Consider the following 72,089-nt stretch of genomic DNA (forward strand, 5'->3'; position numbering starts at 1 on the left):
AGTTTGCAAAAAGAGCCTTATGCTCAGGGGTCAGAAGATGTTCTGCTATAAGCATAAGAAATCGAGCGTAGTAGCAAGAAACCCTACGATTCGTAGATTGATCGCGCTTGGCTGCAGTGAGATGTCTCATAATAATGGGTAAAAGTAATTTGTTAAAATTGATCCTTTGATTGAAAACAACTGCAAGACCAATATACTGCAAAGTGGAAGTGATGTTATGAAAATTGGATTTAGTGCAGTTGGAAAACACTTTGGAAAGTGTATCGAAGAAAATATCCCATTCAGAAACCAAATTTGACTTAGACAGCTTAGTCAAATTAATCACCCCTGATAGTTAATAGCATGGAAAAAGTTTGAAATCTCATTATCAGTGGGTAAATTAACAAAATTGTCCATTGGAAAATTTAAAGCTCTATTGATAACTGTTTCATCAACTACATACTGTGTGTTTGTCACGGTGAATGAAAAAGAGTTAGAATCAGCGGCCACAGTAGAAGTTGTGCAAATCAGTCTAAGCAAATCGATATTTAATAGAACATTTGATTTACTAGCGGAGCTAACAATCAAATGATCGTTTAAAAATCGAATCCATGGCTTAAATTTCTCAATATTACAATTTTCTGGATTAAAAAACCCAACATGATTATGCGAGACAATATGGAAATTGAGAGCCATTAAAAAATTCAATAAAACACAAAAAATGAATCTGTTGATTTTTATCCCACAAACTCAGTAGAAGTAACATATTTTACAAACACACGACACAATACCAGTTTGAAGTTCAAAAATGAATTGGGGTTTTTGAAGAAAAGAACAAAATGAAGAACACACCCAATTTCACAAGAAAGATCTGTTTTTTTTATTATTAAAAAAATGGGCAGCACTTCTCTATGTATACACTTGTATGTATATACCCAGAAGTGAAGATTGAGTATGCTGAGTAAGAACTCGAGCAAAGCAGCAAAAATGGCGATTTGGTTTTGATAAAAAGAAGCAGAAGAAGGTTTGGAAGAAAAAGGAGATATAAGAAGATATGAAAGAACAAACAAAAAACAAAACGGCTAAGTAGTACAACTGGTATGACAATCCTGGATTGTCATACCAGGCAAAAGGGGAAATTAAAAACGAAAAAGAAAATAATCTGGAATGACAATCTGATAGTCATACTGATAGTCATTCCAGTACAAAATAAAAATAGAAAATAGTTAATATATATTATATAAGTTTTATAACTGGCAAGACAATTGATTGTCATGCCGATTGTCTTTCCAGTATAAAACTATACTGAGAATTAAAATAAATAAAGATAAACTGGAATGACTTTCAGCAAGACAATTTCAATAGTCTTGCCGATTGTCATTGCAGTTATATATGTATATATATAAAAAACATAAAAACGCTTAAAAATAGAAATGCAAACACAACTTTAAACAATATTTACAAGTACAGAAAAGACAAATAAAGACTTATATAAAAGTAGCAAAAATGCAGAAAATATTTACAAATTAAAATATTCAGAAATAACTATATTTTAGTCCAAAAATAGATTTCTTTTGAATTTTAGCAAATAAAATTCATAGAAAAATATTTTTAGAGAAAATAAAATATTCTGAGAAATTAAAATTGACAAGTTGAATAAATAAATAAGATAAGATAACAAAATTACATAGAATAAGCAAGGAATATGGTATAAATGATAAAATAAATTTGTGAATGAATTTTTTAATCATGAGAAAAATCATTTGTAAATTCATTCAAGAACATATCTCAGATATTAACCAGATTAATCACTAAAACTATTCAACATACCCAATTTACCAACTAATCTGGTAAATGTGGATTCATCAAGAGGTTTAGTGAAAATGTCTGCTATTTGTTCTTCTGTTGGAACAAAAAATAGTTCAACAGTACCATTCATGACGTGCTCTCTAATAAAATGATACCTGATGTCGATGTGCTTGGTCCTCGTGTGTTGTACAGGGTTGTTGGTGATGGCTATTGCACTTGTATTGTTACATAGAATAGGAATTTTGTTCAATACAGAGCCATAGTCTCGTAGCTGGTTCCTAATACATAAGATTTGAGCACAGCAGCTTCCAGCAGCAATATATTCAGCCTCGGCCGTTGAGTTGGAAATTGTTTGTTGTTTCTTGCTGTACCATGAGACTAGCCTGCTACCTAGGAATTGACAACTCCCTAAGGTGCTTTTCCTATCAATAACACTTCCTGCATAATCTGAATCTGTATATCCAACAAGGTTAAACCAGATTCTTTAGGGTACCAAATACCTAGATTTGGTGTTCCCTTAAGATATCTCAAGATTCGTTTAACAGCAACGAGATGAATATCTCTAGGATCCGCTTGGAACCTTGCACATAAACATGTAGCATACATAATATCTGGTCTACTTGCAGTAAGATAGAGTAATGAGCCAATCATACCTCTGTAGCTTGTGACATCTACCTTAATGGAGTTTTCACATGGTCCAAGTTTGACAGCTGTAGATGACGGAGTCCTTGCTGATGCAGAATCCTCTAGATTGTACTTTTTAAGGAGTTCCTTGAGATACTTGGATTGACAAATAAATATTCCATCTAACCTTTGATTTACTTGTAATCCGAGAAAGAACTTCAGCTCTCCCATCATGCTCATTTCAAATTTATTGTGCATTAACTTAGCAAATCTCTTACAGACTTGGACTAATATAGTATTATTCTTATGCTTTTTAGAAAAGAGAGTTTTGTCTATGACACCTCTAATAAAGTTATTTTCAATAAGAAATTCAGAAAAAGTGTCATACCATTTTCTCGGAGACTGTTTGAGACCATAGATAGCCTTGAAAAGAAAGTAGACAAAATCCAAATGATCTGGATCTTCAAAACCAGGAGGTTGCTCTACATATACCTCTTCATCCAACTTTCCATTCAGAAAGGCACTCTTGACATCCATTTGATAAACTTTAAAGTTCGAGAATGCTGCGAATGCCAGAAATATCCTGATGGCCTCAAGTCTAGCCACTGGAGCATAGGTTTCATCATAATCAATGCCTTTAGCTTGAGAATATCCTTTAGCTACCAATCTTGATTTGTTTCTTATAACCACACCATCTTCATCTAGTTTATTCCTGAATACCCACCGAGTAACAACAGCTTTCTTGTTTGTAGGTCTAGGTACCAGTTTTCAGACTTGTTGATGTTCAAACTGATTGAGTTCATCTTGCATAGCAATCACCCAATCTGGATCAGTCAGTGCTTCCTCAATCTTCTTAGGTTCCATCTCAGAAAGAAATCCTGAGAACAGACATTCATTTTGAGTAGCACGTCTAGTTCTGACTCCAACATCTGGATCACCAATAATCAACTCAAAAGGATGAGCTTTATTCCATACAGTCTGTCTTGGAAGATTTGATCTTGATGATTCGCCTTGAAATATATTGGGATGTTGTGTCCGACTAGTTGATCCTTCAGCATCTCCCCCTGAGTTGTTTCCAGGTTGACTTGATGATTCTCCGTCAGTAGCAGTGGTATCTCCATTGTTGCCAGTGTTTCCATCACCATTACCTTGGGTATCATCATAATTAACAGGTTCTTCACCAGTAGCAACCTCAGGTTCTTGATCATTATCTAATTCTGAATCTGACATATCATCAAACTTCAGTTTCTCAGAAGGATCTTCAGTTTGGATACTTGGGAGTTTAGTGTCATCAAATGTAACATTGAAAATTTCAGTTACTCTGTGTTGATCAATGATATACACCCTGTATGATCTTCTTCCATAACCAACAAAATACCATCATATGCCTTTGCCTCGAACTTGCCACGACGATCATCTCCATCCTTGAGCACGAAGCATCTGGCACCAAATACATGAAAGTATTTGATAGAAGGTTTCTGTTCATTCATAATCTCATAAGGAGTCTTCATGAAGTCCTTGTTAATTAGAGTTCGATTCTGAGAATAACATGCAGTATTGACAGCTTCAGCCCAAAAGTACATTGGAAGACCTGATTCACTTAACATAGTTCTTGCAGCTTCACTCAATGTACGATTCTTCCTTTCTACCACTCCATTTTGCTGAGGGGTTCTAGGAGCTGAATATTGTTTGGTAATCCCTTTGTCTGTATAGAATCCATTGAGAAGTGAATTCTTGAATTCTGTTCCATTATCTGACCTTATCGCTCTAACAGGGACATTAGAATCTACTTCGATCAACTTGATATGATCAATCACAGCTTGTGGAGTCTAATCCTTAGAGTGAAGGAATAAAACCCACGTATACTTGGAATAGTCATCAACTATCACAAGACAGTAACACTTCTTTGACATCGAAAGAACATTAACTGGTCCAAATAAATCCATGTGCAATAACCGAAGAACGCCAATTATGGAGGATGTGTCAGTACCTTTCTGACTTGCTTTCTTTGACTTTCCTTTCTGGCATGCCTCACACAATCCTTCTGGGGAGAATTCCAGTTGAGGAAGACCTCTGACCAATTCTCTCTTGACAAGAAAATTCATTGTTTTGAAATTGAGATGGGAAAGCCTCTTGTGCCATAGCCAACTCTCGTTTGACGATGCCTTTGCATAGAAACAATTGACTTCAGGATTGCTTCCAGAGTTCATGTCAGCTTCGAACAAGTTTCCTTTCTGGATTCCCATCAAGGAGGGTTGTTCACTTTTCTTATGCAGGATTTGACATTTTAGCTTATCGAATAAAACATAGTAGCCCTTATCACAGAACTGACTGATACTAAGCAGATTGTGTTCAAGTCCTTGCACAATATACACATTATCAATGATAACATTTCCAGCTTCCAAACAGCCATATCCCTCAGTTAAACCTTTGCTGTTATCTCTAAAGGTAACCACTGGACCAGCTTTTTCAACCACATTTGATAGCAGGGCTCTATCTCCGGTCATATGTCTTGACGATCCGCTGTCAAGAATCCACACTACCGGTTCCACCTGTTTAATGCCCTGAAATACAAATGGATTAGACCTTCTTCAGAACCCAAACTTGGTTGGGTCCGGCAATACTTGTAGAATTGGCCTTTATCAGGAAAAACAACATTCTTAACTTTTATGTTCTCAACTTTCTCAACGACTGGACATTTGACCTTGTAAACAGCCTTAACAAATTTCTGTTTAGGCTTAGGCACAAATGTCTCCTTTCCAGCCTTTGGAGGACTAGCAGTCTTAGACCTATCATGCTTCCTATTATTCATATGCTGGCGAAGAGTAGTCTTATAACTAGAAACATGCTTACCATTAAAATAAGCATACATCAAATTAAAAGCACAAGACATACAATTAGGAACACCACATACTTTTTGAGAGGGATTAACAATAGGAAAATTATGCATGGCAGACATGACATTTTTGTTATCCAACTCATGTATGTCTGAGTTAATCTCAGTTGCTTTCACAACTTTGACTGGAACTTTCGACACACTTGGCTTGGAAACAACCTTCTCATTAGCAAGATCTTCAGCACGTATTTCTTCTTGAATAATAAAGGAGGTCTCATCAAATGGTTCAGCAATTGATTCTTTATAGAAGGGTTTATCAACACCCTTAAGCACATGTGGTACTTCCCTACCTTTAGCACATACATGAGGAGGGGAGTTTATGCCTAATTCTCCAATAGCAACATTGTAATCAAAGCCTATTCCAGATTTTTGATTAATAGCTTGCTTATTGTAGAACTCTTTAGCCTTCGAACAAGAATTAAAGTATGCTTTAAACTTAGTCTCAAGACCGGTGATCTTGTCTTTGAGAATAGTTTCGAGTTATCTATAACAGTTAACTCTATTCTCTAGAAAAGATACTTGTTCTTTTAAATTGTCTTAATTAATGTGCATAATTTTTAATTCATTGACCTCTTTCTCAAGGTCTTTGATCTGTTGAATTAATATTTCATTATCACGACGAGCACAATCTAGGAAACCTCCTACATGATAAACTAATTCAGCATCAGTAAATTTTACCTCTTTTCTTGACGATGAAGTATTTCCATCAATAGCCATGAGAGCAAGATTCCCAACTTCTTTATCTTCACTATCAGTATCATCTCAGCTTCTTCCCTTTTCCAGGTAAGCCCTTTCAGATTTACTCTTCTGATTTGAATCATAAGAGTTCTTCCTTACTTGCTTTGGCTTCCTGTATTATATGGCAAAGTGTCCCAACTCATTGTAGTTAAAGCATCGAATGGTGCTCCGATCAACCATCCCTGTTTTGTATCCACCACTGCTGGTGTTAGAGGATGAAGATCCACCTTTCTGGAATATGTTGTAGTTGGACTTGTACTTGAACTTGGGATTCCTCTTGAATCTGACATTGGAGAATCTCTTGACAATCAGGGCCATTGACTCATCTTTCAATTGATTTGTAGTAGGAGGATCAAATTCTGCTACTATCACATTTTCCTCAGCCTTGGAAGACTGTACCATTCTCTCTGACTGTTGAGATTGTTGTTGTTGTTGTTGTTGTTGTTATTTTTGTTGTTCAGCTACTAGAGCAGTAGACGTGCTGACCACTCTACCTTTCCCGTAGACTTCCTTCTACTGAATCTGCTCCAACTCATAGGTTTTTAACACACCATAGAGCATTTCCAAAGAAATCTCACTCAGATCTCTCGCTTCTCTTATGGCAATGATTCTATGTTCAAGATGAGTTGGCAGTGTTAAAAGGAACTTTTTGTTAACCTCCCTGATTGAATAATATTTTCCATTTATGTTTAGGTTGTTGATCAATGCATTGTACCTCTCAAACACTTCAGTAATTCCTTCTCCTGGATTGGATTTAAAATGTTCATACTCAGAGGTTAGGATCTCTAACTTGTTCTCCCTAACTTCCTCTGTGCCTTCATTAATCACCTCAATAGTTTCCCAGATGTGTTTGGAATTTTTACAGTTCATCACATGTCTATTCATCAAGGGATCAAGGGAATCAACTAAAATTAATTGAAGGCTGGCATCCAAGGAGGCTTCTTCCTTTTCAGCAGGAGAAAAATCATCAGGATCTTTTACATAGGTTCTAGCTTTGGTAATTACAACATCATCTTCTATAACCTCTGGTTCAATAACCATCGGAATTTTTGGACCTTTCTTTAACACGTCCAGATATTTGGGATTTGCAACTTGTAAGAACAAGAGCATCTTCTTCTTCCACATAATATAATTTTCTTTACCGAATAGTGGAATTTTAACGGTTCCAACTTTTTATGAAGTCATTATGAATTTTTGAATAAATAAAAATTCAACGAGTTGAAAAATCACAAAAGTCTAGGATCTTGATTTGTTCGTTAATCAGAAGGCTCTGATACCAATTGTTAGGTCCCAATATGTTTGTAGAAGGGGGGGTTGAATACAAACTTTACTGATTAATCAAATTTAATGCAGAATAAAAAAGTAAAACAAAATTCAAGTTAAATAAAACTATTATTAAACTTGAAAGGTGTTACAACAACGGTATCGTTTACAAGGGATTAATCTCAAATAAATTATCAAAAATCTAGAATAAATTCGACATGAACTTTTTCTATTTTTACAATAAAAAGATCAAATGCTAGAAGCAATTTGAGATTAAGTTCTAGGGATTTTGATCCACTAGATAGTTACACAAGAACAAGAGAATGAGTTCTAGTGGTTTGTATTTAACTTTAATTACTAGAAACTAATGAACTTGAAATGCAGTTGAGAGATGAAATGCTTCTGCGGCTGCTTTTGTTTCTATGTTCTTTTTTGTATCCAATTCTCTGATCAATAATCGAATGTCTGTTGCTCCATGTCTTTTATAATTCATTCAACAGAACTCAATTGAACTGGCAAGACAATCTGAGAATTGGCATGACAATCGGCATGACAATCTGTTGAACCAGCAAGACAATCGGCATGACAATCTGTTGAACCAGCAAGACAATCGGCATAACAATCTGTTGAACTGGCATGACTTTCGCTATGACAATTGATTGTCATACCAGTTCAAATGATTGTCTTGCTGAATTAATATTGAATGTAAATTCAAAATCAATTCTGAAAATTCATAATATTAATTCAGAATTAATTAATCAATTAATTCAATTAATCAATAAATTAATCTTTGCAGATATAATTTATTTTCTTAATTAAATTATATGACTTAATTAATTAATAGAGAATTAATACTACTCTTGAACAACAACCATTCTTCTGAAAATCTTCTGAAAATTATGAATCAATTCCACCACTTCAATGTTAACACTCGATGTACTGTCTGATTCATGAGTGACTAACTTTCGTGACGTTTCTTCATGTCATGACTTTGATAACTTGATTTTCTTCAAATTAAATCCCTGTAATTATTTGAGATCCTGACAAGATCTATGTCACTTGATTAAATCCACAATCTTGATTTATATCACTGAGGCTTGATCAATTTCTTGAACTTCTTCCAGTGAAGTAATTCCTCAAGTCTGTAGATGTACATTGTTTCTGAATCCTTTGACAGATGTTACTTTGAGAGATCTCTTTGACGGTAGATCCACTATTTACTTGTTACATTCTTCTTTTAGTTGAGTTAAATCCTCGAATAAACAAATAGGCTATGACATATGCCTTTCAATGTTCTCTATTAAAATGGTACCTTATATCAATGTGCTTAGTTCTAGAATGATTAAATGCATTAGCAATAATGGATATTGCACCAATATTGTCATGCATGGTAGAAATATTTTATAGCACTATGCCATAATCCATTAGTTGTGTTAGGTCCAAAAGGTACATACGGAGGGGGTGAATGTATGTTCTTAGTTTTAACTCTAAAATGTATTGGATATTGAAATTTTAAAATGAAATAAACAAACACAAGAGATTTCACAGAATAATTCATGTATTAAAAAATTAAACCGCAAAGGGTTGCTTACACCTTTGAATAAATATTCAAAGTTACAAAAAGATAAAGCCAATACAAGTTATAAGCTATCAAATCTATGGCATGTATCTATCACTCTAAAAACATATAGCTCTTATCAAATGATTAACAATAAAATCAAAGAAGCTATAAATGATGAGTGTATCTAATGTGTAAGTCTTTAAATAGTAGTAAACAATTGGGCATGACCTCTTCCTGTCAAATCAAACTTTTTAGGTGTTGAGAATATTTTACAAGAGCTTCGCAATATTCAATAAAAGACAGATGCAATTCCAATCTGCCTCTTTTGATTATATAGGCTGGTAGATTGGTGAGAGAGATGATATGTGGCACAATAATAACCAAGTAAAACCAATTGACATCTTTCATTCTTTGTCCACTTGCATTCACTTGCGTCCCTGGTGCTTTAATTCTTCATGACTTGTGCATAAGGTGCATTATTAGACTTGGAAGCTTAGATTAAGTCACCATTTTCTCATATATGGGAGTTTGTACTTCCCATTTGCGCCTACTACTCCTTGGAAGGATTTTTGCCTTAGAAAATCATTCAAGCTACAACTACTAGGGACTTTAATCTGTTCACTTGTGCATAGGGTACTTCTAGGATCTATTTGTACTTAGATTTTAAGCTAAATTGCGTGTAACGCCCTCCAAATTAGGGGTCTAGATCTGGGGATTACTTGCTAATTTCTAAATCAATACAAACCTGTATATTAATTATACTAACATATATCTACCCCTTTAATCTATCCAGGATCTTTTCAGGTTGAGGTATGAAAACAAGAACGATATACTAACTTTATTACAAATTCAAATATAAAATCTCACAGAACTCTCTTTATTACAACCCATTGTCTAAACAAGTTTTAAAACTAAATTTATTTTATTTTAAACACACACCGCATTTATCTACACTACACCTGCTCAAGTGGCTCAAAGCTCTCTTCTTGGATCGGGATTAGCACTTATGGTATTAGAGGATTCTGCTGCTTGACACGCTTCTTTACCACACGAGTTTGGATAGGTTTCATTCTCTTCTTAACTGGAAACAAATAAGGTGAATAACAACAAAGGGGTGAGCCAAAATTTGCTCAACAAGCCCACAATATATAAACAATACTATAATAAAGCTAAATGTACCGGTAATTTGATTGTATCGGTAACTATGTATTTCTGCAAAGGAGAACGAAAGCCACTATCGGCGAGTATCAATAAACTAAACTGGACACAAGTTTGCACATATATCCTTCTGATCATCCAGGATACAGTGTAGATCTACACCTCTATGTATAGATCCATTCGGGTATCCAGGCTCTACGGCCCAACACAAGGATCCGGTTAATTCCTGGTCCTAGGATCAAGTGTATACCTGATCCTAATCGTCACCATCCAGTCCACGGATGAGCAACCGGAACAATCAATATATTTTGATGTATCCCAACATCAGAATATATCAGGATATATATATATATATAATATTGGAATATGAATGGAGTATTCAAGGAATTAAGAGAAATCAAGAATCGAAATGAAGTTTGAACAAAGGAATAATAATTGTGTATCAGTATATGTGAATAGGAATTATCAGTGTTTAACTACGATGAGAATCTGAATAAGAGAAAGCAATTCACTATTCTGAATTTAGTATAGGGGAAAAACTTGTCTGTCACGCGACTTACTACAATTATATAATAGTTTTCTAACACTGACTTTGTCCGCCTTGTTGGCTTCGTCTTTATCAAAGAAAGATACTCATTTAGTCAACTCGTATCTCAATCGCTTTTCAAACTGACTTCAGATAGCCCTTATCGTCTACCCATGCGTATATAATTGACTCGTATAATAATTTCTATCAAATAAAACTCGATTAACCACATAATTCACATAGCACATAAGTCACATAACCTTTTTTAGGTTTGAAAATAAATTTTTTAGAATCGAAATTGACTTGTTATTCGCATTACTGAACTGTATTTACCTCGCTTCCTAATTTTTGGAATTTATTGGACTCGTCTCTATAAGTAATAGGGTCTAAAAGAAAATAAATATCGAAAGCCGACTCATTTCTAAAGGAAATTAGGATTTAAAACTATTTTTATTGAAAACATATCATTTTTCGGAGTCGAAGGGCTTTCGTTTCGTGTAAATCGGATAAAAGGTTCAATTATTGTTCAATAATAGGGATAAATCAATTTATTATTCAATATATTTAATTATTTAAAATATTTGAACCTCAAATATATTTTTAAATAATTATTTGGGAAAAATCAAAATAAAAAATGATTTTTCCAAAATTTTTGGAATTAAAATGAATTTTATTAAAATTTATTGAAAATAATTTGATTAATTATCAAAATAATTAATCATTTTTAAATAATTAAGAATTAATAAATAAATAATAAATAATTAAAGAGATAATTAATCTCGAATTTTAGAAAAATATTTCAGAATTATTTATAAAATAAACTAATTAATTAAATAATTAATTAATCAATTTATAAAATAAATAAAACTGATTTTTATAATTTATAAAAAATAAAAATAAAATAAAAACCCAGAAACATTTGTCAGAAATGAAATCTCTGACAAAACGGATCAAAACCGGGTTGCAAAACGGGTTGCAACCGGGTCCTGAAGAACAAATCGGGTCGCTAAAAACAGCCTGACCCGCCGGAAAATTTTCAGAATCCGGTGGCCGGCTGTAACTCCGGCGATAATGATTCAAGCCAAAATTAGTACCGTTTGTACTGGGTTTTGCAGGGTTCCAATCCTAAACAACACCCCAAACATATACCAATCGTTAATCGACTATAATAACCCCTGAACATCATTCTCTGATCAAACCGACTCAAACTCCGTCCAAACACCGATCTGTTTCATCTATACATGAAAGTCTAAGCTAATAGTCCAAAACAAAGCTTGTTCAAACACATAATTAAAGCCCTAACATCTTAGTAACCAAAAATCATTCAAACTCAAAAACGTATAAATCAAAAATTCATATAAACCCTAGTAATCGAACTTCACTATACAGGAATTGTTTGTTCAATTAACTAGCATAAATAGAATACAAATCATCATACGAAGCTATTCCAATTATCAAATCAATTTAATAATCCTAGAATCAAAATCTCCCAAATCAAACATGAACCCTAGAATTCGAAATCAAAAATCTATGAATTAAAACATGAAATTGATATTAGAAACAAAAAAGAACAGATCAAAACCTTCGATTTGAGTATTTACACGACTCGGTTTGGTTAGAATATCGATCAAAATCACGTCTGGATTGTGCAACCCGAATTCAAAAGTCCAACCCGAATTCCAGAGAATTTTCTGATTTTTCTGATTTTTAATAATTAATTATATATAATTAAATAAAAATTAGGCTATTTATAGTAATAAAAATAATACTCCTAATTAAAATTAAGGCCCTAATTATACATCTATTAAAATTAATTGGCCCCTAATAATAATTTTTGAGTATTAATTTCTAATTTTTAAATATTTAATATATACAATATATATGCCAAAAATTCCCAAAAATTGTGAATAATTCAAAAATTCAAGGAAATAGAATACTTGAAAGTCCCGTAATTTAATAAAAATAAAAATGTGATTTTTGTGGGGGTTTTGACACCCGAATGGGCCCGGAAAAGTCATTTTTCACGAAATGATAAATTTTATAAAATAACTGGATGTTCAGAATATCGCGATGGTACAAGCCATTTTAAGAAAAATAAGGCCAATTATTTTATTTGAAATATCAGCTATCAAAACAACGTTCGGTTCGTATAACTTTTGATACGAAAGCGTTTAGCACGAAACAAAGCACTTGATAAATACTCGAAAAATACACTGACGACACAGAACATACGTAGCACATAGCAGTAGGGTTTTATGGATAAATACACATAATAGCATAATAAAACACATAATTCATCTTTATTATGATATAATAAAAGCATAATTTTCCAGTCGTTACATCGCGCCTCCTAGCCTCTAGTATACATCACGTGCGCCACTTGAATTCTCAAGATGATTTTTCCTTAGAAAATATCCTAACTGGAGACTATAATGACTCTTTATGCTCCACTGGAGACCACAAGGCACTGGAAGGGATTTTTTCCTTAGAAAAATTATTAAGTTGCGCCTATAAGTGCCATAAGACTTCCCACTGGCCCTAGAGCAATATACATGGACTTCTGAGTTAGTTCTTGCTCTAGTTTCCTCTCAATTGGTCCTACTAGGTCAAGACCAACTCTGGTACTTAGATTTTAAGTTGCACTTCAATGTTCTTGCTTCTAATAAGTAATAGAGTGGTCATGGTGACTTCTACTATAAGGTGGTGATCACTTTGAATTAGTTCATGTAGAGCATTATAATCCTTAAGATGTCTAGTCTTCAAGTCTTCTCTCCGAGTCTTCGTATAAACCATATAAACTGCATACTCAGATATAAATCCTCACTTAAAAATCTTTCTAATGATAGTTTTCTTTCATGAACCATTGGCGCCTAGTGCAATGGTCTTTTTTACAGGTGACTAGTTCCGCATTCAGGCCTTCGTACTATAATCTTTTAAAACCATTGTCAAGTATTCTACCAGATATAATCAACTTAAAATAAAATCCTTCAATCTTCACACTAATCCTGATAACTACTTCAAATGACTTCAACTTTATTCCTCTATTTCCTGAACATATTAATGAACTTCATACGGATCTCTGTTGACGTCTTCTTCACTGCAGCTACAAAGATCATCAAGTATATACCCAAAAAGATTTTATACTTATTCTAGTGGAACATAGATTATTTTCAAGACGTTTGTTCTATATTGAGTTATCCAAACCAATATTGTTGAATTATATATACAGCTTCAATCTTGCTCAACAAGTTGATTTCTTATCCAAAACACTTGAACACAACAACTTCCGGCAGCTATGTATTCAGCCTCAGTCGTGGAAGTTGACACATATTTTTGTTTCTTACTATACCATTATACAAGTCTTTGACCAAGGAATTGAAAGCTTCCACTAGTATTCTTTCTGTCTAACCTGCATCCAGCAAAATCTACATATGTGTATCCAACAGGTTCAAAACCAGTTCCCTTAGGATACCACAATCCCGAGTTTGGTGTTCCTTTCAAATATGTGAAATTCTTTTTTACAGCCATTAGATGTGTTTCTTTAGGATTGGCTTGAAATCTTGCACACCAACATGTAGCAAACATGATGTCTGGTCTACTTGCAATCAAATAAAGTAAAGATCCAATTATTCCCCTTTAGTTTAAAATGTCTACACTTTTTTCTTTCTTATCTTCATCCAATTTGGTAGATATAAACACAAGAGTAGATGTAGGTGAACAATCCACCATTCCAAATTCCTTCAGAAGATCTTTGACTCACTTGGTTTGACGGACGGAAATTTTGTCACTTCTTTGACTGACTTGAAGACCAAGAAAGTAACTTAATTCTCCCATCATGCTCATCTCATATTCACTTTACATGATTTTTGAGAATCTTTGACACGGCTTCTCATTAGTAGAACCAAAGATGATATCATCCACGTGTACTAGGATTATGGCATCACCATGTTGCTTGCAAAATAGAGTTTTGTCAATTGTGCCTCTAGTGAATCCATTATTCATTAGAAATTCTGACAAGGTATCATACCATTCTCTTGATGCTTGCTTCAATCCATGGAGAGCATTTAACAGCCTGTAAACAATATCTGTAAATTCTGGATTTTCAAAGCCAAGAGGTTGTTGCACATAAACTTCTTCTTCTTCACCATTAAGGAATGCACTTTTCACATCCATTTGATACACCTTGAAAATTGAGTGTGCAGCAAATGCAATAAAATTCTTATTACTTCTTCTTTTTGCTTGGATTTCTTTACAAGCAAAGTGACATCTCGACAAGTAGAATGACTACTCTACAAATTATTTTTGACTTCTCGACAGATATCTCTATACATCTTAATATGTGACTTATCAATATGTGACTTGGAACAATTTTCCAAAAATAACATTATTCAATTTCAAGTTTCTACACTTCTCTTTGAGACATCAGGACTAATCTTCTTCCAAAATTTATTCTTTATCTTGATGATTGTTCATAAAAAAATCTTCCAATCTAATGTCTTTAACATTTTTACAGATTCAAGACGTACAAATACAAAATAAAAAAAATTATCATACAACTAAATTTTGGAGTTGTCACATTAACTTAGTCAGTCTTTTGCACAACATGATGTACTCTTACAATTTTCAAGAATACCATTGTGTACACAAGAAGATATTGCACTCTGATATCCTAATGACCAATTTCTTACGTCAAAATCAAGTTCTTAATTAAATAATTTATCACTTATTTTCTTTGTCATAACTTAATTGTAAAAACCTCTATTAAATGATGATCCAATGAATTCAAAAAAAATTATATCCTATATATAATTAGAGTAACGGAGTTTTGATGGTTTGATAGTTACACAAGTAATAATTATCTCATAAAAATAAATATAAGTAACGGCTAAGAAATTATTTGTTAATCGAGTTAAAATAATATCATATTTTTACAAAAAATTGAAATGTCCAAGTTTGATTTTTAATGTTTTTAAAAAATCTAATAAAATACATTATATATTATATTTATTTCATTTATTCTAACATTCCATTTTAATACTTAATAATATGTATAACAAACACAATAGGTAATTAATTAAGAAATTAAGCTATTATTACACATTCTTGAACAATATGAAATAATATTAAAAATATTATATATTTAATACAAGTAACAATTATCTTAATAAAAATAAATTTAAGTAATAAATAATAAATTATTTGTTAATCGGGTTAAACTCGATCATTTTCTTAATATAATTGGAACGAGTGAGTTTGATTTAAAAATTTTGTAAAAAGATCATTTTAATTTTTATCATATAAAATAAGAAAAATATTGAAATTATATTTAGGTATAAATATTACAGGCGTTTTGTTTGATTTGTGGAAAATTTACGGATTTTCAAAAACTAGGAGGAAATATAATAATTATTATTATAAAAAACTATTATAATTAAAAATTGAAAAACAAACTAATAAATAAATTTAGAAGCACTATCACAAAAAAATGTAAAGTATTTTTTTTCAAAATCATTACTACAACCGAAAATTATGAAATGTTATCGCAAACACGGCAATATGCTAACTCTTTCAGATTATCTTTTATAAAATTTATAGTCATCAATCTATAAAACATAAAAATGTGAAAGAAATATAATAATAATAATAATAATAATAATAATAATAATAATAATAAAACTATTACAATTAAAAATTGAAATATAAATCTAATAAAATATATTATATACTATTTTTTCCATCTATTCTAATATTCCATCAATGGGTCTCAATGTGAAGGATTTGGATGAAGGCCTGTTTCTATTTCAGTTTTACAGAAAGGAGGATATGCAGTGGGTTGAAAAAGGAGTACCTTGGTCCTTCGACAATGTGATGCTAGCATTAGAAAAGATAGCAGTAGGAGAGAACCCAGCACATGTGCAACCCTGGTTCATAAATATATGGATTCAACTGTACAACCTTCCAATGGGATATATGTTGGAGACGGTGGGTAAGCAGCTCGGGAATTTTTTTGGAGAATTTTTGGAATACGATGCAAAAAACAATACCTCAATCTGGAGGGATTGTATGAGGGTTAGAATTAGCCTGGATGTACGAAAGCCATTGAAACGGAGGAAGAAAATTGTTAAAAAGGATGGAAGTGCAATAGTAGTGGAGTGTAAGTATGAACGACTGGGAGAATTCTGTTTCTCATGCGGGCTAGTTAGTCATACTGGTAGATTTTGCAGGAATCTCGTTGACAGAGGAGGAGAGGAGGTGGTGAAGGAGTGGGGAAGCTGGCTACGAGCACCACCACGTAGGGTGGCAGGGCAATCACAGAGCAAGTGGTTGAGGAGGGAAAACGATGACACGTGGGAGTCCAGGATTGGTGGAGCCAGTAAACAGCAGAATTTTTCGAGGGGAAATTATTCAAAAAATGGAAAGGAGATAAAGGAAGTGAGTGATTCAAGGAGAGGGATGGTAACAACTTTCCGAGATGGAAGCAAAAAATCAATGATAATAAATGGAGATATGGTTAAGGGATTTACAACTACATCAAATGTTTTATTTGAGCAAAATGCGGAGGAAAATGAGGGTATTAATCTGGAGGATCGTAAACGCAGGAGAGGTATCGAGAATGGGTTGGGCCATATGGACATAGACTTGGGCCGTCAGGTAGATACTACACAAACAAAACAGAATTACGTAGACACTGGTATTTCTAATGAGGATTTATCAGTATCTGGAAACAAACGCCCGGCTGAGCTTGCTTTGCAAGCCAGCCACCAATAATGAATGCTATAGCCTGGAACTGTCGAGGTGTGGGCTCACCTTGTACAGTTCGTGTGTTGAGAGAGATGTTAAAATCTCATCAGCCTAATCTTTTGTTTTTATCAGAGACATTAGCTGATAGTAGTAAAATTAAAGATATTGCTTCGAAGTTAGGGTTTGTAAAGTTTTTCTCAGTTGATAAACAAGGAAGAGGAGGAGGATTGGCAGTTTTCTGGAAGCATAGCATGAACTGTATGATTCGTCTTAAAATCATATAGACATCGTGATAACAGAAATAAATGGGAGGGATTGGCGTCTAACATGTTATTATGGTTATCCAGAAAGGGAGAGAAGACAAACTGCATGGGATTTTCTACGTCATTTGGCCTCAAAATCACCCTTACCTTGGTGTATGTTTGGGGACTTTAATGATTTATTATATAGTAGGGATAAGAAAGGGAAGCACAAGCACCCTCAGCACCTAATGGATGGTTTTAGGAATGTTGTCGAAGATAGCTCCTTGATCGAATTAGAGCTCAAAGGTGGTGACTTTACGTGGGAAAAAAGTAAAGGGACTGCAAGTTGGGTTTGTGAGAGACTAGACAGGTGCTTTGCAAGTAGCATGTGGTGGAGTCAATTCCCATTATGTAATCTAACAGTCTTCCATGTAATTAAATCGGACCATGACCCTATCAAGCTTGAGCTGGTCAGTACGGCTATTTCAAAGAAGCAATTCCGGTTTAGATTTGAGAACACGTGGTTGAAGAAGGAAAATTTTCATAATGAGGTAGCTGGTTATTGGAAAAGTTTGTCGGCTATACACCTGCTTCCAAAGTTGTTGGCAATCTCGAAGTACATGGCGAAGTGGGGTAGTTATTTTTTTAATAAATTCAGAGAGAAAGTTGTGAAGCAAAAGGAGATTATCGACGAACTTAAAAATAGAGAAGATGATGACGGAGTGCAGATGTATTATGAAGAAAAGGAAAAACTGAATGACATTCTTGTTCATGAAGAAGCCTACTGGCAACAGAGAGCAAAAAATTTCTGGCTGAAGGATGGAGATACTAATTCAAAATACTTCCATGCAGTAGCATCTAGCAAGAAGAAGTTAAACTATATCTCTGGTCTGAAATCTGAAGACGGGATGCTGGCAAAAAGCCACCAGGAGATGTGTACGTTGCTAATGGAGTATTTTTCTAAAATCTTCACGGGACAGAACAGTAGTAGCAATCTTCACACTCAAAGTGTTGGTGTAGTAATCTCGCAGGAACAGAATGATATGCTAACAGCCGAGTTGACGTTTGAAGAATTTACTAGGGCTGTGGAAAGCTATGCACCCTGACAAAGCTAGTGGCCCAGATGGGCTTAATCCAGCTTTCTATCATCACTTTTGGAATCTGGTTGGAAGAGAGGTGTTTAAATGCTGTCAACAATGGCTTACAGAGGGTAGATTTTCAGCAGAGGTCAATGATACAATCCTTGTTCTTATTCCTAAGAAAGAGAATGTTGATGATCCAAGAGACCTCAGACCAATAGCGATATGCAACGTTTTGTATAAGAATTTAGATAAAGTCTTAGCGAACAGGTTGCAAAGAATCTTACCAGGTGTTATATCTGAGGAGCAGCCAGCTTTTGTTCCCAGACGAAATATCACTGATAACGTATTAGTAGCTTTTGAGCTGCTACACTATATGAAAAGGAAGAACAGTGGTACAGAGGGAGAAGTGGCATTGAAGCTGGACATAAGCAAAGCTTATGACCGTGTTAACTGGGAATATCTTCATAATAGGATGGTGATCATGGGGTTCTCTGAAAAATGGATCAAGTGGGTAATGTTATGTGTGACTATTGTAACCTATTCTATCTCTTTTCAAGACAGTATGATAGGACCAATAATTCCATCTCGTGGCCTTCGACAGGGGGACCCCCTCTCCCCCTATTTATTCTTGTTGTGTGTAGAAGGCATATCAATGACACTAAGGGAAGCAGCGAATAATGGTATGATTAATGGCTGTAGTATCTGCAATTCAGCTCCTTCGATAACTCACTTGTTATTTGCTGACGACAGTTTCCTATTCTTTAAAGCTGATACAACTGAAATAAGAGCAGTGAAGGGAATGTTGAATGACTATGAGGAACAATCAGGACAAGCAGTCAATTATCAAAAATATGCGATATTATTTAGCTCAAACGTGAGAAGAGACAAGCAGGAGGAAATCAAACAAGAGTTGGGAGTTCACAAGGACATAGGAGAAGGGAAGTATCTGGGCTTACCATCATTAATCAGACATTTAAAGAAGAGTGTATTCAAGTATTTGAAGGAAAAGGTAGTTCAGAAAATAAAAGGGTGGGGCTCAAGAATGCTGTCACGGGCTAGCAAACTGGTAATGCTGAAGAATGTTGTACAAGCTATTCCAGCGTATGCAATGTCCTGCTTTCTGATTCCTAAATCTCTATGTCAAGAGATTGAAAGAGTGATGAATGTTTTTTGGTGGCAGTCACAATCTCAGAATAGTAAAGGCATTAGGTGGCTAGGGTGGAGGAAGATATGCATGACTAAGAATGAAGGTGGGATGGGATTTCGAGATATTACTGGGTTTAATTTAGCATTATTGGGTAAACAGTGTTGGAAACTTTTGCATGAACCAAATGCATTGGTGTCACGAATTCTGAAGGCAAGATACTACCCTAACTGCCATTTTTTACAAGCTGGTAGAACGGGTGGAGTTAATTATACCTGGTCAGGAATATCGGAGGCGAAAGAGGAGATGAAGAACGGGTTACGATGGATTATTGGAGATGGAACGTTAATTAATGCTGCATCTGATAAATGGCTGAGAACGAAGGAGGGGTTTTGTATTAATATTGATCGAATATCTAGTCGAGTATTACAGCTAAGAGTGTGTGACTTGTTTCAGGACGGTAGGAAAGAGTGGAATGAGGAAATGGTGAAGCAACACTTTAGTACTGAAGATGTCGATGCTATATTGCGTACTCGAATCCCGCAAAGGTGTGCTAGAGACAGGGTGGCCTGGATCCATTCTAAAGATGGAAAGTACACAGTGAAATCGGGGTACTATCAATGGTGTCAAAGTCGGAATGTTACTGGAGGAGTACCACAGTCCATAGGGTGGAGAAAGATTTGGCGATTGGAGGTACCACATAAGATCAGAGTCTTTTTGTGGAGGCTGTGTCGAAACACTTTACCAGTTATAATGGTGTTAAGACAGAAAGGAGTTCAAGTACCGATCATCTGTACGGGTTGTGTTGGTGATATAGAACATTTGAGACATCTATTTTTTAGTGTAAATTTTCTAAAGACTTCTAAAGAATAGAACATCTATTTTCTAAAATTTTCTAAATTTTCTAAGGACTCAATGTCGAAGAATGGGATATGGAACATAGTCATGAATGGTTGCTGCAAAAAATGGCAACTGGTTCAGACTCTGAATTGATAAAGATTTCGACAGTCTTGTGGAGGGTTTGGTTTGCAAGAAATAAACGCATTTTCGAGAATAAATCAATGACACCAGCTGCAACTATGTCGTGGAGTGGAAAGCAGATTTTGGAATGGCAAACAATCAACAAGAAATCCTTAGTTGCTGGTAATGGAGGTAATGATAAACAAGTAGATGATCGAAAATGGAAACCACCAGATGCAGGGTACTCAAAAATCAATATAGATGCTTCAGTTTATGAGGGGCAGCACTCTTTTGCAGTAGGCATGGTCCTCAGAGACGGCCAGGGAAAGTATATTGCAGGCAAGGTAATGAGATGTGAAGGTCAAGTGTCAGTATTGGAAGCAGAGGTATCAGGCATTGTTGAAGCTTTATTATGGGCAGTGGAGAATACAGAAGGGTTGGTGATCGTAGAGAGCGACTCGTTGCTAGGTGTACGAGCATTAAATCAAGGCCTGGAGAATCTGCTGGAGATAGGGGATCTCATAAATCAAGGTGTTAACATGCTCCGTAGCAATGATCGATTATTAGTTAGTTTTGTTCGGAAACAAGCAAACAAGGTGGTACATAGCATGGCTAGGGTTCCTTGTCAGATTAATACTTCTATTGTATTAACGTCTTCTCCGAGTTATTTGTTGGAGACTATCTTAGCTGAAAGTTTGATGATTTAATGAAGTTCACTTATTTTCAAAAAAATACGTCCGATTCCCGCCACTAGAGTTCCTTATATTAAAAAAATACTGTGATAAATTTTTGGGCTTTTACGTCCAAGCCCATCTAAACAAGGCACGAGGCCATGAGCATTTTTCCTTGGATTTTATAAAAATATTTCTAAAGAGGGTTTTTTTTTGCAATTGTTTTTTTGGTTTGGAAAAACTATCAATTTTAATATTAAAATTTATATTTATATTAAATTTAATCAAGAAGTAAGTTGAAGCTATAAACTAAATTTAGTTCAAACACGCAAATAAATTCAAGTTAGCATCTAAACAAAGTAATACAAATCAGTGTCGTAAAAATCGGTCTAGGCGGCCGCCTAGGTGCTAGGCGGTAGTAAAACCCCCTGACTCGGACTTAGGTGGTGATTTAGGCGTTTTTTTAAAATCGGGATTAGGCGGGCTATGGTATCAAAAATCGGTCCTAGGCGGTCTAGGCGGGAAATAATTAAAAAAATATTTTTTTATGTTTTTATAATTTCAATTCATTAATTTCATAATTTCACACAATATCATGTCAATATCTAATATAAAATATTGGTAAGAAATAATAAGTAATCTAATATATTTATTTTCTCACGTAAAATATAAAAATGACATATTGTAATTAGTTTAAAAGTGTGAATTAAAATATATTTCATATTGTAAACTCAATAATTAGTACATAACGAATGTCAAATGTGTAGATATTGTTTAATACCATTTTAATTTTTTTTTCTAAAAAATACAAGACATATTGATCATTATATAATTATAAAAATTAAAAATAATATTTATATTCTTTCGATTACTGTTCCGATTAATCGGTTCGATTAATATCCGACTTACCGATTAATCTCTCGAGACGCCCAGCAATTTCCGTAACACTGCTACAAATACAAGTTCATTTGAAATCATTTAAGAATCGAACACAAAACAAATCAAGTTATCATTTAAATATATTATTCAAGTTTACCGTTTACATGACCTACACATGTTAAATAATGGGGGATGGCCCTAAATATCCATCACAGAAAATAGATGATCCAAAATATCTAAATTCGGAACTAATGACCCAAAATACCCACCAAACATGCATGTGGTACATATATATCCAGAGATACGCATTTTTAGAATATCTCGCATATCTCACATGTGCATCTTCCTTTTATTTCAGTAACCAAAAATGAAAAGAAAAAAAAAAGATACGCATTTATGTAATGCGTAACTTTTGTTAAAAAAAATTAAAAAAATAAGTCCAGACACGCATACCTAAAAATGCGTATCCGTAGATACACATTTGACAAGTGCGTGTCTTTCATAAAATTGGATACTCCTTTTCAAAATACATATCCCGTTGATATTCAGGGCCATACAATTCAGATTTGGGTATTTTGCCCTGGTATTTTGGATATTTTTTCTTAAATCATGAAACATTTAACACAAATCATTAGTGATCTTGAACATATTTTAATTCAAACTTACAGGTTACATTATCTCATCGTATTGGATCACATATCAATTCATACAAATCATTTGGGATCTTAAACATAAAAGTATGTTTCCCCAGTTTTTTTTTTTTTTGCAATGTACCCAAGAAGTAATAACTAATAAGTACTAGAGGGGGACTCGAAAACCTCCTATTTTCCAATAGAAATGTTGGCTACTTCCGCACAGAAATATAGTACAACCCATTTAGTGGGTTGATGGAACATAATAGAACATTCATATTGTGCCCTCTGAACAAAATGATGATATTAATTTTTATCAAAATAAATAAATTTATAAAAGTACATTCCATCAACTTTTTACCATAAAGTGTTCTGCTTCAATCAAAGCCAAACGGGATGCCCAACTGCCCAGAGAGCTAGAAACAAAATTTAGGGGATCTCTAAGTAGTGATACACCTTAACACAAAAATCTTGCAGTATTGCACACTAGGTAAAAGATGAAAGCTTACAAACAAAACAGAGGACCCTTCAGAACTAAGTAGTCCTATACTTATACTATGATACAAATATAACTTAAAGCTCCGAGGACCAAGGGCGACGTAACCACACATTAGTATAGCTTGTCTTCACTCTGCCTTGTATTTTCTTGTAAATAATGTGAATTGAGCCACTGCAGCATAGGAGATTGATCTGCGTTTAGTATAAGCATGAAACATTGGTACAAAAAGGTATATCACATGATAATAGTGGTGCAAAAAGATGTATTGATCATGTAATCAGATAGCAAGGAAGTTTTAGAAGAAACTTAGATATTGCATTTTAGTGTATCACTACTAGAACGAACCAAATTTAGTTTTAATAGCCTACCAGCAATATTGACAATAAAAAAATCCTAAAAATAAATAATTTTTCCAAATTTTAAGCCAAAAATCCACATCGTGTCAACTAAATTGCTATATTATGGTTCTCTATCAAATTAAGCTTGTGTTAGCATAGAAGGGAAGGAAGTGGAAGGGAAGGAGTTTCCGAACCAAAGATGTAAAGAAAAATAAGATGCAAAAGATGTAACTGATGGCAACTATTAGATGATCCGGTTAGGATATGAGGGGAGCGAGAGGAAGACAATAATCTTATTAGGTTGAATCCAATTAGTGAAAAGAAGCAATCGGGGTAGATGAATAACATGAATAAATGTCAACAAAATTAAATGAAATGTTATTTTATTCATCCAATTCCATAATTTGAGGTCAACACAGTCTTTTATGTTTCTAGCATCTACATTTTAATATTTTATAACTCCAAATGTTAATATCCATAACTTAATCCGAATCATCAACCATGTTATGTATTCATTGCAAGTTAACATTTTACTCGATTTGACTAAAAACCTAAAACAAATTATATCTCAATTAGATCCATGAACCATGTTATTCACGCAGTTCTGAAGTCTGGACAAATTGTTTTTCTTTTTCTGATAAACAAGTCCGAACCAATTTTAGCAGAGTTATTTTCAGATTAAAAACCATATAATTATAAAACAAACACAAGCAACTAACAACATTAAATAACTCACGTACAAAAATAGACATTTTAACTCAAATACATATATAAGAACCATGCAAGTACAACACACCTCACTGCAATGGATTGCCATGTGTCTATATAACAGTCGCTTCTAAACCATTATATACATGATATGAGGGAGTCCTAAAATTCTTTAATAATATATTTGCGACAAAAAAGAATAGGATGGAGAAAGAAGCATTCCTTTTCAAATCCATGGGTCTGAGCGACTGAGCTTTCATTCGATCATTTACGAATATAATGGGAGAAAGAATGGAAATTATGAATGTTTACCTATAATATAATAGAACTTTCTTCCATTCCCTCAAAAATTCTCACTCCAACCAAACACAACTTAATAGTTTTGTGTCCTGCATGTGACATTTAATCCCCAATATAACACTTATATTTTGTTTGCTTCATTTAGCAAAATGAAAATTACTCTTTTCATGTGCAGTAGGTGACTTACGATATACTTTCTTAGCTCTGCTGCAACTGAAAGATCCCGGGGTAGTGACTTTACTCTAGTTGATTCACCCAAGCATACATTTCAATATGCTTTTATAAAAACATTAATCTCGACTCTTATCCTATAACTGTATCGAATCCAATTCACTCTCTCTAGACATAAAAAGGAAATCGACAATCCCCCATGATCAAGCTTAGCAAAAAGTATGGAAACAAAATATTGGTGTAACTCTAGATTTTGAAGATGATTGTAACTAGTAAAAAGTGAGGGAACACTCAATATTTCACCTTGATTTTTCAGTAGAAAATACTGGAGTTTCCAAGCAATAAAATGCCCGAGAGCAAATAATGGATATTACTTGAGATATTGTAAAGATACATATAGTTAAGGTAAAATAAAGGAATACTCAATGTATTACCTTGATGTTTTAGTAAAGGGCATCAGGAGGTTCCAACCAATAAAACGCTTGAGTTGTATTCGAAAATGTAATCCCGCAATTATTCTTGAATTCAGGTAAATCATGGCCACCCTCCAAAAGAGCTGAATCGATTTTCTTAAATTCAATTAAATCACCATCCTCCAAGGAGTAAATAACGCACCCACAGTCAGAAAAGCGATATATCTTGTTTGATAATACTCCACTATTTCTTGTTTCCACTCTATTAACTGTTGCAACTGAAACAAATTTGTCACAAACAAGTAATGTTTCATTGCCTAAGGTGCTGACAGGAATCCAAACATTGTTTGACCAATCATACTTTTTTATGCACTGTTTGCCGGGAAATGCACTATCTTCTCTTTTGTGTGAGCCAAAATATATCAGCATCAGCTCCCCATTCAACTCAAACACTTCGTATAGCAAGGAAGAATCATAATTTACAGCAAAAAGATCATCTATAGACAAATTCTCAAACTTGAGAACCCCGTCAAAATGATTATAGGATGCAAGTTGCCCTAAAGGAGAGACAATGTACAGGAGTCCACGCAAGTAGATGGGTTCGCAAGAACAAGGGGAAAACTCATAAACTCTATCAAATTCTCTAGCAGTCCATCTAGTATCACCCTTACGATATGTTATGATAACAATTTTATCAACATTTAGAGTGCTCACAAGAAAGAAAATACAGTTTGCAGAATCAGGCTCAGTGGACAACATTCTTTTAAACGTAAAACGGCATGGGTAATCTAACTCCGGGAGTGTGATAACTCTTTTAGTGAAAAGCGAGTAAAATAAAAAGTACCTACGAGTCCAAAGATACAATCTTGGTTTACTAATACAGATAAATAACCAATTTTTCTTTAGAGTAACTCCAAGATTGCGACAACTAGAAGGAGACGGAACACCTAATTCAGTCAAAGATAAAATCTGAACTGAAGCTAGGTGGGGAGCACACAACGGGTCATACAGACGGAATTCAAACGTACCACTCTTACTCGGAAGTAGCTGATCAAAATAAAGAAACCATGGTAATGATTTAGTAGTAGTACTAATGGGATAAACAGCCATCCATTTCTTACAAACAACACGAAAACGAGCCCGGTCAGCAAGACAAAGTCTGCCCATGATTTCACCTAATATATTGGAATCAAGTTCAGACCATACATTAATATCATCTTTACCACCTATTACTTGCGTATGTATAGTAGTATTATTTTTACAGTCAAGATTTTGATTTGGTACAGCTTCAGGGAGGGAACAACAACGCAATAATTTATGTAATTTAGGAAGAAAGAAACAAAAGAAAGGGATTAAGAATAACAAACCAAACATCTCAGGCCTTTTGTTCTTCAATTTGATTGTTTCAACACCAATGCCCCCAATTCTTGGTAACCCTAGTTGTGATTCTGTTCTTATACTCTGTACGTACCTATTTATTACCTATTTTTATATAAAATTAATATAAATGATAATTTTTGAAAATTTCAGATATCAAATACGGTGGCGGCATGTTTTAAATTTTAGTTAAAAAATAGTCAACCATTAAATCTGTTAGCAAATATCATATATCCCGTCTTCTCATAACTATTAGCTAAAACATTCATGCCTTATTTAAAACTTAACATTCTTGCACATTAATATATACATACAATTATATTACACTTAATATATATCTAATATTAAAATTCTTATTTAATATTTTAAACTTATTATATTTATTTTAATATACATTACATATTTGTATGAATACAAATAGATATAATATATTATATATTTTATAATAAATATATAAGTAATGTTTATTAATTATGTTTGGTTATATTTAAATATGTTATTATAATTCAATGATAATATATATTAAATTTCTATTATATTTAATATATTTTCATTGAATATTATATATATATTCACTTGTATTTGACTAAATATATACTAAATTTATTTTAACATATAAAATTTTCATATATATAACTATATATATATATAGTAATAAAATAATTTTATTGAATATAGCTAACCATTAAAGTTAGTACGACCGGAATAAAATCTCTTACACATTTAATAAATTTTTAGATAATGATCATTTAGCTAAATATTTTAACTATTTGATTTGGAGATGCTACGACTGATTAAAACCGATCATTAGTCATTTTTGTTAAATTTTTTTAAAATCAGTTATTTTTATCAATTTTCTTATTTCTTCTCCATTTTACTTTTTGCACACACAAATAAATCATAGTTTCGTATATTTTTGTTAAAAAATAATTCTAAATTAAAATCAAAATATTAACCTTTTATTCAAAAAAATTAGAATTTTTTTAAAAAATTAAAATTAATATATATCTCAAAATACGTGTAAAAAATAAAATATGCAAGAATAGTGGGACAGAGTAAGTATTTAAAAAAGTGAAGGGTTATTTTATCTGGTGGGAACGAGGGTCGTGTCGTGGGCACCAATTTTTTGGATAGGGCCTTAATTCGAATAAAAAAGGGTCGAGTTTTTTATTATCGAGTTCAGTTCGATCTTTTATTTGTTAAATCCATTTCAGATAAATTTAAGTTCAAAAATCTTGATCATAATGGTACTTAACCAAGCCACATTCAATTTATAAACGAGTTTTCGAGTCATTCGATCTACTCCATTTTAAAAATCTTTCACAATATCTTCAAATAAAAAAAAGTAACAAAATATTGATATCTTAATTTTAAAAACAATCTCTAACATAAAACACATAAGTACATTTATAAATAAAGAACGATACATAGACTTAGGCTAGAACGTGGTTCGGTTCGAAGTGATTTTTAACCGAAATCAAAATTGCAAGCCCTCAGTATTTAAAATTTAAAATCACAACTGAAACTATCAATTTAGTTTCAATTTTAAAAACCTCGGTTAGATTTCAAACGAATCGGTTTCACTTTTAAAATCGCTTCACACAAAATAATGTAAATGAAGAGGGGTGAAAGGATGAAAACCTAGTTGTGAATTGTTTATAGTCCACTGCAACTTTCTTAATTACTTTTGTTTTAAATATATCAATATATATTAATTTTTAAAATTTATAAATATTTAATACATATTGAATTATTTTTATAATCGGATCAGTTTCGGTTTTTTGCCACTCAATTTTAATGCATAACCGAAACTGCATAATCCGTGTTGGTTTTTAATTTGTCGGTTCCAGTTTCAATTCAGATTTAAACCGGCTCGGTTTTTATCGATTTTTAACGATTTCAGTTTTGATTTCAAAAAAAATCGATTTTTTCTCGACCCCTACATAGACCAGAGGTTCACAAAAGGGGAAAGCGGACACCAATCACAAATTAAATTAGTAAATAAAATATCATATATTATTTTATATATACTACATCTGCATGATATAATTAGAGCAACTCCAATGGAGGGTGTTAAGACTCAAGAGTGGTGTCAATAATACGTGGCATGAAGTGATTTGACACCCTTGTTAGCACTCCATTCAATCCATTGTAGTTAAGAGATGGCATTCAGGTGTCGAATAAGTTGGTATGAGATGTCAACTTAGAGTGTCAAAAGTTGTCATCCCATGAAATGCCAATTTAATTTGTGGTCGTAAGTGGTCTCAATAGTACATAAAATATCATTTTTCTAATATATTTTTATTAAGCATTTTTTTATTGAATTAGTGAAGTTGACATTTTAGGGTACAAAGCATTAAAGTATTTTTTGAAAGAATAGTGTTAAAAGTGATATTAAAAAAAAATTAAAATATAATATATATTTGATTATGGATAAAAGTTGGCATCCTTTTAAGAGTATTCACATCTGGTTTTGTATATCAATCCTTATATTCTTAATATAAATGGCAATTCCCCAAAATTATCTCTAAAGTTTTTTTTTATCAAAACAAATTCACCTATATCTCATACCCCATCCTTATCCCCATACTCTTTATATACTTCTTTCTCTCTCCTTTTTAGTTTCAAATTTGAAAATCAAATATAACATCACTTTAAAACTTCCTGCTTCTTCACCTTCAACGGTCTTTAACGGAACTCATCTCTTTCAAATCTTATTTGCAAGAAGGAAATTCTTACTACTTCTAAAAAATTTCAAATGGTTCGATCATTATTTCGTAAAATATTGGTATATTTTTTATCGGAAGATGATAGCGATGTCGAAATTGAGGATGCTTATAGGCATGTATCAAATCATCATGAAACTAGGCAACGTCGTAAGTTTATTCGGCGTGATCATAACATGAGAAACGAACGCCTATTTCGTTATTATTTTGCAAATTCTCTGGTGTATCCATCAAATCTATTTTGAAGAAGATTTCGTATGAGTCGTCCGTTATTTCTTCATATTTTAAGGGAGGTAGAATCATTTGAGCCGTATTTTGTGCAGAGAAGAGATAATGCTGGACGACTTGTTTTATCTTCTATGCCGAAAGTAACCGTGGCACTTAGAATGCTTGTCTATGGGGTTACAAGAGATTTTATGGATGGGTACATTCGTATAGGTGAAACCACTGCAATGGAGAGTCTCAAAAAGTTCACCGAGACTTTAATTAGTGTCTACTCCAATGAAATATTTGAGGTCTCCTAATGCTAATGATATTATCCGATTACTTGATGTTGCTGCACAACGAGGATTTCTGGGTACGCTTGGAAGCATTGACTGCATGCACTGGAAGTGGAAAAACTGTCCCACCGCTTAGAAAGGTATGTACTCTGGCCATATACGGGAACCAACTATTATTTTAGAAGTTGTTGCTTCATATGATCTCTGGATTTGGCACGCGTTTTTTGGTATGCTCGGTTCACATAACGACATTAACGTGCTTGAGAGATCTTTCGTTTTCACTGAACTTGCTCAAGGTCGTGCTCCTCCGGTTAATTACACTGAAAATAACTATACGATGGGGTATTACCTTGCATATGGTATTTATCCGAAATGGCATCACAAAAATGTCATAAATGTTATAGCATCACTTGTCCAAACATACAGAATTAACATAAGCAATTGCCCTAGTTTACAACCAGGCACTGATAGACGTAATTACAAAAGTCAATATGCAAAAGATTCATAATAATACATTTTTACACACATATTATTCTACGTTTGGAGGATGGTTGCGTGTCATGATTTCTTGTTGTAGTTTTTGAAAATATAACTGTTGTGTTTTAGGGATACAACTCACGTCCATCATCATAATAATACGATCAGCTTCCTTCTTTTCTAGGTCTAATTTTTCACATTCTAACCTTAGTCTTTCATCCTGCTTGACGTAATTTTGTTCCCTCCTTCTCCTTAGCATACGCCATTTTCTCAGCCTTCAATCAATAAAATTCTTTCTCCCGGGCACGTGACTCCTCCAAAAAGTATACTTTAACTTTATGAGTTGAATACTATCCTCCATTTATTTATCTAAAACTTTCTTTTTCCCTTTTCAGCTTTCCTTCCAATTGGACGATCCGACTCAATTATATCATCTTTTATCACATTATCCTCCGTAAATGCAGAATTTCGCGTGCTGGTCACATTCTTGGATGGAGCTGAGGACATCATTTTTTTCGGATTCTCTTTATTGGTTTGCAAAATCGATTTAGGTTTGTTCTTTAGCAGGTTCTAACAATGCTCAAATTGGAAGCTGCATTTTTCTAGCGATAGGTACATTACTTTAGCCTCGTCAAACTTGCACATAAACAAACAAAATATTGATATCAGATCGATATAGATAATCAAAGTTAGTGTAGACAAAACTTGCACACATGAGTTAGCTTGTTATATTCAGTCATGTCGCTTGGATTTAATTGACAAACTTGAGCTAATTTTTCACAAAATTTATTTGTTGCCTTTTGAATAACTCACCATCGATGTATTAAAGATTATATTGTTCGATCATTTGTGGCTTCTTTATACTGCCGGAGAAAATGGTGGAGAGTCGTCAGGGGTTATACGGGAGATTTCGTATTGCCAAACATAAGTGGAATCGAGTTGATGATCTTCGGTTAAAAGACTTGTAAAATACCCATGTTCCGTTTCCCGTGTATCCATCCTTTCTTCACAAATTTTGTATCTAATTTAGAAATTTAATACACTATTAACTTGATACATCAATCAATGATGCAAAATCATATAAATAGTAGACAATATTAAAACTGATTCCAATACATACCAAAAAACTAAACTCATATCATATCAGTAGAAATAATTAAAAATAATTAGGGGAAGATAGTTGAGAACAAAAACCTTAAGAGAAGAGGAAGTTGTAGATGGTGATGAATCTAATACGTGACAAATTCAATCAGTGATGATTCACGACTCTGAAGAAGGACGTTTGGAGAGTATGAAAAGTGAAATTAGGTATGAAAATATATATAAATATAAAAGGAAAGAAGAATATGGCGGGTATCCGAGAGATGAATGTGGCGGGAATGGAGGGTGTGCAGATGCGGTCTGTACTTTGAGTCCCCAAATATGAGGACTTATTTTTGGTCCTTTTAATTAATCCCTATTTTGAGGATCCGGGTGGCGGATCGGATGGAGGGAGTATTTATGTAGAGCTGCAAACGAACAGAGCCGAGTTCTGTCCGAGCCGAGCCGAGTTTAATTTATTTTTAAAATGATCCGAGGCGAGCCGAGTTTGATAACCGAGCGGAAAGTAATGTTCAAGCTCGGCTCGTTTATAAACGAGTCGAGTCTGAGCCGAACACGAGTTTGATCACGAACAACCGAGCTGAGCCGAACTCGAGCCGAGTCGAGTTTGTCCACTAATATTTTAAATATATTTTTCAATCGAATAATCTTAAATTATAATTTATTATTTTACAAGTTGTATCGAGATCAACTACTAGTTTTACCTTCAGATTATATATGAACACCCACACCTTACACTTATTTCTTAATCTAGCTATATCATTTTATTTTTCAAGACGATTTTTAAAAATTTATCCAATTTTATTTTTAATTATTTGACATTTGTAACTTTACATATCACACATTATTTTTTAAAATGACGATGTCAAATTTTATTATGTTTTGTTGTTTTACTTAAATTTTGTTTATGTAAATTACAAGTTATCTAATGATGTTTATGCAATATGAATAATTGGAGATGAATGTATCATGATAACAATTTGATAATTACTTACGAAAAAACTAAGTGTTAAATTTAGAAAAATAAACAAAGTCTCTAAAATAATTAAATTATTAATAAATGATGAAAAAGGTACCAATAAAAATATTTAAGTGATTAATAATAATTTATTATTTATAATATATATAAATTTTATCTGAGCCGAGTCGAGCCTGAACTAAACGAGCCGAGTCTGAGCCGAACAGACAAAAAGTTTGGATCGGCTCGTTTATTTATCTGAGCTCATTTTCATATTCAAGACCGGCTCATTTAAAAAAATAAACCAAGCCGAGTTCATTTAAACGAGTCGATCCCAAATTTTGTTCACGAACAGCTCTTTTCATTTGCAGCCCTAATTTAGAGTGAATATTAATATAAATCCCTAAATTTTAGGGATGGGTAAATAAACACACTCGTATGTGAATGCTCTAAGTACCAGTTATATTGCACGATCTAGTAGGCAACCACATAGCTCAAGTTTAATCCCGAAATTGCATACCAGCACAACAGAGGTTTTGGAGGGTGAAGGAGAAAAATAACAACTTTTTGTATACAAATGACGATAATAACGATTATCAGTGAAGATGGCTGAAAATAATACCTTAGTTCGGGCCGAAGAAGCAATGTCACTCGATCATTATCAAACTGACTGCAATCTTTTTCTGTCCGCGAGGATCCCACCAGAGCGCCTTCTACTTGTAATAGGCCATGAACTAGATCAGAATCATTCTCAACGAGTCCATAAAAAGTGATCCCATTTTTTTCATCGGGTCCGGGTAAAGACCAAAGATCTTGAGCGACCGATCCGGCGGAACAACTCAAAAGATAAAGAAGTATCATTAATTTCTTCATGCTAGTTCCAAGTTCGAAGTACCATTTGTACAAATAGGAATCCTCTGCGGAAATGATTTGGAATATCCAAAAATAAAAAAATGGTATTTGCTAGCAACAACCTAATGGAGGCAGTCAATCAAGGTAATACGCATAAGCCGATTACGTAATGAGAAATCATCACCTAATACACATAAATAATTAGGGTATTGCGTGTTAACTTTATTTTTGAAAAACTGGATACGCAATCACTAATTGGGTAACCAATACACGCGATACGCATTTGTGGCTAGGGTTGTCAAACGGATAATTCGGATACAGATATACCTCCGCAATCATCGGATTCGAATACGGATAATATTCGTTTTATTTCGGATACAGATAATATCTGCTTTTTTCGGATACGAATGCGGATATTTCGGACGAATATCGAATTTTTTGAAATTTTTTTGTTGCCCTTACCGTTTGACGATGATTATAGAACATTTTTTACGATTAAATACAAATAACATATTTATATATGTATAAAGTATGTGTAGAATTATATAAAATTTGTAAAAACATATTATTTAATACATTTACACACACTATAAATTAAAACAATAAATTTTAAATTATATACAATTATATATTTATATAATTTAAATATCATATATGTATTTAGTTTCAGATTCGAATATACCGAATCCGGATACGGATAATATCCGTTTTTTCGCGGATACGGATAATATCCGTTTTTTTTTCGAGTACGGATGCGGATTTTTCGGACGAATATCGGATTTTTCGAATTTTTTTGATAGCCCTATTTGTGGCTCGGGTAACTTGGAGATACCCATAAGAGGAATGCGTATCTTTCCTTGTGTCCCTGAGATATTCTGAACTTCACGAGCATATATATGAAACTACAGATACAAACAACTATACAAGTACAATTCAGACATATATATGGAAGTATATCTTTTCCTTTACTAAAACCATTAAATTCGCCATCAAATCATACTACTATCCACTTGAAATCGTATGTATATATTAAAGGGAATGGTGATGTTTTTTTAGGTGACTATGGGAAGAAAATAGTAGGAGAGGAAGAGAATTGTTTGGTATGTAATACGCATTCCATAATAGGGTCATTGATTGGGTAGAATCCGTCATCTATTCTCAAAATCGGTATTTTGGTTACTGATGATATAAAAGTGGGTATTCGCCCAAATAACATAAGCTTCCTCACACAATTGCCCGCATTGTCAACATATGTGGATTGCGTTGCATTTGCATCATCTCTTTTCAATAATATATTAATATGATGAAGCTATCACTGCAATGCTACGAAATTTAAAGAAATGGGAAATCATACTTCCTACTGTGTAAATAGGTTATAGGTCTACAAAGTTCTTAAATATGTGAATTCACACACCATGGACATGTCAAACTACATTCTAGATTAAATATACATACATCAGCTGATTTTACAGTTGCAATATCTGGTGTAAGAAATCGTAGAGCTACATACATTTCAAAAGTAAATACTAGGGATCAAAATTTGGGATGTCAGTATATATAGCAACCCTTCCGCCACTCATTCCCTTGACATCTGCTGCATAAAAGATAGTGAACCTAGTGTCTACGAGGTATGCTTTGATGCAAGTTCCTGATATTTTAGAAACCACTGGGCATCGGAGGAAACGTCTTCAGGCTGGACTTGCTGCTGCTCTGTTTGAAGTTGAGATCGCTCTTGACCCATCACAAATTGTGCATAGTCAAAAGCTTTGTGGGGGGTACAAATTTTGGGTGCTGGAGCTGGAAGTAAAGAGAGTAGAATCCTCGTAACATCATGCATTGTGGGTCGTTCGGAAGGGTGCTGTTTAGTGCACAACAGGGCAAGTTGGAAGGTCTTTTTAACATGAGAAATATCGTTGCATGTAAGAGTAACTTCAGGATCCACAGCATCCATTACTGTATCGTTATCTGCCTTCGACAATATCTAAAACATAAAACAGATTTTTAAAAATGTACATTGAATTTAATGTGCCAGTTCAAAACTCTCATGTGCAGTGTACATGTAGTTTAGTGAATGAATTTCAAAAGAACTTGCTTGGTTTGCGAGCAGCAAAATAGTTAATAGAAAGGAGAAGAATATCTAATGACAGGGGAAGAATACCATATGATGCAAATTAGCCTCATTGTCCACAGCTTTCCTTCCTGTCAGTAGCTCCAGAAGAACAATGCCGAAGCTGTAAACATCCGATTTCTCAGTTAATCTAGAAGTCCGGGCATACTCGGGGTCTATGTAACCAATAGTTCCTAAAACATAAGTTGATGCATGAGTTTTAGCAGTAGGGATGGATCTCGCAGTCCCGAAATCAGAAAGATGGGCCTCAAAATTCTCATCCAACAGAATGTTTGAGGATTTCACATCCCTGTGCACAACCCTAGGATTACAATCATGATGAAGATAAGTAAGCCCTTGAGCAGCTCCGACAGCGATTTTCAGCCGTGTTTCCCAGTCAAGTTTGACCTTCTTTAAAGGTCCTGCCAAATTATCAATCACGTACAAATAAAATCAGCAAGAATTCTTCCTTGGAAGTAAATGTTCGAAGGGCAACTTGAAACAAGACAATCTAAACTTTTCATTTCCAAATTCCAAAAAAATGATGTGTAGGCTAACCATGAAGGAGATCCCAAAGGGAACCGTTTTCCATATAGTCATAGAATAAAAGGTTTCCGTGGGGGGAGAGCGAGTAACCATGAAGGCTGACAAGGTTCCGATGCTTGATACTTCCAATTGTTCCGAGCTCTGTTTCAAACTCTTGCAAGTTGTGTGTATACTGTGTGTAAACGCGTTTAACTGCCATTGGTCGGGAATTCTTCAACACACACTTGTACACATTACTTGAAGCTCCATATCCGATCATGTATTTCTCGCTCAAGTTCTCGGTGGTTCTCATTATATCTTCGTACGTGTGTATTGCCATATCCTTGTGGAGTGGGACAAGTTTTGGGGGACCTGACAGGGAAAGAAGCAAACGCCTTATGAAGGGAGAGAAGTGAACATATCATGAGATATGAAGGCGAGCAAATGTCCATACCTCGAACAGTTTTGTTAGATTGCTTCATAAGCTGTTTTGGTTGTCCAGATTTGTATAAAGCAACAACAACCATGGATAACAGCGTGATCGTGCCCAATGATATGCAAACAACAGCAATTCTTGAGAACACAACTGCAAAAAATTATCACAAATGATAGTTCATAATGTTTACACATGTTTTGGAAGGCGGGGAATGGGAGGAATGAGATTTTGGAAGGTGGGGAATGGGAGGAATGAGAGATATAAGGACCTTTGGATTTTCTTGCATATGGATCACAGATTGAACCTAACCAATTGCCACATAAAAATGGATTGCCAATATAGCTGGGACAACAAATTACGAAAACAATCAATAGAGCACAAAAAGGTAGCTGAGACGTACAAGAGAGTATAAGAAGTACCTGTCTGGTGAAAATCGAGAAAAGTTTCTCTCAACAGGTAGAACCCCAGAGAAATTGTTGTACGAGATATTCCTACAGAAAACGAGACGGGTTAGTATCATGTTAGGCAGACTAATACATTACAAAAACAGATTAAACCTTACATAGTGGCAAGACTGAAACACTTGGTTAACTGATCAGGAATCTTTCCATCCATATTGTTGTTGTTCAAAATACTGCACAAGATAGTTAAAGATATGCTTGTGCCGATGAATAAAATAAAGATTACGGCATGACAAAGAGCAATTCTTTAATACTTACAGAGACTCTACATTTTGCAACTGGCCCAATTCTCCGGGTATCCCACCTGATATGTTGTTATATGACATGTCGCTACATTTGAATGAAGATAGAGATCAATATTTATGAGACATTTTTATTAGTTTAAGTTATGAAATTGTCTTTCTGATAACTCACTCACATTACTACTATACTTCTAAGATTCCCGAATTCCGCAGGTAATGGTCCATCAAGATGATTCCAACTCAAATTGCTACAATAAAATTGAGTAGTCATATATACCACTAAACCGAGACAATATGAACATATAGATACAGCCTACAGCACTATATAAGTCTTACAGTGTAAGAAGGTGCTCAAGGTCTCCAATAGAAGCAGGGGGGTGTCCAGAGAAATTGTTGTTCGAAAGATCCCTAGCACGAATAATATGCCATCAGACTATGCAGAGAGAAATGACCAGAGCAACAGAAATAATTCACAATTTGAAACTTACAATGTATCAAGATTGATAATTCTCCCCAGCTCAACAGGTATGCCCCCTTTAAATTCATTTGAAGAAAGATTCCTGAGGTATTAATTGAGGTTGATCACCTACTTTCAAGTAAAAATATGTCTAAACTATACTTTGATTGGAAATTAACATTGAGGACAATGAGAACATACAGATAGGTAAGGCTCTCAAGATTGCGGAAACTCAGTGGAATAGATCCATTCAATCGGTTTCCATGCACATTGCTAGAAAGGTAGTGGAGAAAAATCCATAAGAATATCCGTAGCACATTTGAAACAAGTACATAAATATTAAAAAGAAAACTCAGGCCATTTATTGCAACAATCAAACTTACAACTGATTCAAGGAAGTACAGCTACTAATGTTTTGAGGTATCGGCCCTTCCAGATTGTTCTTAGCAAGATTTCTTCATTTGAGGACCAATTTCACGAATCAACCATAAATTACTAAAATTACGAGAGTTTCAAACGGAGAAGTACTATACTAAAATAAAGAACTCACAGTTCAAAAAGCTGTTCTAGTTTCCCAAGTTCAGCAGGGATTCCACCAACAAGCTGATTGTCATTCAATTGCCTGCAATAAGTTGAGTTTAAATTAGTAAACAGCTAAACAAAGATTTTAATGCACAACTAAGTCTTCATTCTCTTCAGGCATGCATCTTACAAGTAGCTTAGCCTGGACATATTTCCGAGCTCTGGCGGAATTGGTCCCGTAAGTTTGTTTCCGTGGAGGTACCTAAATGGCAGACGAATTAATCATAACACAAAATAGGAGCAACAATATTTCACAACATGAAATATCAAACTTCCTTACAGTTTTCCAGTGTAAGATAAATTGCCAAGAATGGGGGGAATTGACCCAACAAGTTCATTATCACTTAAATCCCTGGAAAGGCCAACAGAGTAAAGACATTAAATTTTGGTGGATGCAAAATCCTACTTGTTTCATGTGAGACGCAGATAGAAACATAGAAAACTTACAGAACAGCCAGGGCTTGCATTAAACCTATCACTTCTGGGATATTTCCTGTTAATTTGTTGCCTTGAAGTGACCTGAAAAGAGTTTGTATCCATCAGTAATCCCGGTTTCAAAAAATAAATGAGTAATCCCCTTCCAAAATCTAGAAAGATTTTTATACTGACATGAAAAGCAAACTTACAAGGTAGCCACTTGGAGAAATCCGATATTGTATGGAATCTCTCCAGTAATTTCATTGTACGAGATATCCCTTGCACAGGACACAATAACCAAATATATTAAACTGCAACATATAATGATATGCATTTCTGATCACTATGTTACATGTAGACACTTACAATATTTCAAAACTTGTGCAGTTACCAATGCTGTTTGGAATAGGTCCCGTCAGATAGTTGTGCCTTACATCGCTGATAGTAAAAAAAATAAAGAGAATAATAAATATTACAAGCAAAAAACAGAATAGACAAATGTAATGTTAAAATAGAGTGTGTAGGACACATACAAATACCATAAGCCAGTCAATTGGCACATATCAGGGGAAAGTGATCCGGTCAGGGAATTTCCACGCAAACCTCTACAAATGTGATCTACATTAGCTTGTTGAACAGGCAGATGTACAAATGATTAATCAGAGCAAGTAAAAGACTATTGAGCATTGGTACTCACAAATACTGGAGTACTTCATTCCAATAGATTAAACTTGGTATTACACCTGTGAGCTGGTTTTGAGCAAGATCACTGGAAAAAACAAATCATCAGCTACACAAATTGCAGCATTACTTCAATGTAACAAATCTAATACATGATATACCACTTGAGAGCTTGTGAGTTGTGCAGAGGAGTAGTATTTCAATTTCGCAGATGAATTATAGTCATCATATAGTCAGCAGATTGTGAAGTCAAAAATACAGGGGAACTCACAGAGTTTTGAGATTAGGCATCTGCGTCAATGTTGCCGGTATAGGACCAGTAAATTGGTTGTTCTTCAAGTTTCTACGTTCAGGTGATAATCAGTTGGGCAAATTAGATTTTAAACAATGTGCTTTAAAAAAAAGCGGCTTCAGTTAAGATAGAGCACTCACAACAACTCGAGTTGTCTGAGTTTGGATATTGAGAAAGGTATGTCACCGTACAGCAAATTATCAGACAAGTCCCTGCATCAAAATTTCACACGCCCATTCATACACAAGATCATTATTGAAAAATGGAGACATAAATCAATTGCATCTTTTTATAATAGGTCAATGATATTGAACTAGCAAGGGTACATAAAAGAGGACATAGAAAAGTTCATGAAAAGAACACTTATAAGTTACTTTTGAGTTACTTATAGCCTGTTTGTATGCGCGCTTATAAGTTACTTATAGCTTATAAGCCCGTAAGTACTTATGTCGGACTGTTTGTCGAACCAGCTTATAAGTGAAATTTATAACTTATAAGCTGATAAGTTGAATGTTAGTAACGACGTACTTTTTCTCAACTTATTTTGATTTTTCACTTTTTTTTATTAATTTTAGTTTTTAAATATATGTTTTTAAATGTTCAATTAATTTACAAGTCATTAATTAAGATAATCATATTTAAAAAAAAAATATTTTAATTTATTTAAGTTAAAAAAATTTTGACTTATAAGTAAAATTAACCAAACACTTACATAATTTATAAGTATTCATATACTTATCACTTTTAAGTCACTTATTAATTTTAAGTCATAAGTTACTTATTTTAAGATTTCCCAAACGGGCACTTAATCTAGAACCATACATTTATGCATTCAGCTATAGCCTTGCATTGCAGTCAAGAACTTCTACCACCATTTAGACTAATAGTTATACAGCCACAATACAAGGCTAAAAAGTTGTTAGCTCATTAAAATTAAGTTGGTTGTATTTATAATCAAGCATTGGAGTACAATGTCAATTTTTTTCTTCTAAACTAAACCAATGGTCATTTCAGCATAGTATTGAACTTATTCTAATAGGCCACAATGCTAGATCATATATTTTAAAGTAGTGCTAGACTATTACTAGTATTTTAAAATTTTATCACAAAGAAAACAAGGGTAAAACTTACAAATATACAAGAGAGACACAGTTGCCTAATTCATCTGGAATTTGACCAGTCAACTTATTCCCCTGCAAATCTCTGGAAAAAAAAAAGATATCAATTTTCAAACACCATCAAAGAACAACTCTGAGACAAAAATTTAGGCATTAGATACAAAAAGACCCTGATAAATGAAGAAACATTTTAAACCATACATGGACTTCAAATCCCTCAAATCTCCTATAGCTGTGGAAATTTCACCACCCAAGTTCAAATTTGACAAATTCCTAAAAAAATAAAAAAATAAATGCATTAAACAAACATTTACAACTATTTAAATAAATTCTAGTGATTTTTTTTAAAAAAAATAGAGAGATATACAGAGAAACAACAGAAGTGCTGAGATTATCAGCACAGAAAACTCCTTTCCAGGAACAGTAATCAGCATCGTTAACATCATCATCCCAGTCCATCAATATATTTGCTACGTTTTTAAACGATGATTTTATTGCCAACAGGACTTTTCCTGCAATCCAAGAAAATAAAACAAAAAACTGTAACATAAAATTAAAAAAAATAGAATTAAAGTGGGTCACGAGAATTTCATTTGTAAACAATAAATGCTTAAATGTAAAATCCAACTTTTAATATTGTTTGGTAGACGGTAAAACACGATTTAATTATGTGAAGAACAGTAACAAACCGGTTAGAACATTCGTACAAACAACTCTACAATTGTACATGCACAGGTATTAGTTAACTAAAAACATGTAACTGTAGCACTGTTTTTTTTTCAGAAACAGAATAATAATAATGTTAGAAAGCACGAAACTTCATGCAAGATTCATTAAAAGAAATACACATATGTTTGCAAGTAAGTATTAGTAACATATTGGTGACAGAAAATCTTGCAAGAAAATGAGGGATGAACCTTGATCAGTATGACTAGTAGAAGCTGGAGCTAATTGTAAAACAAGAAGAAGCATAACTACATGTGAAACCATGTAAATCCCCTGTTTTTTCATCTCTATCTTGTTTTCAAGGAGAGAGAGAAAGAGAGAAGAAGAAGAAAGAAGAAGCTGAAGAAGCTGCAGCTAGTACTTGGTTGCCATAGTAGTTATTTAATTAATTTTTAGGACAAGAAAATACAAAAAAAACAAAGAGGAGTGTGTAGTGTTGAAGAAGTAGAAGTAGGAATGTGGGTTAGTACATTTATTGAGAAAGGTGTGTATCAATAAAGAGGACATGCATGAATAGACGGAGGGAGAATCTGTATGTATTCATGCAGTTAGTGTATGGAGAGAGAGAGAGAGAGAGATTGGAATGCTAGGGAGGGAGAGAGAAGGGGGAAGGAAATATAGAAAGTGGAAGAGCAGGCTTTTAGCGTGAACTGTAAGGCAGAGATTTTATATCAGAGAAAATAGTGCATTTTGTTTAAATGAAGCCAGAGGCCAGAGGGGTTTCTCTTTTCATTTTTCTTAAAATATAGAATAATAAATAGTGAAAGAGTAGTAGTAACAGTGGTAATTGATTTAATTGGGAAAACAGTAAATAAAATGGGGGTGATTCTGAGTCCTAGAGCCTAGAGGGTTGGGGTCTATGGAAGAAAAGATTTTGACAGTTGGGGAAAAGTGACAGGGCCGTCACTCTCGCCTCTTGTACTCACCTATCATGTACTCCCTCCGTCCCTCCCAAATGTTTACATTTGGGTGGGGGGTGGAGTTTAAGAAAAATGATAAAGTAGTGGAGAAAAATTGAAAAAATGAGTAAAATAGTGAGACCGATTAATATTATATGTATAAAGTGGGTATAGTGGAGGAAAGTAGTGGATGTAGTTAATTTAAAAATTATAAAAACTTTACTATTTTTGGAAAATTTTGAAATGTAAACAATTGGAAGGGATATCCCAAAAAAGCAAAGTGTAAACAAATGGGAGGGAGAGGGTATTATTCATTTCTATCTCCCCTTCTCTCTATTTTCTTTTCTTAGATTTACCTTTACCCTTTCTTTCAATATTGTATCATGTGTATGTATGTATGCATCCCGCTGAAAATATATTGACCTGAGATACTTAAAATGCACTTCATAATCATTTTACAATAATCATACAAATTATTTCAAATTATGTGTCTATCCCTTATGATGATTCAAGTTATTCTTCTTTTCCTTTTTCAAGGTTTCCTTTCCCCTTTTTTTAATATGGCTTTTTGTCTTATACTCGGTCGTATTTGTGGAGATATATAGTTCGATTTGTGTTAAGAAAATATGTATATGTTTGGTTTGGGCACCAAATTAAAAGAAAAAGTGAACTATTATAAAAAAAGTAAGAAAATTGGATAAATTGATGAAATCAATTAATAATTATTATTTAATGTATAAAATTAATGTAATGAATGTATGTGTGTAGTTAATTTTTATTTTATAAGACTTTTATTATTTTTGATAAGTTTTGAAATGTATATAATTCAATGAGACGTCTCAAAATATAAAGTATATATATATAAATGAATGGGATAGAGAAAATAATTAATTAAACATATGTTTTAATAAACTTTCGGGATGAGTTACTGTCAAAAATAAAAGATAAAATTTTAAGTATACTCTCGTATACTTAAAAATTCTATTTGCTAAGTATACTCACCTATTTAGGAGTCATAACTTTCTTATGAAAACTCATTATGAAAACTCTTTTTCTTTTAATTAGGTTTGCTAAGTATATTCACGTATTTAGGAGTCATAACTTTCTAAGTTAATTGTATTTTGCAACCCCTGCCTTTCATTTAATAACAAATTATATATTTATTTTTAAAAATACAGTTTGCGACCCTTAATTTTTGATATAAAATATAATATGAATCCCTTTAACCATTTTGTTAAAAATATTTATATTTTGAAGAGTAAAATTGAAATTCAGCAAAATATTTAAATAATGATTTTTTTTAAATTAAACTAAAAGTTAGAATTTCAAATTATAAAAATAATACTAATATCAATTATTTTATATTTTACTCGGTATACCTTTTAAAATTTTAAAATATAAATATATTTAAAAAATTTATGATTATATATAAAACATATATTTTACTTGATAAATAAATTTTAAATATTTAGTATTATCATTAATTTAAAGTATTACTAATGAAAAATTACTACTCTTTGATTTTTTACTTACTTTTTCCTCGTGTTTGGCACGCATTAAGACTACTATCAAATATATTTCTATAATTTATTTTTAGAATTTTCTTTTTCTATATAAAAATTGAAATATTTTATTCTTATTTAAAAAAAATATTTAAATTTATTTAGGTACGGAAATTTTAAAATGCTTGCCGATCTTCCGTCACCGATGTAAAGAATCCAGTGAGACGGAGGGGTATAATTTTTTTTCATGTAAAATATGCATTAAATTATTGATTTGAAATTTTAGTTATTAATATTAACATCTCAATTTTAATTTTATAACCGGAAGAGATGCATGTTGAAATTAATATTCAAAGTTAAGGGTTGCAAATTGTGTTTTACAAAATAGGTATATTATTTTAATTTTAAATGAAAGGTAGGGGGTTGCAAATTGCAATTAATTTCATTTTATACATATAATATTAATCGGTTATACTAGTTTATTCACTTTGTTTACTTTCATCCATTACTTTATCATTCTTTTTAAACTCTATACCCAACACAGATGTAAATATTTTTACATTTAACAGGGTTTTGCAGCTACAAAGAGTAGTACACAGGGGTAGACTAGGTAGCTGCTATCTTTTGCAGGGGATACACCCTCTTGACTCCATTGCAGACATACACTTGATAAAAGCCTACTACTACTCCCTACTCCCTTTATTAATCTTATCTGCCGGTCACCCCGCCGTCGCCTTCTTTTCATCCCCCCCTACTCTCACCGTATATTATTACTATTATTAATAAAATCTTTCATAGTATTCTTTTTATAAATTTTACTGTACTTTTATTGTACTGTAAATTGTAGTCACGATATTTTTATTCTGGTCTTCAGTCCTCACTCCTCAGTAGGGCCTAGTAATTCGCACGTAGGTATGGGACCAGTCCAGAAGTTGAATACAAATAAAAAAAATGGGGAAGTTTAGTTGAGAAATTGAATACGAGAGGATTAATTGTGCGATCATCACCCCCGTGACCAATTATTACACTCCCTCCTCTGCCTCCCCCCTTCTTTCTTCTTCCTTTTTTATCAGTTTACTATATTTAATACACATTTTAGTACCGATTTTGTTGGTGACAATTAACATTATAGACGACGGATATTATAGTTTTACACGTTAAATTCATTTTTGTTCATAAATCTGTTCAGTTATATTGGTACTATCTGATTTATCACATAAATGTAAGATAAATAAGCACTAATCCTTAAAAATAATTATAAACCCGTAAGCAAAAATTTGAAAAGGTTAACTCTGAAATTTACCAGAAAAATGGGAAAATTCTCAAGAATTTTTAATTAATAATAATTTAATAATTCAATACGTAATGATGATGGTTATATACATACGGATATAAAACCCTAAAAAAAATCAAATCCTAATTAAAATAAAAAAATTATTTTAAAATAACATGATCATGAAATAATTAGCATGATCATGTAACCTTGTTATCCTCCACCGTTATGCATATTGGTGGATTGGCTTGGTCATGCCATCAACTAGCATGATCATACAGCATGCCATCAATCAGCGTGATCATGCAATCCTTATGTTTGTGTTCTTTCTCTAGCCAACTGTCCTACATCAGTCTCCTCCACCTCTGAAGAACTCGTCACCCGGATATAAAACAGAATCTCGATGGTACTCGTACATATCTGCCTAGAGATGCATAAAAAGTCTGGGCACGAAAATCTGGTCCGGCCCAGTTCCGGTCCGGGCTTAGGGCCTCGACGGGCCCTATATTGTTAGGGAAAACTCGGCCCGACCAGGTTAAAAGTCCGAGTTTCGGCCCGGCCCGGTCTTTTGCCCGGCCTGATTAGAAACCCGAAAGAACCCGGTTAAAATATGATTAGTCTAATATATTTTCTAATATATTTATGAATTTACATTTACTATAAATATAAATAATACTTTAAACACATATATATTTATAAATTCGTGATTAACAATATTATTTATATACTTAATTGCAGGATTAATGAAAGAAGATATAATAAGTACACTATATATATTTGGATAATATTTGATAAGACATATTATTCTATAAATATGTTTATTTTTTGTCGAACCTAAATATTTTCAATGAAGTAATGTTTTCATAAAATATTTCATACAAGCTAATAAATTTTTACGATGATCTAGTTGCTAACATATGTAGTCTTCAGAATCTTTAATAAAACTCGATCCGATTTAATTTAGAAAAAAGCTCGGCTCGATCCGATCCGACCCGAAAAAAGCCCGATAATGCCCGCCTCGAGGGCCCAAACGGGCTCTGACATTTTCGGAAAGCCCGGCCCGGCCCGGTCCAAGTCAAAGCCAGAAAAACCCGGTCAAAGCCCGGGTTTTTTAAGGCCCGGTCAAAACCCGGCCTGGTGGGCCTTATGTGCATCTTTATCTGCCACATTGAACGTATTTGAGATGTTCATAGAATCTAAAAGAGCCACAACATAAGCATTGTCACTGATCATTTGTATCACCTTAAATGGGCCATACCTCCTGATAACTCTGGTGAGCGGGGCGGAGGACGCCTGTCTTGGGTGGATTGCATACACGTGTCCAGGCGAGAACCACCTTCAGGGTGTCCTAACGGTACTCTGACACACGCCGTGTTTGTTTGATATGTTAGTTGTTGATAACTGTCATCGTCACGTGCCCACGTACCCTTCCTTGGCGGGTTGCGGAGTGTGCATGTACTTGTTGGGACCCCTCTCAGGTGATCCTGGTTCTGGGCCGGATCCAGATAGGCAGGTGATCCAGGTCATGGGCTGGACCCTGGTAGGCAGGTGATCCAGGTCATGGGTTGGATCCTGGCCGGGAGACGACTTATGTCCGGGTTGGACCTGAGCCTGGGTCTCTCCATTTGATTGCACCGTGAGAGGGGGTCTTGGTCCATTAATTGAGCCTGTTATCCCTTGGATCCAGGGAGGGCCCTAGCCAGGTTGCTTATATCCTATTATTTGCCCCCCACTTCCTTATGCAGATTCTCTGGATGAGGGAGTAGAGTAGCTTCACATAGTTGTCGTTTTGATAAAAAAATTCTGGTGTAGTAGAGGAAGATCTGGATTAAGGTAGATGAAATTGTTCCTTGTAAAAAATTCTTGTTGTTTGTTGGCCCCCAATCCGGGCCTGGTGTAGTATATACCAATCTGGATTAAGGTAGAAGAACTTTGTTGTTTTTGAAAAAATTTCTGCTCCCTGGTTGCCCCCCCAAATCCGGATCTGGTGTAGTAGATGCCAATCCGGATTGAGGTAGAAGAGTTTTTCTGACTTAGAAGAATTTTTGCTCCCTGGTTGCCTCCCAATCCAGATCTGGTGTAGTAAATGCCAATCCGGATTGAGGTAGAAGAGTTTTTCTGACTTGGAAGATTTTCTGCTCCCTGGTTGCCTCCCAATCTGGATCTGGTGTAATTGATGTCAATCTGGATTAGGGTAGAAAAGTATGGTTGCCTTGTAAAAACTTTTGATCCTTGCTGCCCCCAATCCGGATCTGGTGAGGATGTGACCAATCCGGATTAAGGTAGAACAATATGGTTGCCATAGAAAAATTCTTTATCTTTTTTTTTCTAATCCGGATCTGTTGAAGTAGAGAAAGATCCGGATTGAATTTGAGGAATTTCTGCTCGGAAACCTATACCTGGTTTACAATGATCTGGGTGGGGGGCCTTGATCAGGGTAGTGGGCTATGGATTCTGAAAAAGAGAGGAATTTGTAACGTTTCTTCCTTTTCCCCCACAATTTTGAATTGTGGGGCAGTTATTTTCCTTGAAACACGCCCTCTAATTATTATGGGCCTTCAATGCGGTTTTATGTGTATATATAAATGCTCATATATATATATATATATATATATATGTTGTACCTGCTATGCTGACCAGTCACACCCTGCCACGTGGCAGAGGCTGTTTTACTTCCTCAGGCCTATAAAAGGCCGCTTCCTTCCTTCTTTTATTTTTTATCTCAACAAATAATAAACGAAGCCCAATAGTCTTTCTTCTCCACCCTTTTTTTAAGATTCTTCGAAGTGCTGCATTCTTGGTCGGAGTTCTCCGCCGCTGTGCCGCCGTCTCTTCACGTTTGCTTGTGATTTGTAAGTTCTCCTTCCCCGCTTCTTACTTACTCTTTTTTTTTGTTTTTATCGATTTTTGCATGCTTCATTTTTCTTCTTCATTTGCTAATTGGTAGCCCAAATCGTGTTTGTATACTTGTATTCGTTTTTGGTATGGTTGCTTTGCGGGTATTTATTGTTTTTGTTTTAGATGTGTGGGGTTTTGGGCGTATTTGGTTTGTTTTTTGTTCGATTTTCTGGGCTTATTTGTGGGCTGTTCTTGGTGTTCTTGCTTAAAATATATGTATGTATCTATGAAAAGTTGTGTATTTTGCTATTGTGATTCTTGGTTTATCTTTTTGTGGTTAAAGGTTTTGTCATGATCCGGGTAGGGGCTGTAAGACTCGGATCTTGAGCAGTTTACTTGGGTAGAATTGCATGTGATAGAATTTTTTAAGTTTGGTATTGGTTGTTTGGATCCGGATCTATGTCAAGGTTCAAGATCTGGATTCATGACTGTCTCCTTCTACCCGGGTTGTGCTTAAATCTGGTATTTTGGTATTTGTTATGGATAAAAAACTAAGGTTATTATTGGCTGTATTTATTGCTAAGGTCCGGGAGCTCAAGGCCTTTAATGGCTGCTCTCGTGTTTCGTAGCTTAACTCTGTCTTTACGAGATGCCTACGTATCTCTGTGAATTAGAGAATCAAGCCAAAAAACGTAGTTCTGATTTGTGGGGTGAGGCCCCTTATATAGATGCTGGTGGTCCTTGAATTGGACTTGATATAGGAGACCTAGTGGGTAAGTCTCATAATTAGAATGGACTTTGGAGTCCTAAATAGTAGAAAACTGATTCCTTATCCTTTTAGGTCCCTTTGAGGCTAATCTGCAAGGATTTATATCCTTATCGGGACTCTTCTCAATAGCTGATTTTTCCCTTATTAATTAATTACGAAATTAATTAATATTCAGGGTTTTTGGGCCTTCTTTTTCCATCAGGCCTGATCTGGTCCATCAGACCTGATCAATGTGTTGACCTTTTTGGTCTGAATGTCATACATCTTCTTATTGGGCCTTGCAGCCCAAACCATTTACAATTACTGTAATATTTAATTATGTAATCAGGATTTATTTATCCCTATCATTTGCCCCCCAACTTTTGGGAAACCGTATAAGATTTCGTGAAAGTTAAGTTCATTTATTCCCTTACAGGGTATCGTTTTGCGTAAAATGTGGAGCGACCTACACGTTTACAATGATTTGCCTTATACGCGGCTCCAGGGTTTGTTAAAAATCTTCTCTCCCTATTTTCATACCTTCTCCCTATTTTTAGGAATTTCCTGGTATTTTTTCAGGAATTTTCCCTTTTTCCGGGGTTTTCCCAAATTTTCTGCAATTTTCCACAAATATTTTCAAATTTCCAGCCCTTTTTCGACCAGGATCCTAGTCGAAATTTTGACCTGGATCCTAGTCGAAATTTGGGTCAGCTTTGCAATCCTGGTCGAAGGACTTCGACTAGGATCCACGACCTGGAATTCGACCAGGATCCTAGTCGATCTTTCGACCTGGATCTAGGTCGAAATTTTGTTCTTGATTTGATTTCTGGTCAAAAGGTTTCGACTAGGATTCACGACCTGGATTTCGACCAGGATCCTAGTCGAACCTTCGACCTGGATCTAGTTCGAAAATTCTATGCATATTTGCTTCCTGGTCGAAAAGTTTCGACTAGGATTCACTACCTGGAATTCGACCAGGATTCTAGTCGACTCTTCGATCTAGATTTAAGTCTAGGTTTCTGAACCCCATACTTGAAAAATGTTGTGCTTGATTCGACCTCAATCCTGGTCTTGGTTTCGACCTCAATCCAGTTCAGTTATAACCATAATTTTTGGGTGTCTGTTCGAAGGATTTCGAGCAAAATTCACGACTTGAAATTCGACCTGGATCCTGGTCTTTTATACCCGTTATTTTCGGGTGTCTGTTCGAAGGATTTCGAGCAGAATTCACGACTTAAAATTCGACCTGAATTCTGGTCTTTTATACCCGTTATTTTTGGGTGTCTGTTCGAAGGATTTCGAGCAGAATTCACGACTTGAAATTCGACCTGAATTCTGGTCTTTTCGGGCTTCCATCTAATCCATTTTTGATTGGGCCTCTGTTTGGGCCTAGCCTTCTTTTTTGGGCCTTACATTTTTTAGGGCTTTAATTAGGGCATTGTATTTTTCCAAATCCAAATTGGATTTGGGCCTTCTAACTCTTACTGGGCCTTTCCCAAATCCTAATTGGATTTGGGCCTTTTAACTCTTATTGGGCCTCTTATTAATCTGGGCTTAATATACCAAAATACCCTGTTTGGAATTCTCTAGAATTCCTTGGAATATTCTGGAACGTTCCTTTTTCCGGGCTTTTTTCTTTGGGCCTCTATCCTTACTGGGCTTTTGTCCCTTCAACTTCAATTTTCCCCCTATATAAAGGAGTGAAGAGAGTCTATTGCTCCTCACTTTCTCATTTCCAAATTCTTTTTCTTTCTTCTTCTGTTAAGAATCTTAGAGCAATAACAGTAAGTCGGAGTATCAAAGCCTTTTTAGGAGTATTTCTTCAGGTAAAATTTCTCCCTTTACTCCTTGTGCCTGTTTTTACATAGCGTGCGCTTTTAAAATTATTTCTTTATGTGCCCTTTTTTTAGATGGCTGATAAGAAAATGACTCGTTTGGCCAAGATGAACGTGGCCAGAAAGTCCAACGAATTCCCTATTCGATCAAGGTACACTTCCTTGATCGATATGATCAACACCCGAGGCGACGAGTACCCGTCCGATGCGCATCTGGACACGCACGACCATATTAGTGCCTTGCGGGATCCAAAGGAGCAGGAAAAGTTGAGTAGCTGTTTCAGAATCAAGGATCCTTTCAAATTGGTTCTTGCAGGTCCGACCGACAGGGCCTGTCAGTGGAGGAAGGACGCATTATGCGTCTATAGGGATACTCAACGGGCAGGTATCAGACTTCCCTTCCACCCGTTTATCCCTATACTGCTAGCTGATGTGGGTATCAGCCCTTGCCAACTCCCCCCTAATTCTTGGAGGCTCATTCTGTGCTATCTGTCGCAATGCGCCAAGCACAATGTCCCCACTTCTGTTGCTGTTTTCAGAAAGATTTTTCAGTTCAAGAACAACCCTGATAAGAATCCGGGTTGGGTTTCTTTAAACCAGCGCCCAACTATTCCCCACATAGTGAACGGGAAGTCCATCCCCGACAACAATTTGGGGTGGAAAAAAGATTTTTTGTTCGTCGTTTGGGAGGGTGGCGATTGGGGCACCCTATTCCGCTCATCTTTTGGGCTAGCTGTGGATGAGAGCCCAAATGATATTACTTTGTCTGAGGAGGAGACCGGAGTTTCCAATCTCCTCACACAAGATAATGGGACTTCCCATTCGTGGGACCTTATCAGGGAGACCGTTCTTGTAGAACGCGGCCTTTCTCCCGTCCCTAAGAAGAGTACGTTTCCTTCCTTATCTAGCTCTTTTTATTTCCTTCATTTTCTATTTTGATGATTCCTCGACTTAGTTATCTCATTTGTTGCAGTGGCTGAGAAAATTGAGGAGGCTACAAAGCCTAAAGACCTGGAGACAACCAGGATGAAGCGTGCTGGAAAGGTCTTTAAAGACACGCGCCTTGGGGATCGCTTCCCGGAGTTCCTACTCCAAGCAATGGAACCAGGCGAAGAAGGCCCCAGCCAAGTTTTGCGCACCAAGCAGAAGCCAGGGTCTTACTTTCAACCTGCTTGGGGAATCCGGGGCAAGGATTCAATTGTTGGTAGCACAACGCTTGCCAATGAATGGTCTAAGCATTCCATCTCCCCGGACGACTATCAAGACTTTGTCCTTCAACAGGACTTAGAGGGGAACGAGCTTTTTGGAGCTCAGACTTTGGCGACGGTACGTCTTTTTCCTTTGCCACTCATAGTTGCCTTTTTGATTTTCTCGTCTCATACTTTTGCTGTGTTTCTTGTAGGCGAACGCCAATTTTCAAGGGGCGATTCACCAAGCCAAGGCTTGGAAGGTTGGCCTGGAGGACGCGAACAAGAAGTTGGAGGAGGCCAACCAAGGGGGGCGTTTGGCCAAGGACATCTTGAAAAACTTATCCCTAGTTCCTTGTTGCAGTGCTATCATAGCTACCTTATCATCAAGGTCTGGGACTTTTAAAGCTTCCTTTGTGAAACGATTCAGATAAACTCTCAAGGATTCCTTTGTTCCCTGCACAATGCTCATAAGAGATGCTGAGCTTTTCTCATGAACTCTCCCACTGATGAATTGCTTAATAAAAGCCTGACTTAATTCTCTGAATGACCCAATAGAGTTTGGGGGCAAGCGACTATACCACCTTTGAGCCATACTCGACAGGGTTTGAGGAAAGGCCCGACACTTAATATCATCATTCACGGTCTGCAACAACAGTGCATTAGAGAAGGTTCTGACATGATTAGCGGGATCTCCCGTGCCGTCATAAGCTTTTATAGTTGGCATCTTGAACTTCCTTGAGATATTGGCATTCATTATATCTTCAGTGAAGGGTGGAGTAGGATCATCAGGATCTCCAAAGGGAAGAAGATTGCTTGGATCAGCCCTTGGGACAACAGCCCTTCTCTGCACTGGACCATCCAGGTCTATGATGGGAGGAAGATTTCTCCCCCTAAGAGGTGCTGGGGGTCTGGTGGTCTGGTGCGCCTCCAGGTCGCGCCTCAGCCTTTGAATCTCAGCCTCGTGAGCCCTGAGTCTTTCCTGAACTTCTTGAGGATTCGTCCCTTGGGTGCTTTGAGGGCGTTGGCTACCATCAACCATTGGCTCTTTGCCTGCTAGTCTCCTTCTTGGGGCTACTTCATCATCCGAAGATTCGGAGTCTCTCTCAGTGTAAGGACCAGAAAATTCCTGATCCTTAGGGATAGGAGCCAAACCTCGTATGTATGGGGACGATCGCCCTCGTGCTTCACTTCGCCCAGCATGTCTGTTTCCTCCAACCTCGGGGTAAAGGGGCATCCCATAAGGGGGGTTAGTAGTAACAACAGTTGAATATTCATACCCGATGGGTCGAGAATTCACAGGTACATGTACTAGTTGAACTTGAGGATTCGTACCTTGAGTAACTGAAGGGATCGTCCATTGCTGTTGAGGTTCAGTTGCCCCTATCTGGGCTTCTCCTTGCGTGGTTGCATAAGTTGAATGAGGAGGTATCTCCACAGTTGAAGAAATCACCTGGGTTGTCCCCGTTGGTATTCCTCCTCGAAGGGCTCTAACTGTTCTTCGTGTATTCACCATGGTTATTGTTGTGCTTTCCCACAGACGGCGCCAAATGTTATGGATAAAAAACTAAGGTTATTATTTGCTGTATTTATTGCTAAGGTTCGGGAGCTCAAGGCCTTTAATGGCCGCTCTCGTGTTTCGTAGCTTAACTCTGTCTTTACGAGATGCCTACGTATCTCTGTGAATTAGAGAATCAAGCCAAAAAACGTAGTTCTGATTTGTGGGGTGAGGCCCCTTATATAGATGATGGTGGTCCTTGAATTGGACTTGATATAGGAGACCTGGTGGGCAAGTCTCATAATTAGAATGAACTTTGGAGTCCTAAATAGCAGGAAACTGATTCCTTATCCTTTTAGGTCCCTCTGAGGCTAATCTGCAAGGATTTATATCCTTATCGGGACTCTTCTCAATAGCTGATTTTTCTCTTATTAATTAATTACGAAATTAATTAATATTCAGGGTTTTTGGGCCCTCTTTTTTCCATCAGGCCTGATCTGGTCCATCAGGCCTGATCAATGTGTTGACCTTTTTGGTCTGAATGTCATACATCTTCTTATTGGGCCTTGCAACCCGAACCATTTATAATTACTGTAATATTTAATTATGTAATCAGGATTTATTTATCCCTATCAGTATTGCTTAGGGGAGTCTCTTTGTTTTCATAGTATATGTGATCCGGGTCGTTGATGTTTTTCCGGGTTGGACTTGCATTAGCGTTCCGGATCATTAGGTTATGGTAAAACTAACATAATGTCCCTGATCCGGACCGCTTAGCAAAAACTTAAAACTTGTAGGAATCCATACTAACTCACCTTGATTTTAATAGGTATATGGTCCTGATCAAGAAGCTTTATAGAAGAGCTTTCAACTGTTACCATGGTCTTTCAAGTGAGGAAAGTGATTCGGATTCATCTGAGAGGACGCAGATCCGGGTAGAGATGGGTAAGAAAGCCTCTCCTTCCACTGAGATAATCTCGAAGTTCAGGTATAAAAAGCTCCCAAAGGATTCGGTCCCCTTCACACCCGAGGGCTACTGGACCGACGTGAAGTACCATTTTGTTGTGAAGCCCGCAGATATTGAAAACAAAGTCTATTATGGGAGAGTAAGATATGATAGGCAGCATAATGGTCACCTGGGGTGTATAACTAGGAAGCTCTTGATAGGGCGTTTGCCGAGTTCCCTATTAGTCGGGACCATTATCAACTGAAGGATTTATACACCGAGGCGGACCCGGCTGAGATGAATGAGGCTGTCCGGGCTACGTTCCAGTTGACTCCCGATATTAAGTGGAGATGGTCGAAACCACATGAAAGGATTTACCACCGCCCGGAAGATGGATTCGTCCCGGTCTGGATGGAACACCTTAGGTCCGGGTGGAGCCCTCGTTGCCATATATTCGTCAAACACCTCTGCAAGCATGTGTATAAGATATCCCCAATGCAGATCACGCCAAATGGGATCAAGTCCATGACCTGGTTCATTGCCTGCTGCAACAAGCCCGACCTCTTTAACATTCTGGAATGAGGAGATCATTCTGTTAAAGGGATATGATCTGGCTTATCTCCCCTACTTTACAATGGAAGGTGTTCAGACCAAGTTTGGTCCGGCTGTACTGGAAGGTCGGGCCTTGTCCCAAATGAGGTCCTTCTGTGATTTCCTCAGATTTCAGCCGACCCGAGAAACTTTTATGAACCACAAGCTGCTCTTTAAACGCGGCTGTAAGCTTTTAAATATATAGACCCGAGTCCTTTTCCTTTAGAATTTTTCTTGCTTTGTGTTAGGGCGAAAATACGCACTAATATTCACGCAAGTATACGCGTTCGCAAGTAGTATAAGATATAAATCAGATTCGTTCCCACAGAGACTCGGACTAATTATTGTTTAATTAAACTCACTCACCAATGTATGATTACTTCTCAATGTTAGACACTAACACTTAGAATTATTGACTAAATATTAACTATAATTAACTACTTAATTAACACTTCGAATTAATAATATTAAAACACTCATGAGATCATAACTTCATTACTACTTCCTTCAATAGTTATTGTTATTATCCTTAGCATGCAACGGTGATGATATTAATCGAATAACACGAAACTGATAAAAGCCAACTTTCATTGTACTAATACCATTCTACCAAGCATCCACAATTAAGATAGAAGTTGAATAGTCATCAATTATGTTGAGTTCCTATATGTCTACAGAAATTGACAACATAACGATTTAAGCACAAGTTATTCCTTTTGATTACACAAGGCAAATAAAACTGTTAGAGTTACCCACTAATCATGCACATCATACATGAACCTATGCTAGCATGGCAAGTTCTAAATCTCAAGATTCACCGTCGCTTCAAAAGAGATTAACACCCTATCTTATATGTTCGCGACGCACATAAGACGAATACGCACAACCAATACTAGATATCATACAATCATCACACACTAAAGTATTAAACAATTAACTAAAGGAATTCCATAGTAAATCCGTTACGACCCCATGATCACGATTAGCCCATAATAGCACTTATCGTCATCATGGGTTCATATGAAAACATGATAAACAAACACAAAAGAATAATAACTAAACTAATTATATTAAATCAGAGTACGTCACAAGAGTAATTAGGTTCAAAGTATAAAACTAGCATCCAACGTTACAACGAAATAAAGAATCACAAGAAAATATGTTTCCTCTTCGTTGCTGTGTGCTAAAACGGTCTTCTTCCTTATCTCCTTCGCTCCTTGCTTAATACCCCCATCCAACCTTGTGAAAATGTATCCAAATCTACTTATATAATAGTCCCATAAAACTCAGATTACATAGAAGTTGGAAGCCAAACAGAAGTAGAAGTCTTAAAATAATTATTTAATTTCCCGACCCTGCGCGGCCGCTCAGCATAGCTGAGCGGGTGCTCAGCCTTCTGTGCGGCCGCTCAGCATAGCTGAGCGGGCGCTCAGGACCCTACTGGATTTTTCCTGAGTTTGCTCCGTTTCTTCGCCATAATCTGCCCCTTTCTTTCCTCTCGCAATGGTGAACACATGCCAAGGCTTATTCTTGATGATTACTCCTTCGAAATGCAACTAATACCCTGAAATGCATAAACACTAGAAAAACACATCAAATATACAAAATACTTGATTTCAAGGCACCAATTTAAGCTATTTTTAGACGTTCTAAGTGGTATAAAATTCTACTTATCACTTTGCTATTTTCTTGATCTGGATTATATGTTCCTTCTAGTTTACCTTATTGGTTGTTTGGTCCAGAACGTTTGCTCCGGCTTTCGGTCCGGATCCTAGCCTTATTTACATTTGACTAGTAATTTGTTTATAGAACATGCTGGCCCTTGATCCGGATCTCCTGCTTCATTTGTTGATCCCGATCCCGGTCCTATTTGTCTTTGAATTGTGTCCCTTTAGTATAATTTATTTTATCCCGATCCGGATCCTTTATTGTACATTTTGATCAGGATCATCCTTGCCTCTTATTCTGGAATTTGACATGCTTTTTTCATGTCTCTACTGGTATGCCCCATTTCAACAACGACTTTATTTCCATCATGTCTTCCTCTGCTTATGTTGCTGTTTTCAACACTCTGGGTCTTGCCTTCAAGACTACTAAGAAGGCCCGGGGGCCCGGATCCGGGTCCGCCGATATCAAGGGAGGGGCCGAATCTTCGGTTTCTCGGAATGTCTCGAATCCGGGTCATGAGGCCGGAGACTCTGAACCTGAAGTTCAGGAGATCCCGGACGATGTGGAGCGCCCAAGGAAGAAAATGAAGACCACTCCGGCCAAACCTCCTAAGGGAAAACTGTCATCTCCAGTAGGGTCATCTATGACTCGGAAGGAAAAGGCCTGGATGGGGATCATGTGAAGATTGGGACCAAGTCCCTGGTTGACGTAGCCGGATTCATGTCGAGCATCTCCTCTGAAGATGACTGGGATGAGGTAGAAGGCTCCAGTATGGCCATTGCTTTTAAGAGGGTAACCGACCAATGGTGGCAGGTAAACTCCAGTTATTTCTTGGTTTTCCATCCGGATTGTATTTCCTTAAGTTTCTTTTTGCGTTTCTGTACTTGGTCCCTTTTCTGACTTATTCCAGGTTGGGAGTGCCATATCCATTTACTCGGATATCGCCTTCACAATGGTCCGGGAGGCCAACAACCGGACCAGGGCTGAGAATATGTGAGCTGATGGTTTGAAGGATGAGTTGGATGAGGCCCGGGAGGGCTTCAAGACTGTCGAATCTGGGTTAAATGAGCAGCTGAAGGATGAGAAGGCCCGGACTGATGGTCTTTCCAAGAAAGTGGAGAAGCTCAAGGATGACCTGACCGCGAAGGAATACCTGGACAAGGAGGCCATCATCGTCGAGTTCAAAGCTAGCGATGTTTATGATTTTGAGATCGCCCAAGCCGGGGTTCCTGAGGTTCGCAGAGCCTGGATCGTGGCGGAGAGGCATATCAAAACTAATCCCCTGGCCAACTGGGGTAGCTTTATCCAAGAGTTTCTTGCTGCCAAATCCGCTGTTGAGCATGGTCAAGGCGAGCCGAAACCTTATGATGGTCCCAACCCCAGTTTTCTTTAGATCTATTCCAGCTTTGTTAAGCTTCTCGGGCCTTGCCCATGTAATTCACATTTTCTAGGATTTCTGATTCCCATACTTTGTTTCGAACTATTTGTAATATTTGGACCTATTTGGATTGGTGGAAATCCGGATCTTGCTTTTAACTAGATTTTTTTCTTGATAATTTGCTTGTTTAGAAGACATTTTTTCTGTTTAAGCTCTTGATCTGGGTTAGAAGGCCTTCCCGGGTGATTTCGCTTTGTGGCTTGATCCGGATCCTGGCTTGGATTCTAACTTGAGTTGTGGATGGCACTTAGGAGATACTTAGTGCAAATGATTTTAATCCGGGTTGTGGCTATGGCCCCCAACCCGGATTGGGTTTATAGCCGGTGTTGTTCCGGGTATTAAGCCTTATCTGGGTTAATTTTTTGATTTTTATATTGTCTTTCAATTCGGGCATGATACCATATCCGGATTGATGATTGCTTTTGCCTCTTTGTGTATTGGGAGAATAATCCAAGTACATAATGGTTGTTTTCAACCCGGATTTGGATGCTTATCCGGGTTGATATTTGCTTTTAATATTTGCTTTCAATCCGGGTATGACTCCGTATCTGGATTGATGGTTGTCTTTGTTTTTAATATTTGCTCTATGTACTTAGAAATTTTCTAAGTATATAGTGGTTGATGTTAATCCAAATTTGAATATTTATCCGGGTTTTATGCTTACAATTTTGGCTTTCAATCCGGGTATGAGACCATATCCGAATTAATTTTTATTTGCTTTGCTAGTAAGGTAAAAGAAATAATAACTTTCTGAGAAAGGAACATTCTTTTCATTGACTTGGAATTTTTTCATACAAAATATTGGATCATAGATTGGTTGCTTGCCAAAGGATACAAGTTTTTTGGTTGCTTTTGGTTGCTTTTTCTACTGATGGAATTTTCTGAGCCTCAGTCCATGCCAGGTGTTCGGGATCTCGGATTCATCCATGTTCATCAGCTTATATGTACCTGGCCTTAACACTTCCTTGATTTTATAAGGACCTTCCCACCTTGGCATTAGCTTCCCAGTGTTGGTTGGATTTGAAGCTTCCGTGTCTCGGAGTACCAGGTCTCCAACTTGAAAGTTTCTAAACCAGGACTTCTTGCTGAAGCGCTCTTTAGTTTTTTTCCTAGTATTTCTCCATACTTGCAACAGCCTGGTCTCGGGCTTCATCAATTAGCTCAATATTTGTTTTGAGCCCCTCCTCATTGGCTATTTCATCAAAGTTGATTGCTCGATGGGAGGGGGATCCTATTTCAATTGGTGGCATTGCTTCTGTTCCGTAAGCCAGCTTGAATAGTGTTTCTCCTGTACTTGTCCGAGGGTTGGTCCTGTAAGCCCATAGGATATTAAGCAATTCTTCTGGCCACTTGGTTTTTCTTTCCCCGAGCCTCTTCTCGATGCCCCGAAGAAGGATCCGGTTGGTTACTTCTACTTGGCCATTTCCTTGAGGGTAGGCTATAGATGATTTCTTGTGTCGGATGCCCCATTCTTGAATGTAGGATTCGAACTTTGATCCAATGAACTGTGGCCCATTATCCGAGACCAGTACTCTTGGGATTCCGAACCTCATCAAGATGTTGTCCATGAACTTGATATAATCTTGCTGGTTAATGGTTTTCATCGCCTTCACCTCTGCCCATGTTGTCATGTAATTAATTGATACTAACAAGTACCCGAGGTCTCCTCTGGCCCTGGGAAAGGGTCCTATGATGTAAATGCCCCAGACAGTAAAGGGGATTGGTGATAGGACTGAGGAGGGTAGGACTGGGCTCATCTGGGTCATATTGCTGAAGAGTTGGCATTCCTTGCATTTTTTCACAAACTCTATTGCATCCTGGTGGATAGTTGGCCAGTGGTACCCTTGTCTTATGATCTTGTGAGTTAGGGCCTTTGCGGACATATGATCCCCGCATATCCCTTCGTGAACTTCCATCAGACAATACTATGCCTCCCTTGGGCCAATGCACTTCAGGATTGGGGATGAGAAAGTTCGGCGATAGAGTATTCCCTCTTCAATGAAGAATTTTGCTGCTTTGGATTTTAACCTTTGAGCCTTCCCTTTGTCTTCCGGGAGCTCTCCCTTCTCCAAGTAGTTGTTAATTGGAGTCATCCAATTCGGGCTGTTGTCTATTTCCATTACATCTTCAGATTTTATGCTTGGTCTCTGTAACTCTTCGAAGTAGATAGAGCAATCCAGGTCTGATGAGTTTTGAACCAGTTTAGATAGTGTATCGGCCTCTGAATTCTCCTCTCTGCAGATTTGAAGGACTTGTGTTTTTGGTATTAAGGCGAGGTAGCTTTGGACCAGAGCATGGTACTTGGCTAGGATTGGATCCTTCACTATGTACTCGTCGTTTGTTTGATTGACCACGATCTGGGAGTCACTGTAGATTTTGAGATCCTGGATCCTGAGGGTTTTTGCTAGCTTCAATCCTGCTATCAGCGCTTCATACTCTGCCTGGTTGTTGGTTGTTGCGAAGCCAAAGGAGATGGCAGTTTGAATTGTGAAGCCTTATGGGCTCTTTAGAATGAGCTCTGCTCCTGACCTTTCATTTGTTGAGGATCCATCAACTTTGAGAGCCCAGGCTCCCGGGTTATTGTCATTTCTCCTCTCTGTGTCAATGCTCATGGGCCTAGGCTCGTCTTCCGGGAAGTTGCATTCTATTATGAAATCGACCAACGCCTGGGCTTTGATTGCTGTTCTTGGGATGAAACTCAAGTTGAATTGGCTTAGCTCAACTGCCCAATTTACCAACCTTCCTGAGACATCTGGCTTATGTATTATCTTTCTCAAGGGTTGGTTAGCTACAACCCGGATCTCCCTTCCCTGGAAGTAGTGTCTGAGCTTCCTGGATGCTGTGACCAAGACAAAAACAATTTTTTCTAGCATTGGGTATCGGGTCTCCGCGTCTTTTAGTACTTGGCTCACATAGTAAACTGGTTGTTGTTTGCCATTCTCTTCCCTTATCAGGGCTGCTCCAACTGCCAGAGCCCCCGCTGATAGGTAGAGGAATAGGGACTCCCCGGGTTGGGCTTTGGTTAATACATGACGCTGAGAGAGATACCTTTTAATTTCTTCAAATGCGCTTTGGCATTCTGGGCTCCAATTAACTTCTCTCTTGTTGGTTGCCCCTTTTAATAGATCAAAGAAGGGTAGACATCTCTCAGCTAGCTTTGAGGTGAATCTTCTAAGTGCTGCTAGTGACCTTGCTAGCTTCTGCACATCCTTTTGTGTTCTAGGAGGCTTCATCTCCTGGATCGCCTTTATCTTTTCTGGGTTGGCTTCAATTCCCCGGTTGCTGATCATGAATCCTAGAAATTTTCCTGCCCCTACTCCGAATGTGCACTTTTCTGGATTGAGCTTGAGTGAGTATTTCCTAAAGTTATCAAAGCATTCTCTTAGGTCTCCTATGTGACCGGGGATGCTTGTGGACTTTGCAATCATGTCGTCTACGTAGGATTTCAGGTTCCATTCAAGCTGGTATTTGAAGATTTTATTCATTGCTCTCTGGTAGGTTCTTCCCGCATTAGTCAATCCAAAAGGCAGCATTACATAGGCATAGACCGTCCTGTGGGTGATGAAGAATGTTTTCAGGATATCTTTCGGATTCATTTTAATCTGGTTGTACCCCGAGTAGGCATCCATGAAATTCAGAATGACGTGCCCGGATGTGGGGTCAATCAATTGATCAATATTTGGCAAGGGATACGGATCTTTGGGGCATGCGCTATTCAGGTCTATGTAGTCGACACACATTCTCCATTTCCCGTTTGCCTTTTTCACTATAACAATATTTTCCAACCATTCCGGGTACTTAACCTCACATATGATCTTAGGTTTCAGTAGTTTTTCAACCTCTTCATCTATTGCTTTCTGCCTCTCTGGGGCAAAATTTCTTCTCTTCTGCTTAACTGGTTTCCTCTCGGGGTTGACGTCCAAGCTATGCATTGCTATGGATTCGTCCAATAGGTGCTTTATGAAGGGTCTTATGATAGGAAAGCTTGGAAGCACATGATTAGTGTAGAACGCGCCTGGATGTTTTGGACGCGTCCATTGTAGTGGAAGTACTTAGCAAATATGGTCCTTTTGACAATGAAGAACGGAGCACGCACCTAGAGAGAGAGGACGCATCCTTATATGCTGGATGTCAGGGAAAGTAGTTGATGGTAGAACAAATACATGTTTCACGGAGGTTAGGGCGCACCCAATGTCTTAGGACGCGTCCTATACGTGGTAAATGCATTTTTGAGGGTGACTCCAGGACAAAACTTGCATGAAAAGGAGTGGTGGAGATTATTTTTACTAACGTATTTGTTGCAGGTATTCTTTGAAGAATTCCCTCCTTGAGACGGTCAAGGAGGGGGATGTCTGTGAAAAGCTTGAAGGCCTTCAGGGGTATGCCTGATGATTGAAGGTCTCCTCTTGTATTCAACGGGTGTCCTTGTTGGGGATGCGGGGTTAATATTGGTGTGTGCTCTGGTAACTCTGTTCTTGTATTCAACGAGTGTCCTCGTTGGAGAACTTTGGAGTCATCCTGCACTTTGCACCCAAGAGCTTGGGATCACCTGTCCTGTTATCTGGTGGGTTATCCTCATTCGGGGGACAGGGATGCGTCCGGCACTTGGGGTGAACCGTGGCTATACATGCGTCCATAAATCAAAGGTATAGTTGTAGCGGAGTGTTATACTTGCGCAGGGAGTTGCACTATCCGTGAAGTCCTATGATTACGGACGAGCCTTGGGCCTTTGCGGTTGGGCCTCATAGTTGGACATTCCTAAAGCTAGCGGAAGATGGATTCTGGATAGACTTCTATTGGGCCTAGGAATAAGAAGTCTAAGCCCATTAGATTTTTTGTTCCACAAGAACTCCGTCAGGCTTGATCCCTATATAAAGGGTACGTAGGCACATTGAGAGGGTAAGAAGTTGAGAGCTGATAAGGGAGCCACCACTTACTCTGATCAATCTCAGCCCGAAACAACCAAAAACCACTATACATCGTTTGATTTTCCGGCGAAGAACCACCATCATAGATCTTAATTCTGGCGAGAAACCTCAATCTTTGTTGTTACCAGATTCCTCCGTCAACAAAAGTAATGAATAGTTATCTATAAATATGTCTTTGTAATTCTCGAAATAAGCCAAAAATAAGGTAGAGACGGTGACGTAGGATAACTAGCTGGCCGCGGATATCTAAGATGCGCTGGATCGGAGAAAGAACACAAACAAAAAGGACTCCATATACATGATCACACTGGTTGATAGCATGATCATGCCAATCCACCGGTAGGCACAACGTGGGAGGATAACAAGGTTGCATGATCGTGCTAAATTTTGCATTATCATGTTACTTTATAATAAATATTTTATTTTAATCAGTATTTGATTTTATTTCTTTTCTTTTAGAATTTTATATCTCTGCCTATATAAACATCATCATTAAATATTGGATTATTATTTTATTATTAATCAAAAACCCTTGATAGTTTATTATCTTATATTAATAAAAAATTCTTGATAGTTTTATCATCTTTTTTATGGATTCCATAGTTATCTTTTTTTGAATTCGTGCTTGCGGATTCGTGTTTGTTCTTAAGGATTAGCGGTTACTTATCATAAGCTTTCATGTTGTGTCTGTGTGGTGAACCAGACTAATAACACCGAGGATAAGAGATCTGGGAGTTCTAATAGTGATGTTCAGTGGAGTAAGACTACAGTGCATAAACCGAATAATCCATATGTCAATCCTTCAGGGAATAAGTGTTTTCGAGACAGTTGATAAGGGCATAGATATAATGTGTCCAAGTAGGAGAAAAATACAATTATAGAGGATGTAGAAAACGAAGTGAAAGGTCAAAATGAATATTATGAAGTGGCAGAATTGTCGAAGAAGAGTCGCCTAAAAGAGTGAATATAGTACTTTAGAGGGTGTTATTATCATCAAAAAAGAGAGTCAACGCAAAAATCTGTTCAAGACGCACTGTTCAATCAACAATAAGGTGTGTAATCTAATTGTGGATAATGGGAGTACCGAAAACTTAGTGTCACAAAAGTTAGTTGATCATCTAAAGCTTTCCACGATGATCCATGAGAAGCCTTACACCTTGAGTTTGGTCAGCAAAAATTCTCAAGTATATGTGTCTTTGGCTTGCAAGGTTCCTCCATTGGAAAGCACTACAAGGAAGAGGTAATATGTGATGTTCTTGATATGGATACTTGTCATGTTTTACTTGAACGTCCTTGGAAATTTGACACTGATGTAACGTATAAGGGACGAGATAATGTGACATTGTTTAAGTGGGGAAGTCATAAAATTTCCATGGCCCCCATTCTAGATTTTGATGGTGATGCAGGTCATAAAAAATCTAATTTTTCGGTGATGAGTAATGATGATAAAGAGCTAGATGAAACCATTAAAGAAACAAGGGGTTTCTTCCCTGTAATGGTTAAGTTGTTGATGAGTGTTGTTAAAGAGGAGGCTATTATGGAGGAAGTACATGAGCTTTTGCAGGATTTCGAGGAGCTGATTATAGATGAGTTGCCTAATGCTCTGCCTCCTATGTGGGATATTCAACACCGGATTGATTTGATTACAGGGGCCAAATTACCGAATTTGCCACACTATCGTATGAGTTTCAAGGAGAATGAGATTTTGAGAGAGCAAATTGATGATTTACTAAAGAAATGATTTATTCGTGAGAACATGAGTCCTTGTGTTGTTCTTGTCCTTCTTGTTTTAAAGAAAGATAACAAGTGGTGTATGTGTTGAAAGTAAAGCTATTAATAAGATAACTATTAAGTATCGTTTCCTATCCCTAGATCGGAAGACATGCTTGATGAGTTGGTTGGTTCGAAATTATTTATAAAGATTGATCTTCGTATTGGGTATCATAAAATTTGTATTCGGACAGGAGATGAGTGGAATGCAGCTTTTAAATGTAAGGATGAGTTGTTCGAGTGGTTGGTATTGCCCTTTGAGATGTCTAATACCCCAACTACTTTCATGAGGTTGATGAACCAGGTACTTCGTCCCATTATTGGTCTATTTATGGTGGTATACTTCGATGATATTCTCATTTATAGTAAAAGAAGAGAAGGGCACTTAAAGCACCTTAAATACGTGTTATAGGTTCCTGAAGATAATAAGCTATACAGTAACTTGAAAAAGTGTACATTCTGCACCAATAAATTGTTGTTTTTGGGTTTCATTGTGGGAGAAAATGGTATTTAAACTGATGAAGATAAAGTTAAAGCAATTCGAGACTGACCTGTTTCTAAATCTGTTACTGAGGTACGAAGTTTTTATGGTTTATCTAATTTCTACAGGTGATTTGTTAGAGATTTCAATACTATTACTGCTTTTATCACTGAATGTTTGAAGAAATGAAATTTTTGTTGGGGACTTGAACAAGAGCAAAGTTTTGCTTTGATAAAAGATAAATTATGCACAACACATGTTCTTGCCTTACCTGATTTTGATAAGGTTTTCCAAGTCGAATATGATGTTACTGGAGTTGGAATAGGAGCTTTACTATTTCAATAGAAGAGACCAATTACATTTTTCAGCGAAAGAACTATCTAAAGTGCATCAAAAGCGGAGTACTTATGATCCGGAATTTTATGTGATGTTTCAAGCTTGAAGATAGTGGGAGCACTGCTTGATTCAGAGGGAATTTATTTTATTTACAGACCATCAAGCTTTGAAGTTTCTTCACATTCAAAATGTTATCAACAAAATGCACGTTCGATGGGTAAGTTTTCTACAAAAATTCCCTTTTGTCATTCAACATAAATTTGGTACTTTTAACAAGGTAGCATATTCTTTGAATCGAAGAGCTTCTTTAATGGTTACCTTAGAACATGAGATTAGGGATGGCAATCGGGTCGGATCGGGTCGGGTACTGCAGAATCCATATTCAAACCCGAAGATTTTATCCAAACCCGAAACCGAACCGAACCTGAAAAATACCCGAAAATGAATACCCGAACCCGATCTATCGGATTTCGGATCGGATTCGGGTATACCCGAAACCCGAATTTTTTTGAATTGGATATTCATACCCGAACCCGAAACCCGAACCCGGAATTTGAAAATTTGTATAATTATTGATATTGCAAGTGCTTGGGATCGAAAACGCGACTTGCATAAAAAGAGTTTTAACATGTCATCTTCAACCACTTCACCACATCATTAATTGTGTTATTATATATATAGCTAGTATTTAAAAAATCAACTCAATTGATATCCAATTATTTAGATTTATCACTAAAAGATGTTTTGTTAACCTTATAAACCTTATCATCTGTTTAAATGATTGAATAATTATATTTTTCATTAAACTTTATAATTAGTTAATTTTTAACATAAATATAAAAATATATATTCTAAAAATTATATAATAATATGTATAATGTATATTATAATACATATATATAATATTATAATGTGTAATATATAAAATTCTAATATTATATATATAATTAATATATAAATAAAAATATATATATTATAATAATTCGGGTTTTTCGGATTTTGGGTTTGGATCGGGTTCAGATAGAGTTTCGGATTTCGGATCGGGTTCAGATCGGTATACCTAATATCCAAATCCAAATCCAAAAAATTTAGGGTTTAAAAATTAAATTCATATCCAAATCCAAAAAATCGGGTTCGGTATATCTAAAATTTCGGGTTTCGAATCGAGTATCCGTCGAATCGGATTATTTTGTCATCCCTATATAAGATTTTGGGCTTTGAATAATTGAAGGAGTTGTATTCGGGTCATGCCGAGTTAAGTATTTATGGGTTAAAGGTAGTAGAAATCATCCAATTTCAGATTTCGATGTTTGAGATGGCTACCTGTTTAAATGTAATCAATTATGCATCCCTTGTTCTTTGTTAAGAGAAAAACTTATTCGTGATCTTCATGGCGGTGGACTTGGTGGACACTTAGGCCAAGATAAAACCATTGATAGTTTGGGGGAGAGGTATTATTGGCTTCACTTGAGAAAATACGTGGGTGCAATTTTGAGAAGCTGTTATACTGTCAAGTTTCTAAGGGGCAGTCTCAAGACACTGGTCTTTATATGCTTTTACCTATTCCTGATGATATTTGGATGGATTTGTCCATGGATTTCGTGCTTGGACTCCCTCGTACTCAACATGGCGTCGATTCTGTGTTCGTGGTTGTTGATAGATTTTCCAAAATGACACATTTTATTGCATGTAAGAAGACTGCAGATGCATCAAATATAGCCAAACTATTTTTCAGGGAGGTTTGCGATTACACGGAGTGCCAAAGTCTATTAATTCAGATAGGGATACCAAATTTCTTAGTCACTTTTGGATAACTTTGTGGAGGATGTTTGGAACAACTTTAAATAGGAGTACTACATCTCATCCTCAAACTGATGGGCAAACTGGGGTAACTAATTGAACCTTGGGAAATATGGTTCGAAGTGTTTATGGTGAGAAGCCGAAACACTGGGATTTGGCGTTGCCTCAGGTGATATTTTCTTACAATAGTGATGTTCATTATGCAATAGGAAAGTCACCTTTCTCTACAGTATATACTTCTATTCCTAAGCATGTAGTTGATTTAGTCAGGTTACCCAAGGTACCGGGAGTTAGCGTAGCAGCGGAGAACATGGCTCAAGAAATTATGTCCATGAAAGAAAGTATTAAGGCAAAGTTTGAAATCACGGGAAAGAAGAACAAAATTACAGCAGACAAGAGAAAGATGGTCAAATTTTTTAAATAGGGAGACGAGATAATGGTGTTCTTGCGTAAAGAGAGGTTTCCGGTTGGAATATACAATAAGTTACAACCCCGGAAGTGATAGGATATAAGCAACCTGGCTAGGGCCCAACCTGGATCCAAAGGATAACATGCTCAATTAATGGATCAAGACCCCCCTCTCCCGGTGCAATCAAATGGAGAGACCCAGGCTCAGGTCCAACCCATGACCTAGGTCGTCTCCCAGGCAGGATCCAACCCATGACCTGGATCACCTGCCTACCAGGGTCCAGCCCATAACCTGGATCACCTGCTTACTTAGATCCGGCCCAGAACCAGGATCACCCTGAGAGGGGTCCCAGCAAGCACATGCACACTCCGTAACCCGCCAAGGAAGGGTACGTGGGCACATGACGATGACAGTTATCAACAACTAACATATCAAACAAACACGACACGTGTCAGAGTACCGCTAGGACACCCTGAAGGTGGTCCTCACCTGGACACGTGTATGCAATCCACCCAAGCCAGTCGTCCTCCGCCTCTAAGAACCAACGACCCTGATCTAGAGGTACCTACCCCTAAACCCTACATTTGGGCTATATATACCCCCAAAAATGAAGGGTTTAGGGGTTAGGCATATTTCATTACACACACTCTCATATCCACAGCTTATACACACACAGCCACCTTGGTCATCTCTATCTTCATCTTCCCCAACCAGGCTCTTATTCTTACACCAGAGGCACCGCGAGGACAAAACCCCCCTCCGGTGTTGTGTTTGCAGGCACCCAACAGCAGATACACCCCGCTTTCAGAAGGAAGGCGGCGTCGGAAGGAGCCGCCCCGCTCACCGAAGTTATCATTTGGCGCTAGAAGGACGGGGCTCCATCTTTGGGTCTCGGTGCCCCTGGATTCACCTTCATCAGCAAACTCTTAAGAGAGTCCACATCTTAAACCTGTAAGAACATAAACAACCATACCCTCTCTTGAATATGAATGTTGTTCATTTATGCCACGTTTGTGTGAGCTTATTACGTTAGACCACATTTGTGTGAGCCCGTTCTCGTCTGTTAGACTTGATTGTTTGGGGTTTGGTGGTTTTGATAGCCTTGAATTCTTGGGTTTGATAGTTTTGATGGTCTTAAAACCCAGATCTACTTTAGTTATTTGCATATTGTCTTTGTGCTCTAGAGTCTGCTGCTCTTATTCAGTAATATTGTTAGCAAAACCCAGAAAATTTGTTTTTAGTGTTATTCTGGAAAAATTTTGCTATCTTCAAAAAAGCAACCTTAGATCCACATTTTTAGCCTCAAATCTTGGTCAGTTGTTTGTACAATTATGGAAATGGCAAGAGTAGGAAAGAATACGGTTGGTAGGCCCTCCGCCAGTACCCAGGTCCAGGATCAGGACCACTCTCAGGCTCATGAACCTGGGGGAGACTGAGAGACCCTCCAAGAGCAACCATTGACACAGCATACCCCGGTCCTGGAAAGTATAGTAACACCCCGAGATGCCAGAAATGTCATCGAGCTCAATCAGTATAAGTATACTAATGTTCCAGTGGCAGAAGAGCACATGGCCAACTTGACAAACCACGAACTTGCTGAAATAATAAGGCTCTACAGAGATGAACAAGCCCGGGCTCAGATAGAATATGAGCAATAGGATGATCAAGAAGGGTCCGGGGACTCTCAACAATCTAGGAGATCTATCTTCGACCGAATCAGAGCCAAGGAAAAATATAATCAAAAAGAGCCTAGTAAGAAGGAGACAGAAGCAACCACGAAGAAAAAATTGGAAGAAATGAGGGAACAAATAAAAAGAGAAGAAGAGGCAAAGCTTGAGCTAAAGCCAACAAGCCCAGCAGACCAATGTTGTGCAAAACACTCCAATATTGCTTGAACACTCTGTTCATAAGATCCATAAATACGGCTGGCGCATTCGTCAAACCAAACGCCATTACCAAAAACTCGTAGTGTCCATATCTTGTTCGAAACACTGTCTTGGGTATATCTCTGGCTTTAATCTTTAATTGATGATACCCAGATCTTAAATCAATCTTGGAGAACCACGAAGCTCCTTTTAGTTGATCAAACAAGTCATCGATTCGCGGTAGATGGTACTTATTCTTAATCGTCAACTTATTTAATTCGTGATAGTCAATGTACAACCTCATACTTCCATCCTTTTTCTTAACAAATAATACAGGTGCACCCCACGGGGATACACTCGGTTGAATTACTCCTTTATCCAACAATTCTTGCAACTGAGCTGCCAATTCCTTCATCTCGACTAGCGCCATACGATAGAGAGCTTTCGATATTGGTTCCATTCCAGGAGCCAAATCAAACGTAAACTCGATCTCTCTATCTGGGGGTAGTCCAGACAATTCTTCAGAAAATATATAAGGAAAATCTCTTACTATTGGAATATCTTCAATCCTTACGAATTCTTTTTCCACGTCTTTAACATGACCTAAATAAGCTTCGCATCCTTGACATAATAATCTTCTCGTCTCGATAGTTGTTAGAAACTTCTTCTCTTGCCTCTTCCCTTTGAATATCACTTCCTCACCGTCCTTGGTTCTTAACTTCACCTTCTTACTTTTAAACTCTATCTGCGCCTCATGGTTTGACAACCAATCCGTTCCTAGTATAACATCAAATTCTCCTAACTTAAAAGGAATTAAGTCAGCAGAAAAGTGCCGACCTTCTATAACCACATCACAATCGGGACAAACCTTATTAACAATAACTTTCTCTTGATTTGCTACCTCTATAATTAAATTAGGTTCCAGAGGGTAAGCGACACAATTTAACTTATCAAGAATACTTTCAGAAATAAAAGATCTAGTTGCTCTAGAATCCATCAATACTTTTACTTCTACTGAGTTTATAACAAGCATGCATGCCACTACGTCCACATCTTGCACCGCATCTTTTATTGTCATATTAAAGGTCCTAGCTCTAGGTTAAGCTGACGGTTCTAGGAGAGACGGCGGTCCAGCAATCCTAAGAACATTGGCCTTCTGAACAGGCTCCTTGCAATTCCTGGCCATATGGCCCACCTTTCCACATTTGAAACAAGCCAAGTCAGGCTTCTTTGCTCCATTTGGACACTCTGAAGAGTAATGCCCTTTCTAGTTGCACTTGAAACATGTTACGTCCAACTTATTACACCTTCCCGGGTGTCTCTTCCCATAATTCTTGCATTCTTGAATCTGAGGTCTATTATCCTTTCCCGGTTGTCCTGCTTTCTGGAAACGGTTCTTTTGGGTTCTGTTACCGGGTTTAAACTTCTGAAACTTTTGGTGCTGACCTCCACAATTCCTTCCAAACTTTCCTCTATACTTTGAACTTCCTTGTTCTTGCTCCGAGCTTTCAAATTTCCTTTTCCTTCCTTCATTTTCTCTCCTCGCAGCTTCACGCTCTCCTTCCACTATCATTGCCTTTTGTACCAAGGCAGCATAATTCTTGATCTCCAACAATGCTACTTGACTCCTAATCCATGGCTTAAGTCCCTATTGGAATCTCTTAGCCTTCTTTACCTCCGTATTTACATAATCAGGTACAAATCTAGACAGCTCCGAAAATTTCACTTCATACTCCGCTACCGACATATCTTCTTGCCTAAGGTCCAGAAATTTCATTTCCAACTGATCTTGCATATAACTTGGCAAATATTTCTCCCAGAACATTTCAGTAAACTTCTCCCATGTTAAGTCCTTTCCTTCCAGCAACGCCTTCGAAGATTCCCACAAAAAGCTCGCTTCATCTTTAAGGTAATAACTCGCATACTTGGCTTTCTTGTCGTCCTTAACTTCTGCTAATTCAAAGGCTTTTTCCATTTCTCTTAACCACGACTGTGCTTTTATCGGATCGGGCAATCCTAAGAATTCTGGGGGATGAACAGATTGAAAGTGTTTAAAGTTTCCAACTTTAGGGGCCACAGGTTGTTGCAAAAGTTGAGCAAGTATGCTCATCATGGTGGTTTCTGGGTTTATTTCTGGGTCTTGGGTTGAAATTTCTTCTTCTTGGGGATCAATGAGTTGGCCATTTCTTACAAACCTGATTGAGCAATTATTTAGAAATACGATAGCATGACATATATAACAGCATTTTATTATGGAATCTCTTTTGCGGGTTTTAAGCTTTACCCAATTTCGCACATGCAATCCTATTACTACATAATTCTCATATCAGTGTTATTTTCTCATGGCACATGATAGGGTGTTACGAATTTTAAACATGGTATTTTAGAGAAGTTTATGCAGATCTTTAGGGTGCACGATAGAAAACAAGATAATGGATTCATTTAAACAAAGGGTACATAAATAAAAGTCTGGTTATCACAAGTTCAGGAATAAGGTACAATAACAGGGTTAAACAGAGGAAAAACTGGAAAATATCCCCTATCTACCCCTAACTTCTAATAACTACTACAAAGTTCCGAAATACAATACAACAAATGAAAAAGGGATCCCGGCATCTGACCAAGTATCCCAAAGCCTACTGGCGCTGAAAAACAACAACTACGGGCTCAACCAACAGTCCCGCCTAACAGCTAATCATCCAGAATCT

At 36.4% G+C, this 72,089-nt stretch overlaps 4 protein-coding genes across 4 annotated transcripts; 2 read left to right on the forward strand and 2 right to left on the reverse strand.

Moving 5' to 3' along the window:
• Positions 1 to 20,728: 20,728 nt before the first annotated feature.
• LOC141697415 (uncharacterized) lies at positions 20,729 to 21,430 on the forward strand. Its single transcript, XM_074501797.1, has one exon. The coding sequence runs from the start codon at positions 20,729 to 20,731 to the stop codon at positions 21,428 to 21,430; it is 702 nt and encodes a 233-aa protein (XP_074357898.1).
• Positions 21,431 to 23,206: 1,776 nt separating this feature from the next.
• On the reverse strand, positions 23,207 to 33,346 carry LOC141697423 (uncharacterized). Its single transcript, XM_074501809.1, has 4 exons — positions 33,096 to 33,346; positions 26,702 to 26,805; positions 25,356 to 26,509; positions 23,207 to 23,575 (listed from the first exon to the last, which is right to left on the reverse strand). Exons 1-3 carry the CDS (start codon positions 33,344 to 33,346, stop codon positions 25,365 to 25,367), a joined length of 1,500 nt encoding a protein of 499 aa, XP_074357910.1. The 3' UTR covers positions 23,207 to 23,575; positions 25,356 to 25,364.
• Positions 33,347 to 34,656: 1,310 nt separating this feature from the next.
• Positions 34,657 to 42,000, reverse strand: LOC141708153 (uncharacterized). Its single transcript, XM_074511632.1, has 27 exons — positions 41,561 to 42,000; positions 41,011 to 41,155; positions 40,845 to 40,916; positions 40,657 to 40,728; positions 39,666 to 39,737; positions 39,505 to 39,576; positions 39,250 to 39,321; positions 39,086 to 39,157; positions 38,919 to 38,990; positions 38,762 to 38,830; positions 38,583 to 38,654; positions 38,416 to 38,487; positions 38,266 to 38,337; positions 38,104 to 38,175; positions 37,937 to 38,008; positions 37,755 to 37,826; positions 37,585 to 37,656; positions 37,433 to 37,504; positions 37,273 to 37,344; positions 37,113 to 37,184; positions 36,956 to 37,027; positions 36,813 to 36,884; positions 36,662 to 36,735; positions 36,412 to 36,543; positions 35,991 to 36,329; positions 35,484 to 35,854; positions 34,657 to 35,306 (listed from the first exon to the last, which is right to left on the reverse strand). Exons 1-27 carry the CDS (start codon positions 41,652 to 41,654, stop codon positions 34,947 to 34,949), a joined length of 2,952 nt encoding a protein of 983 aa, XP_074367733.1. The 5' UTR covers positions 41,655 to 42,000; the 3' UTR covers positions 34,657 to 34,946.
• Positions 42,001 to 63,981: 21,981 nt separating this feature from the next.
• Positions 63,982 to 64,461, forward strand: LOC141697438 (uncharacterized). The gene has a single exon (XM_074501826.1). It carries the CDS (start codon positions 63,982 to 63,984, stop codon positions 64,459 to 64,461), a length of 480 nt encoding a protein of 159 aa, XP_074357927.1.
• Positions 64,462 to 72,089: the final 7,628 nt, after the last annotated feature.

Source organism: Apium graveolens, chromosome 2 (assembly GCF_009905375.1).
Source record: "Apium graveolens cultivar Ventura chromosome 2, ASM990537v1, whole genome shotgun sequence".
Classification (NCBI taxonomy): Eukaryota; Viridiplantae; Streptophyta; class Magnoliopsida; order Apiales; family Apiaceae; genus Apium; species Apium graveolens.

Bases quoted from the DNA above. Each gene is read 5' to 3' on its own strand.
- LOC141708153 (XM_074511632.1), bottom strand. From the start codon at position 41,654: ATGAAAAAACAGGGGATTTACATGGTTTCACATGTAGTTATGCTTCTT. The intron at 37,185-37,272 runs GTGAGTGAGTTA...ATTCAAATGTAG, and splicing joins CTTAGAAGTATAGTAGTAAT to CGACATGTCATATAACAACA. The intron at 36,736-36,812 runs GTACTTCTTATA...TTGTTGTCCCAG, and splicing joins TCTCGATTTTCACCAGACAG to CTATATTGGCAATCCATTTT.
- LOC141697423 (XM_074501809.1), bottom strand. From the start codon at position 33,346: ATGAAGAAATTAATGATACTTCTTTATCTTTTGAGTTGTTCCGCCGGA. The intron at 26,806-33,095 runs GTATTATTTTCA...GGTAATAAATAG, and splicing joins CTTCTTCGGCCCGAACTAAG to GTACGTACAGAGTATAAGAA. The intron at 26,510-26,701 runs GTTTGTTATTCT...CCAATATATTAG, and splicing joins CAAAAGGCCTGAGATGTTTG to GTGAAATCATGGGCAGACTT.
- LOC141697438 (XM_074501826.1), top strand. From the start codon at position 63,982: ATGGATACTTGTCATGTTTTACTTGAACGTCCTTGGAAATTTGACACT.
- LOC141697415 (XM_074501797.1), top strand. From the start codon at position 20,729: ATGGCAACTGGTTCAGACTCTGAATTGATAAAGATTTCGACAGTCTTG.